A 72089-nucleotide genomic window follows, 5' to 3' on the forward strand; every position below is an offset into this window, starting at 1 on the left:
AGCGAGCTCCGCCCACACCAGGTGGTGGTCCGAACACGGCACCGGCCGCATGGAGGCCGCCGGGACGCAGGAAACGTACGCCCGAGACACGTAAAGGCGGTCGACTCTGGACCATCCTACTCCAGGCCTCACCCAAGTAAAGGCGCTGGAGTCGGGATGGAGATTTCGCCAGACGTCCACCAAGTCGAAGGACCCGACCAGGTCCCTCAACTTCTCCATCGCCGTCATGCTCTGTGGGCACCGGAGCGGTCCCTCGCCTCGAGGGTGCAGTTAAAATCCCCCCCGAGGACAATGCAGTCGCCGACGTCGACGGAGCCAAGAAGAGCGGACACTTCTTCGAAGAAGCGCGTTTGCTGCGGGCCGGGCTGAGGGGCGTACACGTTCACGAGATGGAGTGGCACGTCCCCCAGGTGAACCGTGACGTGCAGCAAGCGGCCTGGCATGGGCTCCTCGACCCCCAAGATCTCCGGCTGAAAATGTGGGGCCAACAAGATGGCCACCCCACAAGAAGTGGTAGTGAGGTGGCTCATGCGGACCTCTCCTTGCCATTCCAGGAGCCACGTGGCTTCGTCTCCCGGAACGGTGTGGGTTTCTTGCAGGAAGCACACCGCATATTTCCCCTCCCGCAGGAGCGAAAAATTGTTAAATCTACGGTGTGCCTCTCTGCCGCCGTTGATGTTGAGGCTGGCTATGGTTATCTTCATGACAAAAGCATAGTGCAACTCTACCTAACCTATTGTGGGGGGGGAGTGGAGTCGTTTGTTGACCTCCACTCCTTCAGCAGCCCAGCGAGGAACCTTTTGAGCCGGCGCAGCTCAAGGCCTTGCACCTTTGATAAGGGCCCGCCCGCGGCCATGGTTTTAGCGGCGCCGCGGACGGACACGACGAGCAGCCCCGGCTCGGACCATCTTTCCCGGGCCAGATGGGCTCGCTTGCGGTGACCCTGGCTCTGGGCCAAAAAGTCCAGGAGTTCCTCTACGGGAATGAGGGGGGACTCAGCGGCGGGCACGAGGAGATCCACCGCCTCACTGACGATGGACTCGAGATCTTCTCCCTCGTCCCCCACCGAGTCCCCGTCCCCCTCCGGGAGGTCGCCGCCAGCAGCCAGCCCGTCGACCGCACGAGGTACGGCAAACGGCCCGGCCGCTCCATCCGACCCTGGCTCTGCCCCGATCCCACCCCCAGGATCGTCGACGGAGGAGTCCCCACTGGGCTCTTTTAAAAGCGGTGCTGGGTCAGGACGTGACAGCGGAAGGGGTTCCCCCTCCACCCCAGGAACCGGGGAGCTCGGAGAGACCTGGTTTAGGAAATTCTCCAGGTCCTCCAAGTACCCCAGCTCCAAAGTAGGGGGCTAGGGTTGGTGTTCTTCTCCCTCCCCGCCGCCACCCCCCGGCCCAGAATGTACAGATTCATTAAAATTGTTAATACTGTGTATTTCTGCCGAGTCGAGCAAGTCCCGGGGGAAGTTGGATATTGGCTGGGCGGGCTCAGGTCCGGCCTTTTCGGCCCCGCCCGCCTCAGTCCCCGGGACGCTCGACCCGGCGGCTACGCATTCCTCCGCTGGCCCCATGCCCCCCACGACAGGCAGATCCTCCTCGCCATCTTCGGGAGGCAGAGGCTGGGCAGCCTCGACTGCCCCTCCCTCCCCGGGGACAAATTCCTCCCGTCTACGGCGCAGTTTGGGGACGCTGGTGGGGGACGCGGGACACGCGGCGGGCACCGACTCCTCCGCGGAGGGATGTTGTTCCCCCTCCGCCTCATTGGAGCGGCGCCTCCTTTTGTTCCTGGGGGTGCGCGGAGGCAGGGAGACCTCCATGTCTGCCGAGGCCTCCCGCTCCGCCCCCCCACCTTTTTCTTATCATGCCCGCCCCCGAGCCCCTCTGCGGTATTGGTCAAGGGCTCGGGCACGGGCTCAGGGCACCCCCGCGCTCGCCGGTGACAGGGTTGGGCTGAGCGCGGTGGTCAAACTTTCTGGTGCACTGAGGGGACTCGCCTCGAGATGTTTTGCCTTCCTCCGTGCCTTCTTTCCGATCGGACGCTCTCCCTCCCCCCCGCCAGAGGCCGTGAAAACAAAGGCCCCCGACGATGCCCGCGCACCTACGGCTCCCGGCACGCGGACGCAACTAGGGGGAGGGGTGGCGGCGGCGCCAGCCTTGGCCGCCTTCGGTGGTTTGGCGGCCTTGGAGGCGGGGCAGTTCTTGCGAACGTGCCCCACCTCCCTACAGGCATGGCACCGCACGCCGTCCGACGTCCAAAAGACGCGGTAGGCAGTCCCCTCGTGCACCACATTAAAATTGCCCTCTGTCGTCTCCTCCCGCGCCAGCCGGACAAAGAGCTGGCGGCGGAAGGAGAACACGTGGCGCAGGCTGTTCTCCCTGAGGCCGAGCGGTATGGGGTTGATCCCCGACCTTACCTCCCCCAGTTGGTGTAGGTGAGGGAGGAGGAGCTCAGCGGGAACAAAGGGCGGGACGTTTGAAATGATGACCCTCTGCGCGGTGGCCTCGAGAGGGTCCACTGGCAGGAACGTCCCGCCCACCGTGAGCCCCTTTTCGAGGGCCAGGGACACCGCCCGCTCCGACCCCAGGAAGAATACAGCCTTCCCAGACATCTTGGAGGCTGCGACAATGGCCGAGGGTCCGACTACCCCAGCCATCGCCCGCACGCACTCCTCGATGCTCATTGTGGGGTGAGTGTAGCTCTTGACCCCGTGTTTTTTTGTTATCAGTCTGAATGGTGGCAGGGCAGCAGGAGGCGCAGGAGGCACCGTGGATGTGGATGCCGCCTGCGCCTATGTCCTCGCTGGCCCTGCCACCGGCGTAGATGGGGTCACCATCACGGGGTCCCTTTAAGGGCTACACCCACCCCAAAGTCACAGGCCTTAATGGTCTTTAATTGGCCTCGTTGGTTTTTTGAGCAGAGGGAGCTCTTAATGGGGCACACCTCTCCCCTAGTTAACGAATGGGGAGGGGCCTTGCTCCCTCTGCTCAGTTGTCTTATTTGTTTTTACAATTAGGAGGAAAGGGCTCTCAGAGAGAGAGGGGAGAGACAGAGAGAGAGAGAGAAAAGAGAGAGGGGGGTGGGAAAGAGGGAAACTGCGAGGGCAGGTCTCCCCTCACAGCGATGGGTGGGTGTTTCTTGGGGTGCACTCCCCAGATGGCAAAAAACACAGTCTTTGTAGAATGGTCTTCGGGTGGGGGGAGAAGATGTCTTCACCTGGGGTAGCTGGAGCCACCCAGGCACACACTCCCAACGATGTTAAATAGGGTAATTAGCACTACTTCAGCCAGGTAGCTCCAGCTATCCCAGGCTAGGCAATGGGGGAGGGGTGCTTCAGTGGTGTGTGTGGCCTAGCTGTAAGCAAGACCCCCACACACACTTCCACACACACACACCTGCCGCGATGTTCCGGCCCTCGAAAGGTCTTCTTTCCTCCCCCCACCGATACAACAAAGTCTTTCGGGGAATGCACCAAAACACACCCACCTGTCGAGGATTGTCGAAATGGCTCTCCCTCCTTCCACACTGCATGGTGTTTTCTCAGGATGTTCTTTTCCTCCTCTCTCCAACTCTCTGTAGCAGTAATAAAGTTGATAAATTTTCTGCTCTCCTCCTCTCCCTCTGGACGTTGAATTGTAGTAAGCTAGCCCTCTCCTCCTCTTCCTGGGCTGTTCTCAGGGTTCACTCCAGGCTTTCGAGACAGGAGCTTCAGCAGGGAGTTCCTTCTCTCAGCAGCACAGCTCCAACTGAATAGGCCACGCCTCCAAAGCTCCACCATTGGTCAACAGATTCCCTGAAAGTAGCAAGCCAGGTGGATAAGATGGTTAAGAAGACATACGGAATGCTTGCCTTTATTGGCTGAGAAGTAGAATATAAGAGCAGGGAGGTTATGCTTAAATTGTATAATACTTTGGTTAGGCCACAGCTGGAGTATTGCGTGCAGTTCTGGTCGCCGTATTATAGGAAGGACGTGATTGCAGTGGAGTGGGTGTAGAGGAGATTTACTTGGATGCTGCCTGGAATGGAGAATCTTAGTTATGAGGACAGATTGGATAGGCTGGGTTTGTTCTCATTAGAACAGAGGAGGTTGAGAGTAGACCTCATTGAGATGTACAAGATATTGAGGGGCCTGGACATAGTGGATAGTAAGGGTCTATTTCCATTGGTGGAAGGGTCTATTATGAGGGGGGCATCATTTTAAGGTGATTGGTGGAAAGTTTAGAGGGTATTTGAGGGGGGGCTTCTTTATACAGAGGGTTGTGGGGATCTGGAACTCGCTGCCTGGAAGAATGGAGGATGCAGAAATCCTCACCACTTTTAAGAGATGGTTGGATGGGCACTTAAAGTGCCGTAACCTACAGGGTTACGGACCCAGAGCTGGTAATTGGGATTAGACTGGATGACCCTTTGTTGGACGGCGCAGATATAATGGTAAGTACTTCTGGGAATCGAATACGGGCAGAGTGATCTCCTGGACTAGTTTCGATCGCCTGGATGGGTTGGAGAGGAATTTTCCCAGATTTTTTCTCCCAAAATTGGCCTGGGTTTTTATCTGATTTTTTCCTCTCCCAGGACATCACATGGTTGGGGTGCAGTGTAGAATGTTTCAGTATACGGGGTGTCGCAGTTGTGTGAGGTGGACTGGTTGGGCTGGGTGCTCTTTGCCTTTCCGTCATTGTTCATAGGTTTATATGTAACCTTTAGGGCTGCTGACCAAGGGCCTTGCGGCTCTTTGTCAGCCAGCGCGGACACAATGGGCCGGAATGGCCTCCTTCTGCTCTGTAAATTTCTATGTTTCTATGTTTCTATCATGACATGCACAGAAGAGGAGACAGAAAGAGAGGGAGCTGAGAGGGACTGAAAGCAAGTGGGCTGTGGTGTGTGCTTGTTTGGCTGCTGTAGGAGGCACAATGGAGATTAACCAGCAGCAAAAAGCCGACTAAGCACCAAGAACATAGTTGGCACCGAGTTTTTGTCCAACAAATAAAATATAACACAGAAGGGATGGTGGAGGCCCTGGAGCTGGTAGCCAGGAACACTGTGGGAGAGGGCTCCCAGTGGTCCCAGAGCGCGACATTGCACCCCAAGGTACCGCACACTCATTGCCAATGACACGAGAGCCAGGAGCAACATCTTGCTTCTGGCTCGGAGCACGTTCCCACCTCAGGAGCGTCCTCTCCCATATACGTCCAAGCAGCGGTTCGGCCATCATTACCCCCCAACCCCACCCCCCCAATGAAGCATCAACTGAGGAGTTTCTCGGCCAGGCAGCGTGGAGTCAGGAGGGGAAGGGGAAAGGGTAGAGGTGGGGAGGAGAAGCAGGGGGAAGGGGGAAGGGTTGTTTTTTACAGAAATACTGATGATTTCAGACATGTGTTCAGTTTAAATGTTTTTTATTTAACAAAATCTTGTTGCACATTGGCTCAGATAGCTGCACCGTTATAAGCTGGTAATTCTTTAACATCAAAGGGTATAATCACACTTAACTTCAATCAACTTAAACTTTAACTGTCTTCAAGGTGATGCCCACCATTGATGTATGACCTGCACACCCAGGAGTGTGTCAATACCACCAATGTTCTTTCGCAAAGCGCTCATTAATGAGCTCCTGACATAAGGCTCCTTCGGCTATCATGCCACCACGGGCCCTTTCATGCAGTCTGCAGGGGGGGCGCGGCAGGGGCATGGCTTCAGCGTCAGCCTGATTGTCTGGGCCGATGTCAGTATCCGCCTCCTCATCCCCCTCCTCCTCTCTGTGGTGAGATGGACTGTCAGACTCTTCAGGCAATTTTTGTCCCCTTCTGATAGCCAAGTTGTGCAGCATTGAGCACACTACCACGAATTGAGTTACTTGCTCAGGATAGTATTGGATGCCTGGACCCCTCACCTCTTGAGGGGTACAGGCATCTAAAGTGCTGCTTAAGCACTCCAATGGTTTTCTCCATGATATTGTGAGTGGTTCTGTGGCTCTCATTGTGGGTGTCATGCAGGGGGGTCATCAGTCATGTGGCGAGGCCATATTCTTTGTCACCAAGCATCCAGCATTGACCTTGTAGCTGATTGTTAAACAAGTCAGATACAGTGCTCTCACACAGGATAGAAACATAGAAACATAGAAAATAGGTGCAGGAGTAGGCCATTCGGCCCTTCGAGCCTGCACTGCCATTCAATGAGTTCATGGCTGAACATGCAACTTCAGCACCCCATTCCTGCTTTCTCGCCATACCCCTTGATCCCCCTAGTAGTTAGGACTACATCTAACTCCTTTTTGAATATATTTAGTGAATTGGCCTCAACAACTTTCTGTGGCAGAGAATTCCACAGGTTCACCACTCTCTGGGTGAAGAAGTTTCTCCTCATCTCGGTCCTAAATGGCTTACTCCTTATCCTTAGACTGTGACCCCTGGTTCTGGGCTTCCCCAACATTGGGAACATTCTTCCTGCATCTAACCTGTGAGCATCCTGGATGATGCCTAGAAATTTAGCATTCACTGCCATTATAATTTGCTGGTGGTCAACAACGAGTTGAACATTCAGGGAGTGGAATCCCTTGCGGTTCCTGAAAATCTCTGCATTGGTGCCCGCATCGCAATGTGCATAGTCTATTGCTCCCTGCACCTTGGGGAAGTTTGCAATTCTGGAAAATCCTAGAGCCCTCTCAGTCTGTGCCTCCCTGGTCATAGGGAAGCTGATCAAGTCCCTCCTGCGTGCATACAGGGCTTCAGTGACCTGTCTAATGCAGCAATGTGTGGCATGTTGAGACAGACTGCAAATGTCGCCAGCTGAGGCCTGAAAAGAACCTGAGGCATAGAACGACAGTGCCGTTGTGACTTTGACCTCGACAGACAGTGCAGTACTGATGGTGCTGCCAGGCTGCAGATCTCCCCTTATGAGCTGGCATACCTCAGTGATAACCTCTTTGTGGAAGTGCAGTCTCCGAAGGCACGTGGTGTCGGGCAAGACAAGTTAAGACCGCTAGTCCCTGTACTTGCAGTGGTGTAATATCTGGTCCTCCTCATCAGTCTGGCACATCTTACATTGGGCACATAATGCTGTGGAGCGTACCTTAGGCCATCTCGAGTCTGCAGTATGTAATTGGTTATCAAGAGAGATGAGAAAGGACAGGTCCCATTGAAATAGCTCTCTGCTTTCCACCGATTGGTCACAAAGAATGAATGTCCCGATGAAGACACCTATTAAATTCCAATCAGTCATGGTATGGTCAAGATGTTTGTACAGATGTTCACATCACCTCCAAACACCTCCAGTGTACATCCGAACTCCCCCGAGGTTGAAGCAGAGCAGCCTTTTAAAGGATGCGACATGTGATGTAGAACATGGTGTCCATAATGCCTTGATTAGTTCCAGTTAGTTCCATTTTTTCCGGGCGTTTTTTTGGGCAAGCGATATTGTGGGCGATATGTGTGCGAGGTGGTGAAAGTGACGCTGGGCGATCTCCTGGGCGTTAGTTTCACCAAATGTGCTCTTTACGACAAAAAAAATGGCCGGGCGGTATTATTGAATCTCGGCGTTAATTCCATGCGGAAACTAACGCTGGGCGATATTATGGGCATTGATGTTGCCCATTCCGATGATTCTACCCAAAAAAAATGGGCGGGCGGTATTATTTTTTCCTGGCGTTACGCACATGGGGAAAGTAACACTTGGTGATAAGTTTCGGAAAAATGCCCGTCAGTTTCCATGTTGTGGCTAAATGGGCGATATATGGGCGTTATACATCATTTCAGCGATAAAATGGACGTTAAGAGGGTGTCAAGCAGGCAAAAAAAGTGGAAAATCTAGCCCATAGTGTTGTTCCCCAGGGGTCAGTTCTCGGACCACTGCTTTTCTTGATATATATTAATGACATGGGTGTACAGGGCAGAATTTCAAAATTTACAGTTGACACAAAACTCGGAAGTATAGTGCACAGTGAGGAGGTGAAGGATAAACTTCAGGAAGACATAGACAGGCTGGTAAAATGGGCAGACACATGGCAGATGAAATTTACCGCAGAAAAGTGTGAAGTGTTACATTTTGGTAGAAAGAATGAGGAGAGGACATAGAAACTAAATGGTACAGTCCTAAATGTGGTGCATGAACAGAGAGACCTGGGGGTATGTATGCACAAATCGTTGAAGATGGCAGGGTAGGTTGAGAGAGCAGATAAAAAAGCTTAGGGGATCCTGGGCTTCATAAATAGAGGTATAGAGTACAAAAGTGTGGAAATTATGATGAACCTGTATAAAACACTGGTTCAGCCCCAACTGGAGTATTGTGTCCAATTCTGGGCACCACACTTTAGGAACGATGTGAAGGCCTTAGAGAGTTTGCAGAAAAGATTTACGAGAATGATTCCAGGAATGAGGGACTTCAGTTACGTTGATAGCCTGGAGAAGTTGGGATTGTTCGCTTTGGAGCAGAGAAGATTGAGAGGAGATTTGATCGAGGTGTTCAAAATCATGAGGAGTCTGAACAGACTAGATAGAGAGAAACTGTTCCTATTGGCAGAAGGGTCGAGAACCAGAGATCACAGATTTAAGGTAATTGGCAAACGAACCAAAGGCAACGTAAGAAAAACTTTTTATGCAGCGTGTGGTTAAGATCTGGAATGCACTGCCTGAAAGGGAGGTGGAGGCAGACTCAATCTTAACTTTAAAAGGGAAGTGGATAAGTATCTGAAGGAAAAAAAATTGCAGGGTTACAGGGAAAAGGTGGGGGAGTGGGACTAGCTGAGAGCCAGCACGGTCTCGACGGGTCGAATGGCCTTCTTCTGTGCTTTAACCATTCTATGGTTCTATGGGCGACAAATTGATGAAAGGCCACCACCACCCGTTTACTGCCCCAAAAAATCGCTAAAATTCTGCAATTAACGCTGGTGGAAAATTGATCAAAAAATAGAAAAAAATCACCCGGTGGGAAAAATGGGCGTTGCACGTAGATTCTTGGCAGAAAACACGAGCCTCATCAAGTTTAGACCAAGGCTGCAAGTTGGGCCTAGGGAGGGGGGAAAACACTAAAAATATTTTTCACAAAAACAAAAAATAAAAAGTCAAAAAACATTCACAAGAACCTTTTAAAAACATAAGAACATAAGAAATAGGTAGGCCATACGGCCCCTCAAGCCTGCTCCGCCATTCAATAAGATCATGGCTGATCCGATCATGGACTCAGCTCCACTTCCCTGTCCGCTCCCCATAACCCCTTATCCCCTTATCATTTAAGAAACTGTCTATTTCTGTCTTAAATTTATTCAATGTCCCAGCTTCCACAGCTTTCTGAGGCAGCGAATTCCACAGATTTACAATCCTCTGAGAGAAGAAATTTCTCCTCATCTCCCCTTATTCCAAGATCATGCCCTCTAGTTCTAGTCTCCCCTATCAGTGGAAACATCCTCTCTGCATCCACCTTGTCAAGCCCCCTCATAATCTTATACGTTTCGCTAAGATCGCCTCTCATTCTTCTGAATTCCAATGAATAGAGGCCCAACCTACTCAACCTTTCCTCATAAGTCAACCCCCTCATCTCCGGAATCAACCTATGAACCTTCTCTGAACTGCCTCCAAAGCAAGTATATCCTTTTGTAAATATGGAAACCAAAACTGCACGCAGTATTCCAGGTATGGCCTCACCAATACCTTATATAGCTGTAGTAAGACTTCCATGCTTTTATACTCCATCCCTTTTGCAATAAAGGCCGAGGCTCCATTGGCCTTCCTGATCACTTGCTGTACCTGCATACTATCCTTTTGTGTTTCATGCACAAGTACCCCCAGGTCCTGTTGTACTGCAGCACTTTGCAATCTTTCTCCATTTAAATAATAACTTGCTCTTTGATTTTTCTGCCATAGTGCGTGACCCCACACTTTCCAACATTATACTTCATCTGCCAAATTTTTGCCCTCTCACTTAGCCTGTCTATGTCCTTTTGCAGATTTTTTTGTGTCCTCCTCACACATTGGTTTCCGTCCCATCTTTGTATCGTCAGCAAACTTGGCTACGTTACACTCTGTCCCTTCTTCCAAGTTGTTAATATAGATTGTAAATAATTGGGGTCCCCACTAGTTACTGGTTGCCAACCAGAAAATGAACCATTTATCCTGACTCTCTGTTCTCTGTTAGTTAGCCAATCCTTTATCCATGCTGACATATTACCCCTAACCCCGCGAGCCTTTATCTTGTGCAGTAACCTTTTATGTGGCATCTTGTCAAATGCCTTCTGGAAGTCCAAATACATCACATCCACTGGTTCCCCTTTATCCACCCTGTTCGTTACATCCTTAAAGAACTCCAGCGAATCGCTGCAAAAAAAATAAAAAATAAACTTTAACTTACCTTTTTTGAAGTTTGTCGTACTTATCATCCATTCTAAGAGCTGCTATTCCTCGGCGGTTTTTGCAACTTATCGATGGGTTACTGCTGTGACCAAACTCAGTCGAACGTGGTATTTCCATTCTTGCACGCCGGCGGTCCGCTCCCTCGCGGTATTTCAAAACCGCCGACGGAAGACTTCAATTCATTTTCCGCTGATCCGTTTTCAGCGCAATACGACGAAATACTGCCGAAAAAGCCGGCGCAAGGCTGATGAATTTCCAGCCCTATGATTCTATCTCAGCTGTACCCGTGGTAGGAATGTTACAATTGGCCTCAGCACCACTGGTTAGAGAGGGAACGAATAGCTGGTGTTCGCACTTCCTGATCATTACCAAGTGAGCCCTGCTGGAAGGATTTAGAGTTGACTCTGATGCCTCCATTGAGAAGTAACCTTCTAGCATTCACTGTTGAGCTTCACAATCGCCACTCGGGCGAGGTACTGGACGGTGCCCAATGCCTTACTCAGCTGCACTCTAGCAAGGAGTCAGAGTCTTTAGGAAGGAAGGGAAGAGGGGAAAATTAGCATGGAAACAGAAATTACTCCATTACCACAAGCGACCAAAAGAGAAACAGCAACATGAATTGTGCAAAACCATGGATAATAACCATACTTGTATAATACAGAGGAGCTCAATGTGCTTATGTTAGATGACGATCTACAAAAGATCTCAGGCAAAAGGTTAGGAAAGAAGTGGAAAGTTTTGAAAAACACAGTTGACAGCTGACAGCGGTGTTTTTTCATGAGGGTCTCATAAAGAATTCCTATACTTTGTAGAAAATGTCCCTATCCAATTGCATTATTCAACTAAATAAATGGCATCACATTAACTGCAGCAGAACCCATTGACTTTGAGACCCGAGACAGTAACAATGAGACGATTTTAGTCACATTATGGTTCTTCATAATCCTTTATTTTAAATAATTTCTCTTTGAATATTTATTTGTGGGGATCAAATGCACGTTGGGAATCATTTCCTTATTTTTGGCTGCACTGTCTTCTTCCAGATAAGTGAGTTACATTTTTCACCAAGTAACTGAAAGGAAGACACCATGACCTCCCACTAACTGTTTCACTGCATTTTTGTGATTGTCTGCTTGATTTAAAGCAGTCTTTCTTGATCTTTAGACAATGTATTTGTCAACTTTAGGTCAAGTTAATCAATTCAAAATCCATTATAATGGTCAATGATTTCTGAGTCTCTCTTTCTCTCTCTCTGTTATAAGGTTACTTGAGTTGAATTTAAATAAATGTTAAAAAGACAAATTATCAAAATAAAGTTCTGAACATGGAAAGGTAATTTTAAAAATAAACATGCCTTCTTAAATAGGCCCAATGGGGTTGGGAAGCTACGGGAGGTAGGGACAACTTTTGAAAAGTCCTCATTCCTCTGTTGCTTGCTATTAACATATTTCCCTAGATCGCCCTAAGTGGAGGAAGAGCATCCGGGTGGGCACTGAGCACTTCGAGTCTCATCGCCGAGAGCATGCAGAAAACAAGCGCAGGCAGCGGAAGGAGCGTGCGGCAAACCAGACTCCCCACCCACCCTTTCCTCCAAAGACTGTCTGTCCCACCTGTGACAGAGACTGTAATTCCCGTATTGGACTGTTCAGTCACGTGAGAACTCATTTTTAGAGTGGAAGCAAATCTTCCTCAATTTCGAGGGACTGCCTATGATAATGATTTCTCAATGTACATGAGATTTGTGTGATTCGATCAGTTATCTTGTGACCTTACAGTTACCATAAATGAAACTAGCATCAAAACTGTGAATCAATATGAAATGACAAATGCATTATGAATTTCTAAAGCTTTTCAAAATTTCAGTCAACAAGGCAACAAATCTCACTCTAAATCTTATACATTTTCCCAAATCTAGGACAGTGTAATTTCAAGAAATTTTGAAAACTATGTTTTAATATACATTCTAATTTTCCAACAAAAGCATGCCTTTAACTGGAATTGAAATAAAACAAATTTCTGAAGAACAAGGATAGATTATTAATGTTCAAGGACCAAATACTGAGCAAATCTTTTTTTCTTCATAAAAACTGACATCTGCATTCTGAAAGACCGATTGCATTTCTTAGTTACGCCTGTCAAAGGTTGAAAGGGCAGGTAATTACAATTTATGAATACATTTTTGACACATTCAGCTCTGTAAATGGGAATTTTCTGCATTGAGGCAGTCTATTGTCAGGAAACACAATTAATTCAAGTTTTTGCATGTTTCAATTCTTGTACAGTTTTGTTCTGTTCATAATAGGTCATAGACTTGCTGAAAGTATTTAACTGACGGAACCTCTCGTCCTTCCACTTACATGTAACAAAATAAAATAATTATTGCTCATTTTTAACTCCCTAACTACTAAATAAAATTTGTGGCTGACAGCAGTCAAATGTGTTTCCCGCTGTATGATATATTTAACAGATCTACCTGAATAATGTAGTGGAGAATAACAATAATGTCAAGCGCAGTGATCATTTCTTTATTACAGCAGCACCTCATTATCATACCTAGCTTGACAGCCAAATTTATGATATTAAAGAATCAAAAAAGTTTAATGAAAAATGTGTCTGTAATGATGGCTATACATCCTCATTTGAACTGTGGCAACTTAAATTTCTTTTTAATAAACTTTTTTTTCTGCTTAAAAAAGGACCTTTTTTAGTGCAGCAAATTATGTGTTCTGTTGGGTTTGCAGCCCTCCAAGATTGTCTTAGGTCTCTTCATGTAAGGATTTTGCAGTATGTCCACCATATTTGTCACTGGATCACATACTGTCCTGGAATGTGTCAGACTGCAGAGTCAGGCCCCGACTGTCAGCTGGCTACTTTCGAAGAGGAGTAGTGAAAGTTCTCATGTTCTTTTTACCTTAGAAATCATTTTTTTTAATTATATAACTGGAATTTAGGCACGGTTGACATTCAAATCACTTTGCTAACATGGAGGCCTTGGTGGGAATCTTCTTTGAATTGGCAATATAAACCCAAAATGATTGAAGAATGACAAAATGTTACTTCAGAAAGGGATAAGTGGAGGATGCACCACTCAGTTTGACTGCGATGGGATATCTTCACAACAGTAGAAGCAGACAGCCAGTCCCTCATATGTTACAAAAGACTAGGTCCACCACAGCTAACGGGCAGCAAATTGAAATTCTGCCCCAGTTTCTTAAAATTATGCTGGGGGCAGATTAAGACATGTGATTAACACATTTGTACTAAATTCCTTTGCCAGGTATTTAAAGGTGGGTTAATCCATTTTAGTTTGAACAGGTTATAGCGGACTAAGGAGTTTAGCATTAAGTACACTAATCTTTGCACAGTAAATTCAAGGCCCATATGGTATTAGATTTCCAGAACTCAGTCAATTTCTAGAAACTGAAGAATGGCCCCGAACCTGATGGAAGCTAAGTTCTGCCCAAGTGCCGCCCAAAGGAACGCTGAGATACTTGACAGTACGTTAGGGCGGAAGTTTCTTGAAAAAGTCTTGGAAAGACCGCACAACGGCAAAAAAGAGACTTACGCCCTGAATCTGGGCGGCAGCGGGCGGGAGCTCTCAATCTCGGCGGAAAATGCAATCCTCGGCAAAGTATCGCCGAGGATGGAGTCAGGCCCAATGAGGGGGGAACAGATAAAATTAAAAATTTCAAAAAAGTACAAAAAAACACTGAAAAACCTTCAGGGGACCCCATCCATCTGAATCGCTGGAAAAGAAAATAAAGAAAAGAAGCTTACTAACCTTTTTTTGCAGGTTTTCTTACTTACCGTGGAGGTTAGACCTGCCTCCATGCGGTGGTCCTTCCCCCTGCTGCAGTGGACTCCTGCCCAGACCAACCTGGCAGCTCGGCGGGCGGGAGAACACTTACGTGCGTTGTGCGCCAGCGGACGTCAGCGGGTGGTCTCTAGCATTCTTCCCTCCCCGTCAGCGGGAGGCCTCCACAAAACTCACTTGGAGGGGAAACTGCCCAAAAAACTCGACGGCAGCGGGCAGTAAGTCCACCAAATTCAGCCCCAATATTTATGTGTTCAGGTGCCAATACCAGATTTTACAACAAGCTTGTTCTATTTACACCTTTTTCACTTAATCCATTAAAGAAAATTCCTCTACACACATGTGTGTATCGGAATGTACTGCTGGAGTGAAGGAGCACCTATTGTCCTGCCATGCTGAGGTATGCTTTGGAGATTGTTTCTCATTGCAGAATATCAGACAGTGCCTGATTACATAATGTCCTGCTCTGTTTGAGTAATGTAGACACCGCAGACCAAGATCTGAGCACTTGTGACAAAGTATGGATGAAAGACTTATTATATTCCGTTTGTGTTCTAAACCTGAGAATATTTATCTGAACTAAGTTTTTAAAAATTATATTCCCTTCTATTTAGGTCCCAACCTTTTCCACACACCTCTTTCTTCTTGACTTCAGTATGTTTTAATGCAATGAAGGGGCCTTGTTGTATACCACGATAGAAGATGCAATGGACATTGTTTTGGATATTTAGGTCGGAGTACTTTGGTGCTCCACGCTTCAACGTGGTGGTATACCATGGAAATTTGAGGCCACATTTCTCACATAACAAGTTCCCAGTCTTGACTGTGCCATGCAGAGGACGATGCAGTGTGTGGAGACTGGATGCTTTCTTTTCATGTGGAAGGAAACATTTCCTACAGGTGGAATGCCTCAAGAGTAGAATTCATAGAGAAATTACAAGACACAAGCGCCATCCGATGAGGATAGAACAATACCTTAAAATAAGACAAAAAAAAGTGAATGACATCTTTGAAAATGCTCTAGATTTTATGAAGCATTGAAAAATATAATTTAAAAAAAGCTTACACATGGCACCATTTCTTTCACATGCACTGCTAATTATTATTTCCCTGTTATTGTGCAGTCTTCATTGCTAATGTGCACACCTCAGAATGGCAGCTGAGGTGTCTAAATATTTGCTGGAACAGTAAAATTTCTGGATGAATCTTGCACAAGTGTGAGTGACCCTTAAATCACATAGGTCTCAGCCAAATGAAAGGGTACTTTTAGGCAGTCATAAAATAGGGAGCCATTCTGTGGGAATTACTTAGTGTGAAATTTGATTATTAATTAATAGGTATTAGAAAAAGATGTTAAAAATGCCAGCATAAAGCTTTTGAGCAAAATTAATAATCCTTTGAGATGTCCCATAATATCTCGGTAAGTGAATGGTGTGTTACTGAGCCATAGGAGGAGGCTGTGAGGTCTCCTTCCCAACAGAAATAGAGCAGTAGTGCTTCAAAAATGGTGGGGAATGACTTAGTGCCAGTTTCTCGCCATCGTTGTGGCTGCTGCAGTCCATCCCAGGGCCTATCACTGGGTGGCCAGACTCCTCACCTGAATCAAGCGCTAGGCCCGATTAAAATTCAATCGGGGTCCCAAGATGTAAGATTCATTTTGCCATTTTACGGTAATACTGGGCAGAGGATGTGCTGTGCTCGCACCACCCAATTTCAGCTTGCAGCTGAGCCAAAGGTAAATTTTACTGTATTTTTGTGGGATCAGTAGGAGTGTGAGTTTTCCTCTAAGCTCTACAAAACTCGCCTGAATCACTGCTGCTTCGGATTCTCCATCCCACACCGTACCCTCCACCCCCTGTCGAGATCGGACCTCCGCCACAGACCTATCTTTTCCAGGTCCAAATACTGGCTAAGACACCCCATACTGCAATGGCTCAGTCGGAAGGCTGCCCAAATCCCTCCAGCCGAATGTTAATGAAGCATGCCCTCAAAATGGATCGGGTCTCCTACCACGACTATTGGCCAGCCAGCGAGCCTACTCCACCAGCTAGTTGCCCGAAGTCTGCACCGGAGGAAATTCGACCGTCCTCAGTCTAAGAAGGCCCTGATTCAATCTGTGGTCCATGGTGAGTTAGCTGATCTAAGTTTGAGCAGCAGCTGGCATGTTAATATTGGCCTTGGCACCCCTGTTTAAGGAGGAAAAATTGATCCAGATTGCTCCTTCTCCTGATTGCTATCTAGTATCTCCTCTTGGAAAGTACCCGGATGTGGACATTAAGTGAGTATCGAATTAAGCTCATAAGTGATGCTGTACATGGCTGAATCACCAGGCAATATCTAGGTTTGCACAAGAAAAATAGCCACGTGGGTGAGATGCCTGAGGGCTGGCAGTACCCATGGAGCCATACCTCCAACATAACTCAGTCTCTCAGGAAATGAGGGGAGAAAATAGGAAAAATATATTAGAATAATAACTTGCATCTAAGTTGACATGTGCCTATTGGCAAAGTGATAATTCTCTTGAAGCTTTACGGCTTTCATAAGAGAGATCAGATATGTGTGAGCATGAGGCAAATAAAATAAACTCAGTAATACAGCCAATATTCTCACTGCTATAGTGCGATATAGTCTGTTTAATAGAGTGAGTAATATTCTCACTACAAATGGGAAATATTAGAGAAATTTAGTATCTCAAAAAGAACAGAAATAAATATTTGAAGAAATAAAAGGTTGTTGAATTTCCTGTGCAGAGTATGACCAATGTTTTTGCCTTCAATGAATGTTGTGGCCTAAGGGATCGTGTTCTCATTGGTGGCTCATGACTCACAATTCTTTACTGTTGTCAACAACAACAACTTATATTTAAATAGCACCGTTAATGTAATAAAACATCCCAAGGTGCTTCACAGGAGAAATAACAAAAAAAAGTAAATTTTTTTTTATTTTACCTGCATAATAAAATTCTAAATTCAAAGATGACAAATAATAATACAAAGAAAGTATCAACCTATTGTTATTGTCAATGGTTCAAGTAGAGAGCACAGAGTGAAGAATAGAGAGAAGCCAAGCTTAGCCTCACAACACTCATGCAACCAGCTTTATTTGAAAATGTTACATGTGCTGGAAATGTTTTAAGACACTCCTCATATTGTACCATTTGGAAGAGGACAGGAAGTTTTTTTGGTTCTCAAGCTAACATTCTTCCCTCACCTAATACTGCCAAAAGCAAATTATCAGGTCATTTATCTCATTGCTGTTAGTGGGACCTTGCTGTGCATCAATGTTTCCACTGATAGAGGAGACTAGAACTAGAGGGGCATAATCTTAGAATAAGGGTCCACCCATTTAAAACTGAGATGAGGAGGAATTTCTTCTCTCAGAGGGTTGTAAATCTGTGGAATTCGCTGACTTAGAGAGCTGTGAAAGCCAGGACATTGAATAAATTTAAGACAAAGATAGACAGTTTCTTAACTGATAAGGGATTAAGGGGTTATGGGAAGCAGGCAGGGAAGTGGACTTGAGTCCATGATCGGATCAGCCATGATCTTATTAAATGGCGGAGCAGGCTCAAGGGGCCATATGGCCTACTCTTGCTCCTATTTCTTATGTTCTTATGTTCTTATTAATTGGCAGCTGCATTTGGCCATAAAACAATAACAACGGCATCGTGAGCAGTGAAAAGCAGTTTATAATTATGTCCTTCTTTATGTTGTCTACATTACACTACTTTCTAATGCCTAACAACACCAATTTTTATAATTATTGTTATCCATAACTCGCAACAAAAATATATCCCAAAGAGAAGGAAAGATTGTAAGAGAAGGGATAACCATCCGTGGCTAACGAAGGAAATAAGGGATGGTGTCAAAATGAAAACAAAGGCATAACATGTGACCAAGACTAGTGAGAGGCCAGAGAATTAGGAATCTTTTAAAAGCCAGCAAAGAAAGACTAAAAAAATGACAAAGAGAGGGAAGATAGATTATGAAAGTAAACTAGCACAAACAATAAAAATATAGTAAGAGTTTCTACAGGTACATAAAAAGGAAAAGAGTGGTTAATGTAAATGTTGGTCCCCTAGAGGATGAGACTGGGGAATTAATATTGGGGAATAGGGAAATGGCAGAGACGTTCAACAAATATTTTGTATCAGTCTTCACAGTAGAAGACACTAAAAACATCCCAATAGTGGATAATCAAGGGACTATAAGGAGAGAGGATCTTAATACAATCACGAGCACTAATGAAGTAGTACTTGGTAAACTAATGGCACTAAAGGCAGACAAGTCCCCTGGACCTGATGGCTTACATCCTAGAGTCTTAAAAGAAGCAGCTACAGAGCTAATGGATGCATTGGTTGTAATCTACCAAAATTCTCTGGATTCTGGGGTGGTGCAAGCGGATTGATAAACCATAAATGTAACGCCCCTATTTAAGAAAGGAGGCAGACAAAAAGCAGGAAACTATAGACCAGTTAGCCTAACATCTGTTGTTGGGAAAATACTGGAGCCCATTATTAAGGAAGCAGTAGCAGGACATTTGGAAAAGCATAATTCAATCAAGCAGAGTCAGCATGGTTTTATGAAAGGGAAATCATGTCTGACAAATTTGCTGGAGTTCTTTGAGGATATTACGAGCAGTGTGGATAAGGGAGAACCAGTGGATGTGGTGTATTTGGATTTCCAGAAGGCATTCGATAAAGTGCCACATAAAAGGTTACTGCACAAGATAAAAGTTCACGGGGTTGGGGATAATATATTAGCATGGATAGAGGATTGGCTAATTAACAGAAAACAGAGAGTCGGGAGAAATGGGTCATTTTCTGGTTGGCAAATAGTAAGTAGCGGGGTGCTGCAGGGGTCGGTGCTGGGGCCTCAACTATTTACAATCTATATTAATGACATGGATGAAGGGACCGAGTGTAATGTAGCCAAGTTTGCTGATGATACAAAGATGGGTGGGAAAGTAAATTGTGAGGACACAAAAAATCTGCAAAGGGATATAGACAGGCTAAGTGTGTGGGCAAAAATTTGGCAGATGGCGTATAATGTGGGAAAATGTGAGGTCATTCATTCTGGCAGAAAAAATAGAAAAGCAAATTATAATTTATATGGAGAAAAATTGCAAAGTGCTGCAGTACAGAAGGACCTGGGGGTCCTTGTGCGTGAAATACAAAAATTAAGTATGCAGGTATAGCAAGTAATCAGGAAGGCAAATGGAATGTTGGCCTTTATTGCAAGGGGGATAGAGTATAAAAGCAGAGAAGTCCTACTACAACTGTACAGGGTATTGGTGAGGTTACACCTCGAGTACTGCATACAGTTTTGGTCTCCATATTTAAGGAAGGATATACTTGCATTGGAGGCTGTTCAGAAAAGTTTCACTAGGTTGATTCCGGAGAAGAGGGGGTTGACTTATGAAGATAGGTTGAGTAGTTTGGGCCTATACTCATTGGAGTTCAGACGAATGAGAGGTGATCTTATTGAAACTTATAAGATAGTGAAGGGGCTCGACAAGGTGGATGCAGGGAGGATATTTCTACTTATAGGGGAAACTAAAACTAGGGAACATAGGCCCCAAGTTTCCACATAATTTGCTCCTGATTTTTAGGAGCAACTGGTGTAGAACGGAGTATCTTAGAAAACGGAATTCTCGACATTTAGTTTGCTCCAGTTCTAGTCAGTTAGAACAGTTTCACTTTGGAACAGAATTTTCTTTTCAAAAGGGGACGTGTCCGGCCACTTACGCCTGATTTCAAAGTTTCGTGAGTGAAAACTTACTCCAAACTAACTTAGAATGGAGTAAGTGAAGATTTTTGTACGCTCGAAAAAACCTTGTCTACACTTTAGAAAATCAGGCGTAGGTTACAAATTAGGCATAGGGAACGAGGTGGGGGGGAAGGGGGGGGGGAAGGGAAGTCATTAAATTCTACAATCAATCCTTAGTTATACTTATACAAATATTATACAAATAAATCCAACCTGAATAAAAATTTATAAGCAAAGAAAAGATTAAATAAACCATGTTCCTACCTGTGTGAAATAGGCTGCTGTGCTTCAGGCAGGCCTTTCATGTTGGAGACAGGCAGGGGTGTGACATCAGTGTCTCGACGGCAGCGGCAGCAAGCTTCGAGCTGAGCTGCAGTGCTTGAGGCAGGCCTTCATTCTCTTTGTGGCTGGCCGCGAAGAAGCAGCACCGGACGGACCCGAGGCCATTCGGCCATGAGATATCAGCAGCGTCAGTGGCTGGCCAGCAGCCGAAGAATCAACAGCGGACCGACGTGAGGCCATTCGGTCATAGGATATCAGCGGCGTCAGTGGCTGGCCGGCGGCCAAAGAATCAACACCTGACACACGCAGCTCATTAAGGTTCTTGAGGCCATTCGGCCACGCTTTAGGGGCGGCGTCAGTGGCTGGCCAGCAGCTGAAGATACAGCTGCAGCCTTCGAGCTGTGAGGGGGACTGAGGCCATTTGGACAGGGAGAGGTAGCCACATCAACAGTTTTATATTTAAATTTGCAGAATGGGTGCTGCATTGTCAACACCACATATTATGCAATGGTTTGCCATCAATTCACTGCATAGGAGAGAATTGATTCAAGCTCACCGCACCAGGAACGTCGTAGCCTGTAGGTTGATGGGCAGGAGACCTTACCCACGTCGACAATATCGAACCAGGCGCTCGTACCTGGACATGAGCGAGGCTGATTGTGTGAAAAGGCTGTGTTTTCGCAGAGAAGTTGTCACTGAGATCTGTGATATGGTGAGAGCAGATTTGCAGCCCAGAAGCAGAAGGACAACTGCCTTGTCTGTTGAAGTGAAGGTAACAGCTGCACTTTCTTTCTATGCCTCGGGATCGTTTCAGGCTACAACTGGAGATGTGTGTGCCATCTCTCAACGTGCAATACATGCCTGCGTTTACCAGGTCACGGCTGCTCTTTATGCGCGAAGGAATAACTTCATCAATTTCCCAATGACCGCACAAGCGATCCATGAGAGGGCTGTGGGCTTCTTCAGGATTGCCGGCTTCCCAAAGGTACAGGGCTGCATTGAGTGTACCCACATAGCCTTGCGAGCACCCGTGGAGGAATCTGAGCAGTACGGAAATCGGAAATATCAATGTGCAGCTCGTGTGTGACGACAAGCAGCGCATCATGTCATTCGATGCGAGATACCCTGGCAGCACCCACGATGCGTTCATCCTACGCGACAGCGTTCTATCTGACATGTTTCAGCAGCAGCCAGAAGGGCAGAGCTGGCTACTGGGAGACAAAGGTTACGGCCTGACCACCTGGCTCATGACGCCCATACGCGTGACACGGACAGAAGCTGACCGTTAATACAACATGGCGCACATTGCGACGCGCAGCATCATTGAGAGGACCATTGGCATATTGAAACAGCGATTCCGATGCCTGGACCATTCCGGAGGACAGTTGCTATACTCTCCTCAGATTGTCGGTCACTTCACTGTTGTGTGCTGCATGCTTCATAACTTAGCCATCATGAGGCAGCAGGAGCTGGTAGTGGAACCCGAAGACCGACGTGAGGGTCCAGTGCATGATGATAGTATTACGGAAGACCAGGATGTGGATGATAACGACAATCAGGAAAGCATGCAAGTGCCTGATGCCGGAGCACGAGGTCGGAGGAGGGCCGTCCATCGTGCCCCTTTAACAATTGCTCGAGACTTGCACCAGCAGCTCATCCGTGAACGCTTCAACTACTGATGCCTGAGGGCTCTGCGACCACTTTTGCATATGGACATGTTTATTCTTTGCAGTTGTTCCTGCGTTGTGTTGTGTTAATGGAACATGAATCAGTTTTAATGAAAAAATATTTTATTGAAAAGTTAACGTCACTCTAATAAAATATTTGTTGTATCAAACTATACTTTTTAATATGACTCTTGAAGATCACTTAAAAACTTTAAGATCACTTATAAACTTGTAAAGTTACAAAAGTTACAAAACACTTTCTATGTGAAAGATTTTACACTCTAAGATCACTTACACTTCAAGATCACTTTTTAGATGCAAAATTAAATAATTTACAGAATGTGAGAGCATTTACACTATAAGATCACTTGAACTCCCTGAGATCACTTATATGTTGTAAAGTTACAAAACTTACAAAACAGTTTCATTGTGAAAAATCTTACACTCTGAAGAACACTTAAACTTCAGGATCACTTTTTAGGTGCAAAATTAAATAAGATACAAAAAAATGTGAGAGCATTTACACAATAAGATCACTTAAAAACCATAAGATCCCTTATAAGTTGTAAAGTTACAAAACTTACAAAACAATTTCAATTTGAAAAACGCTACTACAGCTACATCAAGAACAAGAACAAAAGCAGCAAAGAAAGGCTGCAACCATGTCTCATCCATATCTCAGTGAATGTTCACTTCCTCATGGGGGTGTCATTTGATTGGCTGGGCTGTGTGCCCTTATTGCAGCAGCTACCTCAACCAGGCCCATCCTGACGGCCTGTGCCGACACTTGCATGCCCTCCCTGACGGCCTGTGCCGACACTTGCATGCCCTCCCTGATGGCCTGTGCCGACACTTGCATGCCCTCCCTGATGGCCTGTGCCGTCGATTGCACTCCCTCGGATATTCCCTCCCTAAGTTCCCGTGTCATTACTGCTATTTCTCCCGTCAGGACCGTCAACTCTTCACCTACTGCATTGACGCCACCGATGAGTGATCAGGTAAGCTCATTGGTCTCCATACCCAATGGCACAACCTGAGTCGCATCTGTTGCACGCTGCATCTCAGGAGAGCGTGTCTCCAATCTCCTTCTCCTCTGCCTGGGTCTGCCTTGTGGCACCACTACACTGGGAGGCACGGGCACGGACGGTGGGATGCTCGGTGTTGCAAGCGGCACCACTACACAGGGAGGCGCGGGCTGGGACTGTGGGACGCTCTGTGTTCCAGACGGCTGAACTGGAGGGAGAGGCTCGGGCTGGAATGGTGGGATGCTCTGTGTTGCAGACGGCAGAACTAGAGGGAGAGGCTCGGGCTGGAACGGTAGGACGCTCGGTGTTCCAGACGACAGCACTCGAGTGCGAGACGTGGGCTGGGATGTTGGACGAATGGGTGTAAACTGCTCCATGATACCAGCAGCAACACTGGGACCCGAAGCGTCGGAATCAAAACCATAGTAGGTGGAACCAGAACCTATGCGAGAGGGAGGCGCAGGCTGGGACGGTAGTGCACTGACTGTAGAATGCTGCATTATACCAGCAGCACCACTGGGACCCGCAACATCGGAAGCGAAACCATGGAAGGTGGAACCAAGACCTATGCTAGGGGTTGAAACTCTGATGCCCCTTGATGGGGGCTCATAAACATTAAATTGGAAGCTCTCCCCTGCAGACATTTCAGTCATCGCTGCCATCATCCAGTCTGGATCGTCCGCAGCTGGTTGTACTGGTTCTTATTCTGTACCCTCAGGATCCTCAGGGTTGGCAGCAGCAGCATCGTCATCATCATCATCATCATCATGTTCTGCAAAATACATCAGAACAGTCAAATGCTTAACAGCAAGGGAGGGGGCGGGGTGGGTGGCATGAGTACTCTCACACATAGCAGGCCAGGCAGCAGGTTGATTTAAAGGGCCATGATGCATTTTCAGGACTTACCCTCTTCCTTGCGTGCGGGCCCAGCTTGTGCTGTACCGATTGCTTTTCTCCATGTACGACTCATCATAGCAGCTACCCTTTGTTCCAAGGGTGTCAGTGGATGCTGATTGGGCATGCCTCCTCCTGTCCGAGTTGCCTCCCTTTTGTTGTGGGCCAATTTCTTCTGCAAAGAGTAAAATATAACTTTTTACAGAGTGTGTCAGTCTGCAAGGTGGGACATACAGATAGCCAGGTTACAATTACGATTAAATTAAAAATGGGAAATATTACTTACACTAACTACTTGACCATTCTTTTTTCACTGACTTCCAGATCTCATGGTATGCACCACTGCGCAGTAATCTTCTGCAACTTGGTTCCAGCGTTTCTTCATTTCTTTTGGTGGCACTTTTATGCGACCTCTGTTGCTGGTATCTAGCTCCTGCCATCTCTGCTCAATTACGTTGACTAATATCTCCACTTCCTCATGCAAGAAATTCTTTGTTCTTGGTGGACATTGATCCATTGCAAAGTTGAATTGGCACTCTTATTTCTCCAAACACACAGTCCTTAATTTGCATGCACCAATGCAGCACCGGTTCTGCAAGTTTAGCAGTGAAAAGCTGAACTCACTGATTTCAGCAGGTGATTTATTCAGCAGTGCTGCTAAAAGCACTCCCTCACACACAGAAATATCAAAAAAAATTAAATTACAAGCCTTTGCAGGGGTCCAAGAAACAAATCTTCACTTTTTCTGCAGTATTTTAAAAAATGGCCGAGTGCCAATGTTTGTGTGAGACTGCGCGTGCGCGCATGCTCCAACGCGCACGCAGAGGGTTGCCGGTACCACGAAGGCTAATTTAAATTGTACCCGCCCCCTGCTACTTAGAAAATCGGCGCGAGTGTTAGGCTCCACCCCCTGCTGCGAAGAGCACGCCGCGCCAAGCGGACATCGAGCTCCAAGGAGCTCGAGAATATCGGACTTTTTTTTAGGCGCAGTTTTCGGTGCGAAAAACAGGCGCCCAGCTCAGAGGTGCGCCGTTTTCACCGCGGCACGAAACTTGGGGCCATAGTCTCAGAATAAGGGGCTGCCCATTTAAAACTGAAATGAGAAGGAATTGCTTCTCTCATAGGGTTGTAAATCTATAGAATTCTCTGCCCCAGAGAGCTGTGGAGGCTGGGTCACTGAATATATTTAAGGTGGAGATAGACAGATTTTTGAGTGATAAGGGAATAAAGGGAGAGGGGAGGGAAGTGGAGCTGAGTCCATGATCAGATCAGCCATGATGTTATTAAATGACGGGGCAGGATCGAGGGGCCAAATGGCCTACTCCTACTCCTATTCCTTATGTTCTTATCCTACAGTCTTTAAAACTGAGGCTTAGCAGCCTTGTGGAAGCAGTTATGTGTTAAGGTCTTCCCACTATGATATTTTATGAAATTTTCCTCCAATAACGACATGAATTGTAACAGTGGGCTGGGGGAAGAATTCTTTACTCGTGGTGTAGAATTTTATAATGACACATCAAGAGTGTGTATTAAATGTCTTCTCCCAGACAGTCTCGAAGCAGCAGATCTAAAATGACAAGCATTGTAACAAAGGGCAGTTGGGAGACATCGGGCAAGCTATGAAGAAAAAAATCAATGGAGAGGGGAAACCAGCAGATAAATGAGATTAGAGTAGATACCTGTGGAGCTATCACCAGCATATGCTTGATGGGCTGAATGACCTCGTTCTGAACTGAAATTTTTATGATTTTGTGATAATGTTTAGGGATCGTGGTAAAAGAATTCAGTAGCTAATCATGAGGGCAAGTGATCTGCTGCAGTGTGAGTTAAGATCCAGCGACAATTCCTGCAAATTACTACACTTACCACAAATAGTGCAATTTGCTGCGAGAGTACCACTCTTTTCCATAAAAAATCCCAAACTAAGTGACAGTGCAAGTTTCTGCGTCTGGCTGATAAACAATTCACTTGTTGCAATCAATCTCTCACTTGAATAATTATTGCTCTTTAAGTAAAACCTAGAATTTAAAAGAAATACAAACTGGCCGAAAAACTCCCACCCAAAATGTTGTCTCCCAACAAAACTCTTAACTGCTGTGAAAGTATAAGAAGTGAACTATATGCTGTCACAGTGCTGTCACCCCTACCTTGATGAGGACAACCTTTTCCAAACAGATCAGTCCATTGAATGATAAAGCATACCGCACATTAAAATTAATCGCAAATTGGGAGAAATTTATTGTGCCTCCACATTCGTACAAAGATCATTCCAGATCTTACCCAGCTGCAACAAACTGGACAATTAAATATTCCTGACTGAGAAACGAACCACAATTTGTGCTTCTCCCATTTTGGCCGGGATTTTGCCGGCGCTCAGAGGGCGGGTTTGGAGGCGGATCCACTGTCAAATTCTAAAAGATTGACAGTGGGCAGTATCCCGCTCTGAACCCTCCTCCTTGTATGTTTCCCAAGTGCCGACTCTGCTTGTGCTTTGCAGACCCGGCACTAAGCAGCGGGTCAGGCAATTGAAATACTTAAGAAGATGTTTAAATGAATTTAAGCAGCTTTTTACCAGCTATTAACCATTTATCCAACTTTTTCAGCAGGTTCCTGTCACTCGGGGATCACGTCAGGTAAGTACATCAGGTTTTCATTGACTCTCCATTGCTTTGAATAGGTGACAGCTGCAAAAGTGGTACAAAAGCTACCATTTCACAGCTGTTCACTTTCCAATCTTAGAAGCTGGAACCTTCAGGATTTGAAATGCATTTTTCAGCATTAGGAAGGTTGGAAATGTTTGGCGTATTCTTTCTATCCACTGCCACCTCCTTGGAACAACCATTGGCAGACTGTTTCTGTCATCTCAACTTCAGCTGCCATTTATTCCATCAGCATCGGTGCCCTTGAAAAAGTCTTACCTTGGTCCTCAGAATCCCACCACGATCAGCCCCAACACCAACATCACTAGGCGCACCAGCATCATCAACCTTCTCCACAATCACCTGATGCTGCACAGTACACAGGGCATCAGCACCTGATCACATTGCTGCCCGGGAGGTCAGGGCTGGCCTCACCACGACCACATTTAATTCACTTGATGCTGTACACCCTGGCTGCCACATGATGCGCCAGGTTGGCACCACCCCACACCAGCTCCATAAAGAAACCCCACACTGCCCAAGCCATTCCTTTCACACTCATCACCGTTGTGTCTCACCATTCACTACAACTCACTAAACCGCTTCCAAACGAGCTGACAAATTTGTCCAAGAAGGAAAGTGTTGAAAATAAAGAGTTCAATGTTTGACAGCACTTTAACAGAAACTCTGCATGAACTTTGGCTAAAAGACCCAAGTGTCTACCCTTGTGTGTTGTTAGTTGGTATGATTGGACAAGGATGAGGGGGAGTGTGAGGGGTGGCTAATGAGATGAGAATGGGATAATGTAGATAGAGAGAGAGGGAAGGGTGGAGGTGCAAGGTAAGTTGGTGTGAGTAAGGATGTGCAGGAGTAGGGTAGGAAAAGCAGAGTGTTGGGGATGTGATGAGTGGCACAGGTAGAGGTTGAGTGGGGCTTTGCAGTAATGTTTTGTAATCTACTGAGATCATTGAAAGGTATGTGCCACTGCAGCCTGGTCCTGCTGACGACATCCCTGCTTGTGTCCTCCTGTACAATGTGTAACCAGGCTGTGTTGGTCTCCTGGGGAGGTCTCTTCTGCCCATTGGAAGGGAAGAGAACCTCCCTGCGTGCTGTGACAGGGAGTCATGGGAGAGCCTGGGTGCAGCCGTGCACCACTGTGTAGTGCTTGTCAGTGTTTGTAGCACATCAATGCTGTAGAACACTGACAGCACAACTGTTAACAAGCCCCATCCACGTAAAATCACTTGGACAAAGCAGACTACAACTGGGAGCGGGGTTCCAATCTGCACCCAGAGTTGCCTGCCTCTTTCCCTACCCAATTGGAAAAATCACGGCCTTTGTGTTTAATTCAGTCCTAGGCACAAGTCCGCACTGTGCCATTCCACAGAATAACCTTAAAGATTAACAAATTGTTTTCCATTGAGTCGGTTAAATCTGATCCATAAGAATCATTATTCCCTTCTTCAGTTCGATGCAAAAGTGTAAACTTGGCTTCATTTCAAGTTTTGCTTCAGGAATTGAAAATAGAATCTAGTTAGAGACTAAGCAAAGCTTAGCTTTGGCTTAGTTCTGTTACGTTTGAAAAAGCCTGGATTTCAGGCCCAGATTTATACACATCTTTTCTGTACAGGTAGACAGTTTTAAAACTGAGATTGTTGCTTGATTGCTCTATTAAAACATTGTTTCCTTAGAGAGTCATAGGAAGAAAGAATAAAATTACCCAATAAACAGATGTAGCTAATATAACCTAAAACCCGCACACTCACACACTCTCACTTTCTTATTTATATCTTTTTAATGCCGACAGAAGCCCATCTGCAGGCCAGTCAATGCACTCAGCCAGCCATTATGCAGCATAAAATAGCAGGTAAATAATACAGCAGCTCTACACAGGGATTGCACTGTTATAAAAGAGAAGTTCATTATAGTTACTTTATCAGCAGTGGGTTTATTGGTGAATCCATGGGAGATATTCTGGTGAAACAGGAGCAGAAAGAAGCACTGCATCTTTCCATTAATAAGCTCTCTTCTGGGATCAGGCATTAGAGAGATTCAGCAGATCATGGAGCACCGGGGTATCATTTTTACATGATTACTCTAAATTCTTAGACCAGAGACTTAAGAGAAGGGTTCTTGCAAAGGCAGCTGAGGGAATTGTTAAATGATTGGCCTAGCACTTAATTCAATAATTTCTTTTTTTTCTCTCATTGATCAAGCTGGTTTGAGAAAAGTGATACTTTGCATATCTAGCTAAGTGCTGTTAACAGCCTCGGTCTGCGGTTTGTACAAAAAAAATTGTGAGATCTTGCTGGAGAAGTAATTTGCTTCTCTCTAACCAATGATGGCTTGCACTTTATGCAAATTGGTATCCAGGGAAAACAAATCCATTTTAATACATATGCATAGTTCATAAAAAAGACAGGGCAGAAAAAAAAGAGATAAAGCAACGAGTCAGCAAAAGCCTTGGTTCTATGGAATTTTTATCTTCCCAAATTAGATGTTTGTAACAGATGATGTGTACAAGTGTTAACTTGGTTTTCAGCGGCTCCTGGCGTACCATCAGTAGACATCACACAGATTATGTTTTAAGGAGCTGAACTGTAATACTAAAAAAAAGTGTCTGTGGGCTTCAGAGTGTTGTGTTCCATATGGTTAGGGAAGTGCAAAGTTATTGCGACAAGCATCTTGTGAAGCTCATTACCCGCCATGGTGTTAGATGCGAATAGCTGCGTATTGCTATAGGGTATGTACATGACATCCCACAGTCTGCAGATAGCAACTGGAAATGAAAGATATGAAGGCAAAGTACAGCTTCGGGGAACATGTTAGACAAAACATCTGCTGGTATCAGAACACTGAATTATCAGATCATTCTGGCCATGAATTTTTTATAGTAGCACAATTTAAAGTTCGAAGTTTCAAAGTGACATTTGTAAAAAGTTATTTTTTTTAATTGAATGAACTGTATGGCAGAGTGCAGAGAAATCCATAGACATCCCTGTGTGTGACACGTATCAAACAACCATGTGCCCTAATGACAGGAAGCTTCATTCAATCATTTAAAAAAGCCTCCATTTAACAAATTGTTTTCATGTGGTGCTGCTTGATGTTGTGGCCAGTTTTACTGAGATGGTGATTTGTTTTACTTAATAAAACGGATCATGGATTTTACATCCTTACATTACTTTTACACCTGAAGAAGGGATCTCAGTCGTCGTGGAAACAGCCTGTTCAATAAATCTTAACCTAATAAAAGTCAGCACCTTTGTTCTCATGTTTAAAGGGCTCTTCAGGATTGAAACTCTGTTCATAGAGAAAAAAACTGATGAATTCTTTTTACTTATTTTCAGAATCCTTTTTTCTGATGGGACGTTAAAAACCCACAAGGCTGCCCTTCTAGAGGAGCTGTTGTTGCAGCAGGACTGAGGGGTGCTTTACCCTTTGTGGGCTGAAGTTCTGCTACATTTTGCAGAATGCGGACAGATTTTTTCATCATCACTTTAGAATGCTGATAGAATGTATTATTATATCTTTAAAATTGTCAAATAATATTGGAGAATACCGTTGATCTTGTAGCTTCTCATGTTCAGAAACGATAAAAGTTTTTTTTTCTCGTGAATCTCATTTCTGTTGCTCGCCTAGAATTGCAAAATGATTCATAGTTTATCATTATTATGATAAAGGAAAAATAGACAGTGCTGTGGGTTTAGCATGTCATGATATATCATTCCATAACATTTGAATATCCCTATGGGCTGAATTTTCCAATTTAATGATGCTTGTGCTATCCCCAGTTTGAATGCAATGTCAAAGTATTGTATTTGCATTGTGCAGCAAAAAAAAATGGCAATCCCCAAATCTTGTATTAACCACTCTTTTAAATTTATTCTAATGACTTGGTCGTACGGAAGCTGAGCCTTTTCTATGCATTGATGATCATGCTGGAAATGGCGGTGAAGGAAAGTTGGATGTTGGGAGGTGGTTAGGATTTGAACATCTGAGGAATTCTGCATTTAAAAAATATATTTTAATGTTTGTTTCTACCTGGACTCCTGTTGAACTAGGTACAGATGGCCACTAATTAAAACACAGACATTATTTACCAAATTCAAATTTTAATGCATTAACAGGTTAACCACCCTCAAGGGTGACATTTACGGCCTGGGGAGGAGAAAAATCAGGGAGCTAGCGCCAAGAAATCTGACTGACCCCCTTTCAACCATTCCCCTCCTCATACAGTGCAAAGGCTAGCTTCCTACTACCAGGTAGCCACATGTACAATCATTACTGAAGCAAACCTTCCACATTCCCTTGTGTCAGGCCTGACAACATGTTAACGCTGGCACAGACTGCCAAATACTTTGCCCGTTCTGAAGCAATGATTTTTTTAAATGCTTTAAAAGATAATAAACACAAAGCAAACAACAAGCTCCATTTTACTCTTATATAACAGAACTTGGTTAAACACTCCTGTTGTACCTGTATGTAGCTTTTGTTTATTTACCATGGAGAGGATTAAGATCCAGTTCAATTTATTGTTGGTTAACACTAAATTGATTTTGCTTGGATCAAAAATACTATCGTAAACATGAACTCAAAAATAATAGTCGCATTTTATCGTTTAATGCCTAAAAGCCACTAATTTCTCAAAACTTTTATAATTTTGGACAATTTAAAAATGTATTTACAAAAAAAATAAGGAGTGCCTCTACAACAGAGTATATGATGATTACAGGTCAACATTAAATCAATATTGTAATGATTTTATTTTAATGATTTTATGGGTAGATTTTACAGTATTTCTTCTAGCATCTCCTAATGATGTCAACAAAGAGGAAATAACATATCGAGAAGAGATGTGTTTAATCCTAGTATTTGCATTGTAACAGCCGAAAATTAAACAAATAACTCCGTTACTTCATTATCTAAGTCCAAACCCTCTTGTTCTGCAACGAGGAGCTGACAGCTCTGCTTTGCTTTGTCCTCCTTCCCGAAAGTGAGAACATACATTACCTCAGGTGATGGAGAGATCTTCCCTGTTTATTATATACTGCATGGACATTCCATTTAAAACATTGCTGATAACAAACAATCTTGTAAAGTCTTCGATTAATCACAGCTGGCAACGCTGAGCTGTTTGATGTTAACTGACATGCCTCCAGAAGCTCTCTTCACACCAGCAGTTCCACAAGCAGCCCAGAAAACAGATTGTCTATGTGAATTAATCAGATGTTTCTGCATGTCATTAATGATGAGCAATATTTTTTACAATGTAATACTTACTCTCTTATTACATGGAATTAAAACAATTAGGTGCCTGTATCACAATATGAATCTTTATTTTTTTGAGGGAAGGAGGAAGGAAGGAATAATTACCTAGCCCACTGGAAAAAAAACAGTATTGTTGATGAATTTTAGCCCTCCACTTGCTTTATTCTGAGTGCACTTGTCCCTTGCGGTTTTACTCTGGGATGATTTACAATGGGAAAGGTGACATTAAACACGTCATTGAGCATGCAAAGATGCTGCACTCAAAGCAGCATATGCTTGACTTTGTTAAAAGATGAATGCTGCCAAATCTGCAGGGCCCATTGTGATCCAGCCTCTTTTCTTTGTAAACTTTCTGATGGCTGCCGAGGCTTGTCTTTACTCTGAACAACACAAGCAAATCTATTCATGATTCATGCCTGCACAGCCAATCTAAATTAAAAAGGGGCAGTATGTAAACTGTATTGTCTCCCACCACCCCACCTAACCTCTTGTTAGTAGTACCTGTGCTCATTTTCTAATTTTGCGAAAAAATCTAAACAAAATGCTAACTCCTCTAATACCTGTAAGATTGAAGTTAAAAGTGCAAGTAAGGAACAAAAGATTTCAGATGTTTTGCTAAAATATTTATGATTAAATTCTGCATGTATCTGCAGGTAAGTGGCAGATTTTTATCTTTATTTGCTTGTTGTTGTGCTGTTGAATGACTACAGAGCTAAGTTTTCTTTTTCATCTTGCTGGAGCTGCTTTGACCTAGATTCATAGGATAGTGCTGACATTGATGTCTGGACACGACATGGGCAGCCTCCAGTTGCATTGGTTTTAAGTAGTTATAAAATATGACCCTCCCCCACCTCAGAATATGAAAATGCTGACAGAACAGATCCCTGCCATTTGTGTGATTGCTACAAATCAGTGCACCTGGAATTATTATTTTTTTTTCCTGGAGTTTTATACATTGTTGAGCAGGACATTTTGCCATCTTTCGTGTTCCTGTTATTTTTATTCCAATTATTCTGAATCCTATAATGCTCTTCTGTGATATAACTGTCAGCTGCTTCAAAGGTGCATAATAGATTATGCCCCACTACTAATCTTTAAATTCCTTCACAATCTTGACATATATAACACAGAAATACATTTCCGTTATTTTTATTTGGTTTGTTTGAATGCCAGGCCAGAGCCTCATAGGTATGGAGTAACATTTTGTAGTTATTCTGAAAATCCGTAATCGGTTGGAAACAAGCTCAAAACAAACCTCTAGTGAGACAGTTCAGCCCTAATTATTTTACTTGAATTTCATTTTCAGTCAGTTAAAGTTTGGAAGCATTTAAAATGAACAGTCCCGTTCACAATGTACTTGCATAAAAATTGAAGATTTAAAATGATATAGGATCATTCCTCAAACAGGTACATTTTTAATATTGCAAACTTAACTAGTAAATTAGGGCCCAAATTTCCCCAGGAGTTGCTCCGTTTTTGGAGCAACTTGATTTTTCTGGAGTATCTTAAAAATCCCCATTCTGCACATTTAATTTGCTCCAGTATAAGTGAGTTAGTTAGGATTTTTTTTAGTTTCGTTTTTTTTTCAAAAGGGGGCATTACCAGCCACCTACACCCATTTTGGCCATTTAAGCCAGTTTGGACAGCTAATAGTTGCTCCAAACTAACTTAGGCCAGCGTATGTGGCCACTTGTAGCCGCACAGGAAACACTTGCGGAGAGTTAAGAAATCAGCGCAGGTAGGTACTTAATGACTTGACTAAAGAATGTGAATAGGATCAAACAGCTATACAGGACTGACAGACTTCGCAAAGTTAATTTACTATACAACAGAAGCATTCATGGAAGCTTAAATTACAAAAATAAAAGAAGTAAAGAGATAAAACATATTTACATAATTTTTTCAAACTAGCCAAATAAAAAATAGAAGTACCTCCTGCACATAGGGAAGAATTTTCATCAACAGGGTTAAGGAAAGTCTTGAGTAAGCTCATTAACATTACCGGCTACACAGTTATCACACCCTCCCCACCCCCCCCCTATCAAAACTCTCCTCTCTCCTCCCCCCCGGATCAAAACTCTCCTCCTTCCCCCCCGCCATCAAAACTATCCACTCTCCCCCCCCCCCAATCAAAACTCTCCTCCTCCCCCCCCCAATCAAAACTATCCTCTCTCCTCCCCCCCCGATCAAAACTCTCCTCCTTCCCCCCACCCGATCAAAACTCCCCCCTCCCCCCCGATCAAAAGTCTCCTCGCACCAACCTGTTTCTTGTCGCCCTCAGCGCGGGAAGGCCACTTGGCCGGGATAGAGGCGGGACACGTTGGGTCCCACGCTGCAGGCACGCATCATCACAATCATTGGAGGAGCTACTGCACATGCGCGAATGCTCTACTGCGCATGCGGACAGCTGCCGGCACTCTTTTAGGCATAGGGCCCTAGCTCCACCCCCCCAATGGACTCGCCACGCCGAGCCAAGCCCCGGGAGAGTCGGCAGAGGAGCCAGAATCCCGGGACATCTTTTCGACGCCGTTTGGATCATAGGAAGTCGTGCATCTCACATGAGTGCGCCGAAAAAACAGGAGGGCCAAATTTGGGCCCATTGAATGTAACATTTGGAACAAAAAACAATTGTCTTTATTTAATATAGTAGAATTCATTGATTATGTATCATATACAACACATATAACTATGAATACTTTCTGTACATAATATATATGTTTTGTATAATATATATTATATAATATATAAATATACAGACAAATAAATCGACATATAAACATATCTGTACAAATACACAAACACACACATATACGTTTGTATGTCGATCTATTTGTCTGTATATTTAGAGATGAATGCTATGCAGTCACTTTGATTTTTGCTCACTGTGTGTATAAGCCAGAAAAGTAAAATCTTCACATTCACTTCACACATTGTCCAAAAGTTCATTGTTCTTATGGGGAAAAAAACATTTAGAGGAAAAAAGCAATTCATACTGTTTTGAAATACATGAATTTTAATATACAAAAATGAGCAACAATCTACTTTAAAATATAAATATAAATGTAAAGGAAAATATAATTCATATTTGTAAATGGCAGGTAATATGACATGCCCTCAAGATAAATTAACCTTCTGAGTACTAAATTACTTTGTAGTGTTCAAAATACAATTTTAGTCATATGGCATCTTCAGAAATGAATTTCTGTACATTTCTCACACTGGCTTTTTATAAACTTGATTTAGGAAAATATAGTAGACAAAATAAATACATATATTTTCTGAAAAACTGAAAACAAATCATAACATTGTCATGTATCATCCTGGTGCAGAAATGCTGATGCAGTCTTTAAAGGGTTAACAAATAAAACACTTAAAAAAAAAAACATGTTGATATGAACTAAAGGTTTTGTTAACCTGTGGTAGTTTGAAAGAATATAATTGAACCTTTTGCAGTCTATTTAGATAACGAGGGCATGTTTTTTTCAGTTTTCCCCGAGAATACTATAATAAAAGGTACACTCTAAGTATTTATTAAATAGTTCCCCTAATATTCAGCTTAATAACATCAATGAACTTATCAATGTAAATATGATGTAATGGAGAGATTGTATTGCAGCCCACAAGGAAATTATCAAAAAACTTCCACCAGTTGTTTCATAGACTTCCATTAGATGGTGAGATTTATAATAATGTAGATCCTTTAAAAAAATATGGAATACTTTGAATTTTTTGAGGGAAGGAGAGCCTCTGGTATCAAGTTCTGAAAGGATTAAAATTTCAGTGCACAAACCTTATCTCACCACTGATGTTCCTTGTGCTGCCTTCATCTCAAATTTACTGGAGCAAGGATCTCAACTTTATTCTGCCACGGTCTGTTCATTTATAGTCCATCACTATGCATTATAGCCCTGTTTGTTTACAGCACTGCACTTTTAATACAAAGTGAAGTTTCGAGTTGTTTGAATTCATTTGGCTTAAAGGAAATGAATTGTTTTCATTTACAAACAGTGTCAGAGGAATAATTTTTTGAATTAACAAAAACAGCATAGAATTATATAGAATTTACAACACAGAAACAGACCATTCAACCTAATTGGTCTATGTTGGTGTTTATGCTCCACACAAGTCTCCTCTCACCCTACTTCATCTAGCCCTATCACCCTTTTGCCCTCATGTATTTTTCTCGCTTCCCCTTAAATGCATCTATGCTATTCGCCTCAACTACTCCTTGTGGTAGCGCATACCACATTCTTACCACTCTCTGAGTAAAGAAGTTTCTCCTGAATTCCCTATTGTATTTATTAGTGACTATTCTATGTTCTGATGAAGGGTCATCGACCTGAAACATTAACTCGACTTCTTTCTCCACAAATGCTGCCTGACCTGCTGAATATTTCCAGCATTTTCTGTTTTTATTTCAGATTCTAGCATCCACAGTATTTTGTTCTCTATTTATGGTCCTCTGTTTTGCACTCCCCCACAAGTGGCAGCATCTTCTCTATGTCTACCCCATCAAACCCCTTCTGTAGTGCCTTTATAGCAGCATGACTTATTCAAAACAGAACAAAACAGAAACAGAACTAAAATAATAGAAACAATATTTTCTTTAGATTATAAATAGCTTTGTGGGGAAGGGAAATAATCGTGGCAGGAATACAAAAAAATCCAAAAGGAGCCCATATTAATTACTTTGTTTTGTTAGGTGCAGTAATTCAGGTCAGCAGTGTACAAAACGCAGTGCACGATCTTCAACTCTGAATGCCATTCACAGAAACACAGACAGCACAACTGTCTACCGCAGCAATAGCCAACACAATTACTGCCAACATGGTACAAGGGCTGCTTCCTGCCATTGCCTGAGACAACTGGTGAGCTGGTGCCACTGACCTCTGCCTGCCTGGCTGCTGCCAGTGGGGCTGCTCTGAGCACACTCCCCTCATCCCCATCCCTGCCTGTCATCAATCTTGCTAAAGTGACAGCAGACAGATGTTAGCCTTTGCAAAGATCAAATCCATGGCTTTAGGGCTGTTCACCAAGGAGCAGCTTAGTCTGCACCAGGCGCGGGCAGCAGCAATCACCTCTGTTACATCACTCTGGCTCTCTTCGTTTGTACAGCCATGACAGTCAGAACATTTTCACTGCACTGTGCAAAGGCCAATGATTTTTTTTTAAATATTAGTTGTGACTGGCTTTAATCAATTATAACTCAACTCTTTCCTACATGGAATTCTTTACTCCCCTTTGAGAACTTTTAGCATTCTTGTACATTAACAAAATATGACATGGTAGGAGATATATCATTAATAAAGAAATGCTCTTTCTTTTCATCTGCATTGTTTTGTTTAAAGGGGCACTGCCATCAGGGATTATGGCTCCAATGTATGAATATAGTCTCTGCTCTGCCCTGTTCAAGGTGAAGGTGGACTGTGAATGTGGTGTGATTTTTTTTCAGATAAAGGTAATCTTCCTGTAGAAGCTGGTATATGACTATCACAGTGTTTAAAATAAAATTATTGCAAAGATTGAGATGGAATCACAATCCCGCCATCTTGGATGGTGCTGTCGTTATTGGTAACAGCGAATATTGCTGTCAATCTTTACCATGATTCCTCGCTTCCTCACTCTTCCAGGCACGACAACATATTTAATAATTAAGTGATTACATCCCTTATGAGGTACTGTACAAAACAATAAAAAGTGTCCATGCTTGATACCCGCTGAGATCATAGGCCAAAGTAACAATATAATAATGTCGGAGGTTTTTATACTGAGTATACTACTTCATGGCAGACTTTATTGCATATCTTTTCGAGAAAGGAGGGGCTGGGATGGTTTCTAACACAATTGTGACTTGTCTATCATTGGAAACAATGGGAGAATGAGAGGGCAGGAGCACTACACCTTGCCCCAGGCAGGGTGACTAACATGTGCACTATCAACCCCATTGTTGGGAGAAGAAAAGACTGATGTGAACCTCTTCCTTCAACCCCACAGGCAATCCCATCAACAATGACACATCTTCCCCTCTCCATCTTTCGATTAAGCACTTTACAACCTTCCGGTCTCAACATTGAGTTCAACAATTTCAGATTATAACCACAGCCTCCATTTTTTTCAGACAGCAGCTGTTGGTAATATTTCTACCATTCCCATTTACACCTCCTCTAGGCCCATCTTTTGTCTCTTTACTTGTCCCATTACCATCTTCTTTTGCCTTGCATCATCATCTCTTTTCTCATTTAACCTCTCTAGCAGACCTTCCCTTTTTGTTCTTTCAACAACAACTTGTATTTATATAGCACCTTTAACGTAGTGAAACGTCTCAAGGTGCTTCACAAGAGTATTGTGAGACAAAACATTTGACACCAAGCCACCGAAGGAGAAATTAGGGCAGGTGACCAAAAGTTTGGTCAATGAGGTAGGTTTTAAGGAGCATCTTGAAGGAGGAAAGAGGTAGAGAGGCAAAGAAGATTAGGCAGGGCTTTCCAGAGCTTAGAGCCTATGCAACAGAAGGCACAGCCACCAATTGTTGAGCAATTATAATCAGGGACGCTCAAGAGGGCAAAATTAGAGGAGCGCAGACATCCCGGGGAGCTGTGGGGCTGGAGCAGATTACAGCGATAGAGAGGGGCGAGGCCATGGAGGAATTAGAAAACAAGGATGAGAATTTTGAAATTGAGGCGTTGCTTAACCAATGTAGGTCAATGAGCACAGGGGTGACGGGTGAGCAGGACCTGGTGCGAGTTAGGACACGGGAAGCCACGTTTTGGATCACCTCTAGTTTATGTAGAGTAGAAAATAGAAGGCCAGCCAGGAGTGCGTTGGAATAGTCAAGTCTAGAGGTAACATCATCATCATCATCATCATAGGCAGTCCCTCGATGTCGAGGATGACTTGCTTCCACATTAAAAATGAGTACTCTGGTGAATTATGAACTCATTTTAAACGGTAGAAGATGCCTGTGTGTGAATTTGTTTAAGGTGGCTGTTACATGGACAAGGGCTTCCTCCCCTCCCCCCTCTTCCTACCTCTGCACTTGTTTAAAACCTGCTACATCTCTAACTTTTTCCAATTCTGATGAAACGTCATTGATCTGTAAAGCTAACTCTGTTTCTCTCTCCACTGATGCTGCCTGACCTGCTGAGTGCTTCCAACATTTTCTGTTTTTATAATAATGGAAATAGTCCATTTGTTTTATAACGACTTTGAATTGTATTTCAACTTCAGTAATGTGCTGTTACGTTAAAGCTATTATGGCAGTTACCAGGTGAGTGCTGTACTTGGCTAAATACAAAGCAATAAAGGTAGCTGTTGAAAATAAAATCTTTGTACATGATAATTTAATGGGGAGAGTGAGCCATCTTATTCCCTGTCAGTTTAGTGGTGGCCTACATATGATTCAGTGGTGAACTCATAAGGAATAGGGATCTTATTCCCTGATGGCCCATTTGTGATCTGCATCTGATTGCCTGATAGCCCAATAGTGGGAATGTGTCCGTCCTCTCTGGAGGTCTCTATAATAGTGGGTGGGTGAGGCTCTGCACCTAATCCTAGCTGTCTGATAATAAGTATATTTTCTCGTGGTCTACTGGGACATTTGACCACATTCCCTGGGTGTTTAGGCAGGCTAGTATGCGAAGTAACGCTGACAGAGCAGGAGTAGCTCCGAGTAATTTCCCGGCTATATAATCATAAAATTCTAAAATGCAGAAGGCCATTCGGCCCATCATACCTGTGTCAGCTCTCTGAAAGAATTGTCCATGCCCCTGCCCCTTTCCCATACCCTGTTACATTCTTATTTTTCAAATATTTATCCACTTCCCTTTTAAAAGTTGTTATGGATTTTGCTTCCAGCACTGTTTCCAGTGGGGCATTTCTTGTCTTATAATGCTCTGCATAAGAAAACATTGTCCTAACCTTTTCTTTGTTTTTCATTTAAAGAAAGACTTGGATAAACAGCATCAACAAAAGTGATGGAAGCCAAACCTAGTTTTTAAAACTGTCAAAGAATAAAGGCTGCAATTTCCAGGTGTGATTAACTATTAATCTACTTCATTATTTTCAAAATGTCCATGTTACTTTTCTTAGTAATCACATTTAACTAAATGTAAGTTTAAATAACAGACTAATGGAAAATTGGAACTTATTACAAAATTATCTTTTTTTAAACTTTTAAACATTTGGGACTCAGGAAATTAATTCTGAGCACTTAGAATACAAGAAGCAAACATTTTGGAAAGTATGAATCATATACCATAATTAGAGTTGGCCAACTGCAATAATTGTTATTTAATCATTTACATATTTTGCTAATATAAATAATATAATCATGTTAGATTTTGGCTGTGAGCATAAATATGAGATAATTTGTATTCTTCTTCACAAGTGATTAGCAGTCTAAAAGGATTACTAAGCTAATTTTGAAAATTCAGTGGACCATTGCTTGTGAATAAACAAATTAAGAGCCATGCAGAAGTGTAAGGTAATTTCTGTTCCAGTCCTGGTCTAACTCAATAATCACCTATTCATAAGCACTTCAGATTTCATCAGTCACTTGGGGCTTATTCCCCTGTACATTCCACACTTGTGATTTATTACTTCAAAAAGGATCTTTCACTATAATCACAACTAAACCGAAGCAAGACGATGTGATGAAGCAGAGAGTTGTGGATAAATATGAAAATAACAAATCAAATAAATACCCAATTATCAGTAGGAAATAGTAATTGACAAACTTAGGAAAATAAAATTATACCAGTGCTCACCTTCCCCAAAATATACAACTGGCCCTTTCCCCCTGCTTTGGATTAAATGTTTGAATGGGAATACAGTACTTTACAGGAAAGGTTTAGCATGCACTGACGTGCTCTAGAAAAGTGAGTGTTTAAAATGACAATGGGATCCATATTCTGTTTTCTGTGGTGTAATATAAAATATTTTGCAATCCTTTGGCTGCACTGCTGATTTTGCCCAAAACCAAAACCTATTTCAAGGTCAAAGAGTCAGGAGGAAAAACAACACAGCTACTAATATACTCTCTTCAAAGGTTTAACTAATAGGAGCGTCATAAGTTTTACCTAATGACAAAGAATAAATTGTAGTTTGCTAAACAATGTGCTTCCTCTGAATCATAATGCAGATGTAACATATGTTGGACAAAGTTCTACCTAATTATAATGCAAAATTAGAAACAGCAAAATAAGATAAAGTGTCTCTCATGGGGAAGGCACTGCCTTTTAACTAAGAAAAAAAAAGTAGGAAGGATTTATTTTCCTTGAGACAGAAATTGAAAAGGTCAGAATACACCAAATCATTTCAACCACATAATTTCACATCAGGATATCCCATGGTGAGCCTGACAAAATTCATATTTGTATTATGCCAGTTACATCTGGAGAGAGTCTTGACCATAAAGCTTGCCTGCAGTTAGTCTGCAGGACTATACTTGAACATGACTCCTGCAGAGACCAAAGGGCCGAAATTCAGGCCCACCAGAAAGCTGGCACACCTATCTTATTTTTGAAGTTTTTACCGCCGGGTGCGATGAGACAGGCATCCTATCGATTTACTCCACTTTTAAGTTATTTTCACATCGGACCAGAAGCCGGTCATAATGGGAGGGCGGGAGTGCAGCGGTAAGTGCTGGTGAGGGGTGGAAGTTGGGGCCCAACCGAATCTTCGCCACTGTCACTCAGCGGCAGAGCGGTGGTGACATCACTGCGCATGTGCGTCACCACGTCGCTCCCCTCAGTTAAAGGGGAGAGAAGCATCAAATTTGTCGGTTCGGCCACTGGGCCACCAGGGAGGGTTTCGGCTGGGCCAGCGGACTGGCACCCAAGAGGGTGTGACGGCCCGGCCGAACCGGGGCAATTATTGTCCAGCCGATCGGGAAGTTGCTGGCAAAAAAGAAAAACATGCCGGCCGCGGCAGTGCACCCTCCCCTTGAAGGGCCTCCACGTTGCCGTGCCGCACACTCACAAAACAAAGTGCTCCGTCAGAGAAAGCTGTCGGGGGCACCGCGCAGCGGATCGTCGATTTTTACTAGTAAATTTCGGGCGGATTGCGATGTAGGTGCGGGAGAGCGGCGGTGCGCGCTTTGATGACGCGCTTGCGGCGGTCAACCACAGCGGAGCAGAAGTGGGAATAGGCCGAAAAATCCCCGAGGTGAATTTGGGTCGTGGCGGCCAATCGACTGCATCACGGTGGCCACTCGATTCCGTCGCATGGCTGCCGCAAAACGGCAAATGGATCTTATCCGGACCCTGAATTTTGGCCCCCAACACTCTGACCTGTCTGCCACAAGTGCAATGAGTTAGTCAATTGTCAACCAATTCATTTGTAAACCTATTCTCCTCAAGAAAAAAGCACAAAAGTCTCTGTACATGCCTTCCTCATGGCATGTAGTGACCTCAACAGCAAAGTTGGTAATGCTAACTTCGCTAAAAGTTAACTTGTCTGCAGCATGCAATTCTATCGAAATTGTCGTTGCAACCCATTGTTACTCTGTACAACTGTAAAATTAATGCTAAGTGGCTTTTTTGGGGTGGTGCACCCATGGACTGGAGTGGGAGAGAATGAATTAATATTCATCTTACAACTGGTAATTGCACTCGCAATTTCTCTGGTATTTGAACTATTGAATGGAGGCAATGGGAAAGAGACCTCATGGAGATGTCTCCGGTGTCAAAGAAAGTGAGGGCAGTGCTGACTTTGACAGCGACTGGCAATGGGTGGCCACCAGGTCCAGCAGGGAGCAACTCATCTTGAAGGAGGTCGTAGATGTCTGCGACCACCTGCCATGTCAATCTGAGCCTGAGGAAGTTGACCCTCAGTCTGTACATACTGTACATGGGTAGTGCCTCCTGCGACCTCAGGCCCTCTGTTACTCTCCTCTCATCTGTTCTCCATTCTGTTCTCTTCTGTTTTGTGCACCTCTCCCTGTGTGGAGGAGAGCGGGTAGGTCCGAGGGCCTTCTCGTAGGACTGCTCTTGGGCACGGCCAAGGGTGCCATCAGCCGGTCCAGGCAGCGGGCGGTCGAGGGGGTCGTTCAGCCTGACTACCTGTCTCTCTTCCGTGCCTACATCCGGGCCAGGGTGTCCTTAGAGATGGAACACGCGGTGTCCACCGGTACTCTCGCGGCCTTCCGCGAGAGGTGGGCACCGGAGGGACTGGAGTGCTTCGTCACCCCCGGCAACCAAATTTTAATTTGATTTTATATGTTTTAAAGTTTAATTTGTTTTTATTGCTGGGTTTTAGTGTCCCCCTCCCCTTTTATAGGGGGCACTTGTAAAATATATGATTTTAAAGCCCCCAAAAAAACACAAAAAAGCTCCCCAAAAAAACCAAAAACAATAAAAGGGCATTTGAAAAGCGTCTGGAGTGTCCCCCAGATCGGGGGGCACTTGATCTAACTATTAATTTTGTCTCCTTTAAAAGAGTTGTGCACCTCTGTCTTGTCCATCTGTCCCTTATGCAACTCTCCCTTGTGCACCAGCAGCCCTCACACAGCATGACCACAGCAGAACCTTGCTGCCATGTATGGTGATTGTCTTCCTCGTCCGAAGTCCAATCGAAAGAACCCATGACACCTGCAATTCTGATGTTGTCCATGTAAAAGCCTCCAAATCTTTGCAACATGTGTGTTATCACAAGAAATTGCAGCAAAATATTTACCAGAGGGACCTGAGAAAGCAGCTGAAAACAGAGAGAGGCTGAAATTGTCCCACACCCCAACTGGGGGCGGTAACCTACCGGGCCCGGGTCAGTAATTGTCTGGGAAGAAGTCCCGTCCCCGGCGTGGAATTGCCTCTTGCACCCCTCAAACGAGGTGGAGCGCTGTCTCAGGTGCTCCACGTCATTTCAGGGTGCTCCAGAGGTGTCATCACAGCGCTGAAGTCAGCGCTCTGTGGAAGCTCCGCGTAGCGCTGATGCACCGCAACATTAAGGGGGGGGGGCCGCTGCGGACTCTGCAGGCCCTTTGGTGGACACCGCTGGGCCACCAGGGACAATCTCGACCAGGCCAGCGGTCCGGCACCCAAAGAGGAGTGCCGGGCTGCATGATGGCGGCCCGACCGAGACAAGGGCCGCCATTGTCGGGCCAACAGAAGAGTCGGCTGACAAAAAAAATTGGCAGCCCGGGGCGCACATGGCCTCCCATTTAAGGGACGTCCTGGGCAGATGTCAGTGTCCCGCGAAGCAATGTCCCCAACGGGGCGCAAAGGGGTCGGTGTTGGGTGGTGAGGGGTCAGCGCGCGTGGCGCTGATGTCATCACCGGGTGTGCGCCGGCCCGAGGCGCAAATCGCGGGTCGCGGTGCTAACTTCAAATCGCCCCAATATCTCGGGGGCAATTTTGCCTCAGGCGCAACCGTCGCCCGCCCCCAGGCAAAAAAACAACTGTGCCCCATTAGCGCCTCCCGGTGGCGCTAACAGGGCACAAAAAAGGGGCAATTTTGGCCTTTGAGCCTTTGTTCATCTTAGGGAATCAGAAGTTTTAACAATCATCATAAAGTGCTGTTCATTTTCACCTCCGTTTCACTGACAAACTTCCCGAGCAGTGGGGAACCCTTGCTAGAGGCACTAATTTTAAATTCCTGCTATAATCTCTTCAGATGAGCCTTATTAGCATATGATAATAAGTGGCCCGCCTCTGGGGAGCAGGTCACTTGCGCGCACACAACCATGACACTGTTAAATCCGAAATAGACAGGTTGGGGTTGGGTTTGAGAATTTTGACATTTTGACCTTCCCACCCGCCCCCAAACCACCCGTCCTTGGGGGTTAAAATTCCCCACAATGCCTTTAGTTTGATTTAACTTAGCTCTGAGCTGGTTATATAGACCTCGAAGCACTGAAGGAGCAATCTTACCAACACTTTACTAGCTATATAATTGTCCATCACCATTTTAAATTTAAAAATTTATAGTTATTTTATAGCCAAAGGGTACCTTAACCATCTAAGGCTCTCCGGTTCTAAGGAGAGTCAATATTTCACACATCTTCAGGTTAGAAAGTAGACTGCTTTCTTTGTTAAATAAGAAAAAATAGCAAGAGGTTATCAAATTGCATCGGAAGAACTGAAGCAAATGCTCACCTCAGGAAGACTGTAATATAGACTGATGTGTGTGTTTAAGAATTCCTTGGGGATTCCTCTTTGAGTCTCTATCCTTCTGTAGGTTTCTGCTTTGATGTAGTGTCATTCTCTTGGCCTGATAGCCATGGCAAATAGAATTTGGTATATTCACTGGCAGGTCTTTGAAAAACTTGTGTGCCTGAATGTTTGTATTGTGCTTTTTATAATAAATATATTACTACACTGTTAAACATTGAGTATACAAATACATTAACATCTAAGGATTAACCTGAGAATGTACATCTAAAATATACATATCTTCTAGCCAGTCAGAACCATTGATTTCTTGCTGGTCATCAGGGTCCAGTTCTGTCTCTGAAAGAGCCATATAATATTTTGGAAATTGTGCAAGCTGGAGAGTGAATGGAATACATGATTGAAGTCCAATGCTGCACCTAGCTTACAAAAACCTCAGTCTGCGATTGCACTACCACATTCATATCACTGCAGAGTGGCTTCACGTGTGACAGTATAACTTGACAGTCAGGTTAGCAATCCAATTCCCAAGCATATTAAAGCAAATTATAATCACCCCCATAGATGGTCTTCCATGATTGGGCTTTGCACCAGGTGAAGTATAACAGCGTGGTGTGAAGCCACATTTAAAGGTGCCAAGGTGGTGCACTGGAGGCCCTAAGAACTTTGTAGATATGGCTTTGGCTCTTTAATTTTAGGAAGAAAGCTATACATCTACATCCATAATGTGAAAAATTAGCAGTCCAAGGCACGGAGCTCAATGCGTGTGAAAGCACACATGTGCCATGCTTCTTTATTGTTGAGATCATTGCAAGGAGCAGCTGACAGTGTAACTTGTGTCTGTTAGCAGCCCCTCCCATTATACAGATGCCTATCTGAATCCAGTATCTAAAGTATAACAGTAGCCTTAAAAATTAGACATTTCTTTACAATAAATGCATTTGTTCAAGAATCATAAAGCATCAGGATGAAAGGTTAAAGCATAAACTCTCCTATAGCATCTGCCTGATTTGGACATCCTGGCAAAATTGTATTGTTTTTCAGAACGGAATCAAATGCATGTTCCCGCACCTGTTATAAAGCAAATACTCCTCAATTGATACACAGTGGACAGATAGTATAGGGGTTATTTTTTAAAAACCCCAAAAATGGGTGGGTTTGGGTTTTTTAAATTTAAAAAATCTCAAACACAACCCCAACACACTTCAAACCCGCCCACTTCTGATTTTAGTGGAGGTAGCATGGGGGTGGGCAACCAACTCACTCCCAGGAGGTGGATTGGCCATTTATATATTGGCCATGAATTTGCGATTGGAGGCTTCCCACAGGCAGGTGCCTCTGACCAGCAACGAATATATGAACTTACCTGATGGTCCCGGAGGTTCAGATACTCACGCTCCTGGGCCTCTATGCGTAGGCCTGCGTAGAGGCCTACATATCCCAGGGGCACAAGCGGTCCGCAAGCGCCCTTGGGATCACATGGGCTGGCCCAACCAATGAAAAAAAGAAATCTCCATTCATACTTGTGAGGATTCTGATGTACAGAATCCTCATAAGGATGAATGGGAATATTCCCATAAATACACGTACACTAAAAATAAATATTTTAAAACATCACATATTTAAAATTAATCAAAATGACAGAATTAAATATTTAAAACAAATATTTAATTTTTTGAAAAATAAATTTACATATTTTAAAGGGGCTAAGACTAAACTTACCTTATTTCACAGGTTTTTAAAATGTATACTATAGAAAAAAAATATTTTTCTGTTTAAAAGTCTTATGCTGGTAAAAGCAGGCCTTACACCTGCTTTTACCAAGCATAAGAATTTCACGGGCATTCGCTGGGCAAAGTTGGGCAAGTAGCCCAACTCTCCGCCCGCGGAGGCCCTTTACTTCCGGATGCGTGCGATCTATCAAGAATCTTCTTGACAGATTGCAAGTTCCGGGTTTTAGCGCATGCACTTCGCATGCCTAAACCTGGAACTTGTGCGGCCCCTAGGGGTGCATGCACACCTCGTACACACCCGTAAGGGTCGGAAATTACAGCCCACTAATGAGGCTGCATGCCTCAGAGTTAACTTACCTTCCAGGTTTAACCCTGGAAGACGAGGACTGCATCATGGAAGAGGTAAGTGCTTTTAAGCACTGCCTGTGGACCAGGAGGAACAGGAGTGCGTCCCCTCCCCCTCCACCCTAGGTTCCCAAGCTAGCCTCTACCCTGCCTGCCATCAGACACCCTGCCCACCCCACAATCCCTGGATCCAAATAACTCCCACCCTGTGATCAGACCTCCCCCTCGGATCAGGGATGGATCCCCGGCGATCAGATCACCCCGCCCAACCCTAGGATCCGGACCCGCACTCCCGCTAACCCAGCAGCAGCCTCCCTACCTGCTCTTGGCCTGTGGCCTCCTTTGGAGCGTTCCCTGCCCATCAGGAAGCCAAGTCTGTCAATCAAGCTGGCTTTTGGGCGAGGAAAAAAAGATGCACACTGTGGAGTCAAAACTGCATAGCGTGTGGGGAAACCAGGAGTTCTGTAATTCCTGGACAAACTCTTTTCCCCCCCCCCCATCACTTACAAAACCTACCCCAGTAAATATCGGGGCCGATATCTCAGATCTTTCTGGCAAGTTAGCAAGAGCATCTCCAATAATGGCTTATTTTCCCACCCCTGGATCATTAACTCCAGCGCCCCCAATAATCTATCCTTGGTCACCTCCTCTTCCTCATCTACATGCTGCTCCTTGGCGACATAACTTGCATACATAGGGTCAGGTTCACATATACGCTGATTACATCTAGCTCTGCCTCTCCACACCCTCTTGCAACGCCTCTGCTGCCTCTATGTTGTTGGACTGCTTGATTAAAATATAGTCTTGGATGATCTTCAATTTTGTCCAGTTAAACATCATCATCATCGTAGACAGTCCCTCGAAATCGAGGAAGACTTGCTTCTACTCTAAAAGTGAGTTCTCAGGTGACTGTACAGTCCAATACGGGAATTACAGTCTCTGTCACAGGTGGGACAAACAGTCGTTGAAAGAAAGGTTGGGTGGGGAGTCTGGTTTGCCGCACGCTCCTTCCGCTGCCTGCGCTTGGTTTCTGCATGCTCTCGGCGATGAGACTCAAGGTGCTCAGCACTCCCCCGCATGCACTTCCTCCACTTAGGGCGGTCTTGGGCCAGGGATTCCCAGGTGCCGGTGAGGATGTTGCACTTTATCAAGGAGGCTTTGAGGGTGTCCTTGAAACATTTCCTCTGCCTACCTGAGGCTCGCTTGCCGTGTAGGAGTTCCGAGTAGAGCGCTTGCTTAGGGAGTCTTGTGTCGGGCATGCGGATGATGTAGCCCGCCCAACGGAGCAGGTCGAGTGTGGTCAGTGCTTCGATGCTGGGGATGTTGGCCTGGTTGAGAACACTGATATCTGGGGAGGCATGGTCGGCAGAGAGGGGTAGGGAAAACCAATTCCAGCTGTACCCTGCTCCTGACAAAGTGCCTAGAACACGACCTTGTCATCACCAGTTAAACATTGGGAAGACCACAGATAGAAACTCCAAACCCTCACTACTAATTCCTGCCCCAACCATTTTCTCTGGCTGAAGCAGACTGTTCACAGTCTGTTCAAATACAAGCTAAGCTTCCAGTCCCATGTCGCATCCCATCACAAAGTATGCCTACTTCCACATGTTTTCTTTTATTTGTGGAATAGCCAGGTTTGTCTCATGGTCGAATATCCAGATATGAAGTTGTACGTGTATGATGTAAAATTCAAATTATTCACAGAGTTTAGATTAGGCTTTGGATCAGAGACAACTCAATCTACTGATCATGAAAACTGTCTTTTTGCTTAAAACACGATAAAAGTATTGGGATAGATTCTGAATCACAACACTGACTTCCTCAAGGTACATTGCATCATTGACAATATTTAGGTAGGCATTCATATCTTTTGCTACACCCAAATGGAAAGAGCTAATACTCCATCAATGTAAAAATTGTACAAATGTGCAACCCCATCAAACGAATCAAGCATCCAATTGAGCAGTTCATAGGGAGTTGCTTACATCCATCCCAAGGCAACCAAACGTAATGCGTCTCTTTGATGGAGGGCTGGCTCCTCAGGCTAATGTGTTAAATATTGCATCATTATGGACAAATATTTACAAAAACTTGGCTGGGGAGCCAAAACAAGTAGCGGGAAACCTCGAGGATGCAGTGCAAAGAAGATTTAATCTCAGTATTAAAGAGCTGAACTATGAGGGAAGGCTGAAGATACTCCTGAAAAATGGGGTAGCCGGCAAACAATTAAAAAAAAAACCTACCGCTAGATAGGCCCAACTCTATTTTTGAACTGACCTCAACATGGGTACCCAGCACTCCCTCCCTAAATAGGGTCCTGGAGGGAGGGAGACTCTCGGGAGCAAGTGAGGCGAACAGGATGGGGCCAGCAACAGTCTTTGGGACTGCTGTGGTGCAGGGAGGAGCACTTTGTTGTGTTCATACTCTATTTGTTGGTTACACGAACCCTCACTAGAAAGGCATTAGGACCCTGTGGGGGCTATTCACGCCTGCCGTAAACATGATGCCATTTGGACGCCATTTTGAGAGTTGCTATAAAGGACACAGTTAGTTACACTATTCCTGTTTCAGTTAGTCTGTTTATTTACATACACAATACATTTCTGCTCCTTTTGGCTCCCCACGAAGGGTTTATAAAAAAAAGTTAACTTTAATTAGGGGCCCCTAATTTACATAATCAAAGGGCCTAATACGGGCCCCAAGAATTTGGGATCAATGCCTGCGCAAATTGGATGCAGACTGTCCTACTGTTAAATTGGTATGCTTTGCACCCATTAAACAGTTAAAATGCATACCAATTTCTACCCCAAAGTATTTACAATAGGAGTTTCTGAATCAGAATATAATAGAAATTGTTCAGTCAAAGCATGTCTTTACAGTTTGCTTCTTTCGTACTGTACTGCATATTGCAGCGTCTCGCCTGTCATTGGATATGGAGAAGCTACTGTCATCTGTGGCCCATCATATTCCTAGTCCTTTTATGCATGACACTCCAGCGCTGTGTTAATTGCCCCACTGCAGATAGACTATCAGTTTGATCTGTCATAGATTTACTGATTGCAGACATGACCCATCTGGCTGAGTAAGCATGCAAAGGTTGTGGTTCTCCAGACGTGGGTTCAAGGGCACAATATGGTGCATACTCCTGAACAGAGCCTGGTTTATCTGGAACAGAAGGACATAGGTTATGATCAGGGCTAATAGAGCAACAATAAATCTGTTAGAAATTAATACATGTTTTAGCATAATAGAAATCTGATGTCTGCTGATGGATCAGACAATTAATGAGACTGCCTTGTGTTTGAGGTCATTTAATGACCATGGAAACAGTTTAAATAAATTTGTCTCCATATGTCCAGTGTTACAACTTCAGGTTGAGCTTCTTGTTAATAAACAGAATTTTCTACAATATACAACAATTTACATTAACGATTATATGAAAAAAGTGAAAATAATGTTTAATTTGCAAATAATTTTAATTGAACGCTATTTATGTTTCATTTAATATTTGCTCTTCATATAATATTGGTAAACTATAATAATCAAACGTGTTTGGCATTGGAAAAGCTGCAGCATTCAGAGAAAGTTGGCATTAAAATAACCACTTTGACTTTCAGTGGATCTTAACACATGAGACAATGGGCGGGAAATTCCTGGGAGCTGCTCTCCCTCCACCGGCATTACTTCGCCGGATTTGCAAGGGAAACCTCGTTTATGTCATACTTCCTTCGGAGCAACTCTGAGGAATCACCTGGCCAATATTTCATAAAATGAACACAGCCGAAGATGTACATTGTTTGGGCCCAAAATTCCACATGGACTTTTTTTGCCGCAATTGTAGAGGTAGGTCGGATATTTTTTTAGTGGCCCGACTGCGCCAAAAAAAGTTCCAAGTTTTGGAGCGGCACAGATGTCCTTAAGCCCTGCGGGTGGAGCTTAAGGTCTGTGCCGAAAAACTGAGGTTGCCAGGGTAACAAGGGACGCTCTGAAGGGCTGAGGCACAAATAAAGCATTTCCCCTTTGTAAAATAGATCACTAAGTGAGACTTGGGACAACAGACTGAAATCTCAATATATGAAACAATATGAAATTCCTTTATTCCTTTTTAGCATTCATAGATTTTTTTTACCTCTACAGTGCCAGTGTCGCTGCAATCCCGGGCCGAAAGGCAACGCCCCCACCGCCCCACACCAGCCCACTACCATCCTGGGTCAAAAGGTCTCTGCACCGGCCCGCACCTATCCCAGGCCGAAAGGACCCCCTCCCTGCCGTGTCTTCAGCTGAAATAATGGTGTCTTCTGTCTGCCAAATTTCTCTTCTCTGCGCCGGTTTCCTTAAGTGTAGGGAAGGTTTTTCAGAAGGGTGCAGTGCGCCGTTTTAGAAAAAAATCGTACTTGGCCAAACTCGCTTAAATGGTCAGAAATGGCGCACACGTCAGGTTCTGCCCCCAGTGACGTAAAAAAATCGTGAACTAAAAAAATCGGACATACCTCCTTTAGAATGGCACAGAAACTTTGGCGAAACTTGCAGATTTTAGTCTGCTCCAAAAAAAACAGTAGGCCAAAAAAACAGCACAGAATGGTGATGAAAATTCAGCCCATAAATTGTATGTTAGTAGCTATGAGATTATTTAGTCATTTTATCCTACTTGTAGTTTATATTACAGTTTGATCTGCTCTTTTCATTCTTCAGCATGATTCCACAAGCTACTTTGATCTTCTAAATAACATTTCTTCTGAGAGATTAATAAAAGGTTTAATATGATAGTGAGTCTTTCACAGAGAATGGCTTTTATATACAGTTGTTTTTTGTTAATGAGGGAGCTGTAAACAATGTATTAAATAAGAAGGACTAACATGTCAAAGAATGTTGTAATGTCAGTTAGTGTAATAAAGTTTTTCATGCCTGGTTAACTTAAATGTGCTCAGAAATGTAAATAGTGCTTATATATCAGCGGCTAATATAAATACAGCACCTGACCCATGAAAAGTGTATTTGAATCCATGATGTACTTTAATGGGGCCTTTATAAGTAGATAAAGTACCTCATGCGACTCTTTATTATGTTTGTAAACATGGATGTGCATCTTGTCTGTAGCTACTAAATGCCCCTGATGACCAGGACAGCAATTCAAGTGGCCAATCCTTTATCCGTCTGCAATGACTATTCCAAAAAACCTTGGTTTCATAAGTCAGGCAATATTTCCATTTCATTCTCTCATTCTGCAGTGAGAGAAATAAAATATTGTTCGGAAGTAGGCCTAGGCCAGCATGGGTAGTACTAGTAATTGGGCTCTGTTAGGACCCTGTCACTTGTACCATGGATGTTGGGATAGTCCAGCTTCCGAATAGCATTCTTTTGATTGAGACCAAGAGAAAAAGTGCTGAATCATGGCAGTGGCAGCCAATTCCATAGCCAGACAAGCTTTGAAAAGATAAAAAGAAGTTAAAGAAGCAAGTAGAGAAGCTGAAAAAGAGAGCAAGGTGCAAAAGAGAGAAAAGGAGTATATAAATTCCACATTTATAATGCATTAACTGCATTGGACCACCATTGGATCATGTCACAAAGCTGTAAGCTAGCAGCAATGTTTTCACTGCTTGATTGCGATATTGTACAGTTAGCATACGTGGCAATTGTCCATATTTGGGCCGGAATCTTACCAGCCCTGCAAGTGCGAGTTTTGAGGTGGGCCCACTGTCAAAATGGCTGTGATTGGCAGCGGGAATGTTCTTATGTTCTTATGGGAAGGGAGTCCACTCTGAACCCGCCTCCATGTGAATTTCCCAAGTGCTGGTTCTGCCTGCAGTTTGCAAATGCGGCACTAAGCGACGTGTCAGAATATTGAGATAGTTAAGTGTAGTGTATGAAATGATACAATGAACTCCGTACTGTGAGCCAGTGACTAGGTGTAACCTGGTCAGTCTTTAATGGCTTCCAGAAGTGACGATACAAAGGTGAAGTTCAGGTTATATACTGGGCCCAGCACGTGTGTACCTATGACCCTCGGATCTCCAACGGTAGTGCCCCTTGTTGGTGGGCAGACCTTATGTACATACATTACATTAAGAAGCTACTGAAAACTATTTAATCATCATTTTACCAGGTGCAAAGAATTTTTCCAAGTTTTGTACGAGGTTCACATCCATCGGGTATCACGTCAGGTAAATGTGTCGGGTTCTCAACAACTCTGGATTGGTTTGACTAGTTGCCAGCTGCAGAAGTTGTATAAAACAGATATACCACTTTGGATACTGTTGGGGGAGATGGCTCATCAGGGGAAGGCAGCAGCAGCCAAGTTCATGGCACCATGGGTGGCTCTGCTGCACAGGAGGGCAGAAAAAACAGTGGGAGAGCTATAGTGGTAGGGGATTCTATTGCAAGGGGAATAGATAGGCATTTCTGCGGCCGCAATTGAGACTCCAGGATGGTATGTTGCCTCCCTGGGGCAAGAGTCAAAGATGTCTCGGAGCGGCTGCAGGGCATTCTGGAGGAGGAGGGTGAACAGCCAGTTGCCTTAATGCATATAGGTACCAACGATATAGGTAAAAAATGGGATGAGGTCCTACAAGTTGAATTTAGGGAGCTAGGAGTTAAATTAAAAAGTAGGACCTCAAAGGTAGTAATCTCAGGATTGCTACCAGTGCCACGTGCTAGTCAGAGTAGAAATAGCAGGAAAATTAAGATGAATACGTGTCTTGAGGAATGGTGCAAGAGGGAGGGATTCAAATTCCTGGGACATTGGAATTGGTTCTGGGGGAGGTGGGACCAGTACAAACCGGATGGTCTGCACCTGGGCAGGACCGGAACCAATGTCTTAGGGAGAGTGTTTGCCACTGCTGTTGGGGAGGGGTTAAACTAATATGGCAGGGGGATGGGAATCTATGCAGGGAGACAGAGGGAAGTAAAATGGGTCAGAAGCAAAAGGTAGAAAGGAGATAAGGAAAAGTGGAGGGCAGAGAAATCAAAGGCAAAAATAAAAAAGGGCCACATTACAACATAATTCTAAAAGGACAAAAAGTGTAAAAAGAAACAAGCCTGAAGGCTCTGTGTCTCAATGCGAGGAGCATTCGTAATAAGGTGGATGAATTAACTGCACAGATAGCTGTTAACGGATATGATGTAATTGGGATTATGGAGACATGGCTCCAGGGTGACCAAGGCTGGGAACTCAACACCTAAGGGTATTCAATATTCAGGAAGGATAGACGGAAAGGAAAAGGAGGTGCGGTAGCGTTGTTGGTTAAAGGGGAGATTAAAACAATAGTAAGGAAGGACATTACCTTGGATGATGTGGAATCTGTATGGTTAGAGCTGCGGATCACCAAAGGGCAGAAAACGCTAGTGGGAGTTGTGTTCAGACAACCAAACAGTAGTGGTGAGGTTGGGGATGGTATCAAACAGGAAATTAGAGATGTGTGCAATAAATTTAAAACCGAGTTGAGAAGGAATTTCTTCTCCCAGAGGGTTGTGGATCTGTGGAATTCTCTGCCCAAGGAAGCAGTTGAGGCTAGCTCATTGAATGTATTCAAATCACAGAGAGATAGATTTTTAACCAATAAGGGAATTAAGGGTTACGGGGAGCGGGCGGGTAAGTGGAGCTGAGTCCACGGCCAGATCAGCCGTGATCTTGTTGGGTGGCGGAACAGGCTCGAGGGGCTAGATGGCCTACTCCTGTTCCTAATTCTTATGTTCTTATGTTCTTATTAATGTTGGGGAGGTCCAGAGCCGGGGGTCACAGTCTAAGGATGGGGGGTGGGCCATTTGGGACCAAGATGAGGAGAGGCTTCTACACCCAGGGAGTGGTGGGCCTGTGGGATTCTCTGCCACGGAGAGTTGTTGAGGCCAGTTCACTAGATGTATTCAGAAGGGAGTTAGATGTAGTCCTTACTACTATGGGGATCAAGGGATATGCCGAGAAAGCAGGAATGGGGTACTGAAGTTGCATGTTCAGCCATGAACTCATTGAATGGCGGTGCAGGCTCAAAGGGCCGTATGGCCTACTCCTGCACCTATTTTCTATGTTTCTAAGGTACAGCAGTTATCACAGATGACTTTAATCTACATATAGATTGGGCTAACCAAACTGGTAGCAATACGCTGGAGGAGGATTTCCTGGAGTGTATAAGGGATGGTTTTCTAGATCAATATGTTGAGGAACTAACTAGAGAGCTGGCCATCCTAGACTGGGTGTTGTGTAATGAGAGAGGATTAATTAGCAATCTTGTTCCCCTTGGGGAAGAGTGACCATAACATGGTAGAATTCTTCATTAAGATGGAGAGTGACACAGTTAATTCAGAGACTAGCATCCATAACTTAAAGAAAGGTAACTTTGATGGTATGAGACGTGAATTGGCTAGAATAGACTGGTGAATGATACTTAAAGGGTTGACGGTTAATAGGCAATGGCAGACATTTAAAGATCACATGGATGAACTTCAACAATTGTACATCCCTGTCTGGCGTAAAAATAAAACAGGGAAGGTGACTCAACTGTGGCTAACAAGAGAAATTAAGGACAGTATTAAATCCAAGGAAGAGGCATATAAATTGGCCAGAAAAAGCAGCAAACCTGAGGACTGGGAGAAATTTAGAATCCAACAGAGGAGGACAAAGGGTTTAATTAGGAGGGGGAAAATAGAGTATGAGAGTAAGCTTGCAAGGAACATAAAAACTGACTGCAAAAGCTGCGATAGATATGTGAAGAGAAAAAGATTAGTGAAGACAAATGTCGGTCTTTTGCAGTCAGAATCAGGTGAATTTATGATGGGGAAAAAAGAATTGGCAGAACAATTGAACAAATACTTTGGTTCTCTCTTCACTAAGGAAGACACAAATAACCTTCTGGAAATACTCGGGGACCGAGGGTTTAGCGAGAAGGAGGAACTGAAGGAAATCCTTATTAGTCAGGAAATTGTGTTAGAGAAATTGATGGGATTGAAGGCCAATAAATCCCCAGGGCCTGATAGTCTGCATCCCAGAGTACTTAAGGAAGTGGCCCTAGAAATAGTGAATGCATTGGTGGTCATTTTCCAACATTCTATAGACTCTGGATCAGTTCCTATGGATTGGAGGGTAGCTAATGTAACACCACTTTTTAAAAAAGGAGGGAGAGAGAAAACAGGGAATTATAGACAAGTTAGCCTGACATCGGTTTTGAGGAAAATGTTGGAATCAATTATTAAAGATGTAATAGCAGCGCAATTGGAAAGCAGTGACAGGTTTGGTCCAAGTCAGCATGGATTTATGAAAGGGAAATCATGCTTGACAAATCTTCTAGAATTTTTTGAGGATGTAACTAGTAGAGTGGACAAGGGAGAACCAATGGATGTGGTGTATTTGGACTTTCAAAAGGCTTTTGACAAGATCCCACACAAGAGATTGGTGTGCAAAATTAAAGCACAAGGTGTCATGTATGTAACCTCTATGTAACACCACTGCAATACTGTATATACTTAAGCATTGCACACCTTGACCACAGGGGGTGAACTTGTGGGAGACACTCTTTACCTGGCCATCCAGCTATATAAATGGAGGTCCCACGCAGGGTCATCACTTCTTGGTCCTGTGAATAAAGGTTCAGATCATGGAGTGACCTTGTCCATAGAATGTGCCTCGTGTGGGTTTTGTGCCATTGAGTAATGACTTTACATTGGCGACGAGAAACGGGAATCAACGACCCACGAGAATGGCCACCGGTAGCACAGAGGAACGGTACTGTGTTGGTGAGGACTGGGACGATTTCATTGAGAGGCTCCAGCAAAGCTTTGTCATGAAAGAATGTCTGGGAGATGCAGCGGCCGACAAGCGAAAAGCCCATCTGCTGACCAGCTGCGGACCTAAGACTTATGCGCTCATGAAGGACCTACTAGCACCCGAAATGCCGGCGGACAAAACCTTTGAAGAGCTCAGCAAACTAATCGGTGAGCACCTCAAACCAGCGAGCAGCATACACATGGCCCGACACAGATTCTATACCCATCGATGTCATGAAGGACAGAGCATACCGGACTTTGTTGCGGACCTCCGGCGTTTGGCCAGCCTCTGTATGTTCACAGATGCCTGCAGGGGGGAGATGTTAAGGGATTTCTTTATTGAGGGCATTCGATCAGCGGCCGCGATTTTTCAAAGAAACATGGAAAGTCTGCTTACATCCATTCCTGGAACAATCGTATTTCAGGACAACACCCTCATCACGGGTCGTGGCACCGAGGAACATCTCCACAACCTGGAGGAGGTGCTACGCTGATTGGACCGGGTAGGCCTGCGACTCAAGAAGTCTAAATGTGTGTTTTTGGCTCCTGAGGTTGAGTTCCTGGGCAAGAGGGTTGCTGCAGATGGGATTCAGCCCACCGAATCCAAAACAGAGGCGATTAGACGAGCGCCCAGGCCCGGCAACACATCGGAGTTGTGTTCATTTCTGGGACTCTTGAACTATTTCCGGAACTTTCTGCCGAACTTAAGCATGTTGTTGGAGCTACTTCACGTGCCCCTGCATAAGGGTTGTGATTGGTTTTGGGGGGACTGTCAAGAACGGGCTTTCAATCGGGCACGGACCTACTTTGTTCAAATAAGTTATTGACCCTGTACGACCGCTGTAAGAAATTGGTTCTGACATGTGATGCATCATCCTATGGGGTTGGGTACATGTTGCAGCAGGGTAATGCTGAGGGCCAACTACAACCTGTGGCTTATGCTTCGAGGTCACTCTCTCAAGCAGAACGGGGATATGGGATGGTTGAGAAGGAGGCACTCACGTGTGTCTATGGTGTAAAAAAAATGCATCAGTACCTTTTTGGCAGGAGGTTCGAATTAGAAACGGACCACAAGCCGTTAACATCCCTGTTGTCAGGCAGCAAGACTATCAATGCCAACGCATCAACCTGCATACAGCGATGGGCTCTCATGCTGGCTGCTTATGACTATTCCATCCGGCACCAGCCTGGCACCGAAAATTGCGCTGACGCGCTCAGCAGGCTTCCACTGGCCACCACCGAGGGCACTGAGATGGTCATGGCCGTTGATGCTTTTGACAGCGCAGGCTCCCCCATCACAGCCCGCCAGATCAAAATCTGGACAAACAGAGATCCCCTCCAATCTCTGATTAAGAAATATGTTCTGACTGGGGATTGGGCACCCGCACACGGAGCATGCCCTGAGGAGGTCAGTCCGTTTCACAGGCGGCTGGATGAATTCTCCATCCAAGCTGACTGCCTACTATGGGGCAGCCGGGTAGTCATGCCCCAGGGGGGCAGGGAGGGATACATCAGGGAACTCCACAGTGAGCTTCCAGGCATTGTTCTGATGAAGGCCATTGCCCGGTCACATGTTTGGTGGCCAGGAATTGATTCAGACCTGGAACACTGTGTTCGCAGGTGCACAACATGTGCCCAGCTGGGTAATGCCCCCAGGGAGGCCCCGCTCAGCCTGTGGCCCTGGCCCACCAGGCCATGGTCACATATTCATGTAGACTATGCGGGCCCGTTCATGGGAAAAATGTTTCTCATTGTGGTAGATGCGTACTCGAAATGGATCGAGTGCATCATTTTGAATTCATGCACAACATCCACCACTGTGGAGGGTCTATGTGCGGTCTTTGCGACCCACGGCTTGCCAGACATCCTTGTTAGCGATAATGGCCCGTGTCTCATGAGCTACGAATTCCGGGAGTTCATGTCGGGCAATGGCAACAACCATATCAGGACAGTACCGTTCAAGCCGGCCTCCAATGGCCAGGCGGAACGTGCGGCCCAAATCATTAAACAAGGCATGCTCAGGATTCAAGGACCCTCCCTTCAATGCCGCCTATCGCGCCTCCTGCTGGCCTATAGGTCCCGACCGCACTCGCTCACTGGGGTCCCGCCCGCTGAGCTACTTATGAAATGAACACTCAAAACTCGGTTGTCCCTCATTCACCCAGTCCTGTCCGACATAGTTGAGGGCAAGTGCCAGTCCCAAAATGAGTACCGTGACCGAAACTCAAGGGGGAGATGTATAGAAATAAATGACCCCGTATTTGTCCTCAATCACGCCGTGGGGCCTAAATGGCTTGAGGGTACTGTAATAGACAAAGAGGGAAACAGGGTCATAGTGGTTAAACTTAACAATGGGCAGATATGCCGTAAGCATCTGGAACAAGTAAAAAAAAGTTTCAGCATAGACACTGAGGAACCCGAGGAAGATCATGAGATGGTGCTCACACCACCACCAGTGAACAAGCAACAAGAACATTCAGCAGCATGCACAGTCCCGGCGGTCAGCCCGGACAGGCCAGAATCACCCCAGGTGACAGACACTCACGCCAAGGCTCAAGAAGCAGAGCCCCAACTGCAGCGCTCCATGAGGGAGCATAGACCACCTGAAAGACTTAACCTGTGATCCCAATAAGACTTTGGGGGAGAGGTGATGTCATGTATGTAACCTCTATGTAACACCACTGCAATACTGTATATACTTAAGCAATGCACACCTTGACCACAGTGGGTAAACTTGTGGGAGACACTCCTTACCTGGTCATCCAGGTATATAAAGGGAGGTCCCACGCAGGGTCATCACTTCTTGGTCCTGTGAATAAAGGTTCAGGTCATGGAGTGACCTTGTCCATAGAATGTGCCTCGTGTGGGTTTTGTGCCATTGAGTAAGGACTTTACACATGGTATTGGGGATAATGTATTGATGTGGATAGAGAACTGGTTGGCAGACAGGAAGCAAAGAGTAGGAATAAACGGATCTTTTTCAGAATAGCAGGCAGTGACTAGTCGGGTACTGCAAGGTTCAGTGCTGGGATCCCAGCTAGTTACAATATACATTAATGATTTAGACAAAGGAATTGAATGTAATATCTCCAAGTTTGCAGATTACACTATGCTGGGTGGCAGTGTGAGCAGTGAGGAGGATGCTAAGAGGCTGCAGGGTGACTTGGACAGATTAGGTGAGTGGGCAAATGCATGGCAGATGCAGTATAAAGTAGATAAATGTGAGGTTATCCATTTTGGTGGCAAAAACAGGAAGGCAGAATATTATCTGGGTGGCGACAGATTAGGAAAAGGGGAGGTGCAATGAGACCTGGATGTCATGGTACATCAGTCATTGAAAGTTGGCATGCAGGTACAGCAGACGGTGAAGAAGGCAAATGCCATGTTGGCCTTCATAGCGAGAGGATTTGAGTATAGGAGTAGGGAGGTCTTACTGCAGTTGTACAGGGCCTTGGTGAGGTCACACCTTGAATATTGTGTACAGTTTTGGTCCCCTAATCTGAGGAAGGACATTCTTGCTATTGAGGGAGTGCAGCGAAGGTTCACCAGACTGATTCCCGAGATGGCAGGACTGACATATGAAGAAAGACTGGATCGACTAGGCTTATATTCATTGGAATTTAGAAGAATGAGGGGGGATCTCATAGAAACATATAAAATTCTAATGGGATTGGACAGGTTAGATGCAGGAAGAATGTTCCCGATGTTGGGAAAGTCCAGAACCAGGGGTCACAGTCTAAGGATAAAGGGTAAGCCATTTAGGACCGAGATGAGGAGAAACCTCTTCACTCAGAGAGTTGTGAACCTTTGGAATTCTCTACTACAGAAAGTTGTTGAGGCCAGTTCGTTAGATATATTCAAAAGGGAGGTGGATGTTGTCCTTATGGCTAAAGGGATCAAGGGGTATGGAGAGAAAGCAGGAATGGGTTACTGAAGTTGCATGATCAGCCATGATCTTATTGAATGGTGGTGCAGGCTCAAAGGGCCGAATTTCTATGTTTCTATGTTTCTATAAAAGCTACTATTTCACAACTGTTCATTTTCCAATCAAAGAAGCTGGAGCCTTCAGGATGTGGAATACATGTTTCAGCTTTATGGAGGTTTGAAGTGTTTGCATTGAAATCTCCATCCAGTGTCACCTCCTTGGAGCAACCTATCTCACCATTAGAAACATAGAAACATAGAAAAATAGGTGCAGGAATAGGCCATTCACGCTTCAAGCCTTCACCACCATTCAATAAGATCATGGCTGATCATTCCCTCAGTACCCCTTTCCTGCTTTCTCTTCAAACCCCTTGATCCCCTTAGCCGTAAGGGCCATATCTAACTCCCTCTTGAATATATCCAATGAACTGGCATCAACAACTCTCTGCGCAGGGAATTCCACAGGTTAACAAATCTCTGAGTGAAGAAGTTTCTCCTCATCTCATTCCTAAATGGCCTACCCCTTATACTAAGACTATGTCCCCTGGTTCTGGACTTTCCCAACATCGGGAACTTTCTTCCCGCATCTAACCTGTCCAGTCCCGTCAGAATCTTAGACGTTTCTATGAGATCCCCTCTCATCCTTCTAAACTCCAATGTCTCAAAGCCTAGTTGATCCAATCTCTCCTCACATGTCAGTCCAGCCATCCCGGGAATCAGTCTAGTGAACCTTCGCTGCACTCCCTCAATAGCAAGAATGTCCTTCCTCAGATTAGGAGACCAAAACTGAATACAATATTCCAGGTGAGGCTCACCAAGCAACTGCAGTAAGACCTCCCTGCTCCTATAATCAAATCCTCTAGCTATGAAGGCCAACATACCATTTGCTTTCTTCACCGACTGCTGTATCTGCATGCCAACCTTCAATGACTGATGAACCATGACACCCAGGTCTCGTTGCACCTCCCCTTTTCCTAATCTGCCGCCATTCAGATAATTTTCTGCCTTCGTGTTTTTGCCCCAAAAATGGATAACCTCACATTTATCCACATTATACTGCATCTGCCATGCATTTGCCCACTCACCTAACCTGTCCAAGTCACCCTGCAGCCTCTTAGCGTCCCCCTCACAGCTCACACCACCACCCAGTTTAGTGTCATCTGCAAACTTGGAGATATTACACTCAATTCCTTCATCCAAATCATTAATGTATATTGTAAAGAGCTGGGGTCCCAGCACTGAGCCCTGTGGCACTCCACTAGCCACTGCCTGCCATTCTGAAAAGAACCTATTTATCCCGATTCTCTGCTTCCTGTCTGCCAACCAGTTCTCTATCCACATCAGTACATTACCCCCAATACCATGTGCTTTGATTTTGCACACCAATCTCTTGTGTGGGACTTTGTCAAAAGCCTTTTGAAAGTCCAAATACACCACATCCACTGGTTCTCGCTTGTCCACTCTGCTAGTTACATCCTCAAAAAATTCCAGAAGATTCGTCAAACATGATTTCCCTTTCATAAATCCATGCTGACTTGGACCGATCCTGTCACTGCTTTCCAAATGCGCTGCTATTTCATCCTTAATGATTGATCCCAACATTTTCCCCACTACTGATGTCAGGCTATAATTACCCGTTTTCTCTCTCCCTCCTTTTTAAAAAAATGGTGCTACATTAGCTACCCTCCAGTCCATAGGAATTGATCCAGAGTCGATAGACTGTTGGAAAATGATCACCAATGCATCTTCTATTTCTAGGGCCACTTCCTTAAGTACTCTGGGATGCAGATTATCAGGCCCCGGGGATTTATCAGCCTTCAATCCCATCAATTTTCCTAACACAATTTCCCGCCTAATAAGGATATCCTTCAGTTCCTCCTTCTCACTCGACCCACTGTCCCCTAGTACATTCGGAAGTTTATTCGTGTCTTCCTTTGTGAAGACAGAACCAAAGTATTTATTCAATTGGTCTGCAATTTCTTTGTTCCCCATTATAAATTCACCTGAATCCGACTGCAAGGGACCCACATTTGTCTTCACTATTCTTTTTCTCTTCACATATTTATAGAAGCTTTTGCATTCAGTTTTTACGGTCCCTGCAAGCTTCCTCTCATACTCTATTTTCCCCTTCTTAATTAAACCCTTAGTCCTCCTCTGTTGAATTCTAAATTTCTCCCAGCCCCCAGGTTTGTTACTTTTTCTAGCCAATTTATATGCCTCTTCCTTGGTTTTAACACTATCCTTAATTTATCTTGTTAGCCACGGTTGAGCCACTTTCCCTGTTTTATTTTTACTCCAAACAGGGATGTACAATTGCTGAAGTTCATCCATGTAATCTACAAATGTCTGCCATTGCTTATCCACCATCAACCCTTTAAGTATCCTTTGCCAGTCTATTCTAGCCAATTCACACCTCATACCATCGAAGTTACCTTTCCTTAAGTTCAGGACCCTAGTTTCCAAATTAACTGTGTCACTCTCCATCTTAATAAAAAATTCTACCATATTATGGTCACTCTTCCACAAGGGGCCTCGCACAACAAGATTGCAAATTAGTCCCTTCTCATTACACATCACCCAGTCTAGGATGGCCAGCTCTCTCGTTGGTTCCTCGACATATTGGTCTAGAAAACAATCCCTAATACACTCCAAGAAATCCTCCTCCACTGCATTGCTACCAGTTTGGTTAGCCCAATCAATATGTAGATTAAAGTCACCCATGATAACTGTTGTACCTTTATTGCACACATCCCTTATTTCTTGTTTGATGCTGTCCCCAATCTCACTACTACTGTTTGGTGGTCTGTTCACAACTCCCACTGGCGTTTTCTTCCCTTTAGTATTCCGCAGCTCCACCCATACTGATTCCACAACATCCAGGCTAATGTCCCTCCTTACTATTGTATTAATTTCCTCTTTAACCAGCAATGCCACCCCGCCTCCTTTTCCTCTCTCCCTATCCTTCCTAAATGTTGAATACCCCTGGATGTTGAGTTCCCAGCCTTGGTCACCGTGGAGCCATGTTTCCGTGATGCCAATTACATTGACAGATCACTTCTGTCATCTCAACTTCAGCTGCCATCTATTCCATAAGCATCGGTGCCCTTGAAAAATCTCAGCTTGGTCCTCAAAATCTCACCACGATCAGCTCCAACATCAACATCACCAGGCACTCCATTATCACCAGGCACACCAGCAGCGCCAACAACAATACCAACCTTCTCCGCTATCATGTAATGCCGCACAGAACACAGGGCATCAGCACCTGACCACATTGCTGCCTGGGACGCCAGGGATGGCCTCACCATGGCCACATGATGTGCCAGGTTGACACCACCCCACACCATAAAACATCCCTACATTTCCCAAGCCATTCCTTTCACAGTCATCCCCATTATGGGCCCAAGTTTCGGCCTCAGTTGCTCCTGATTTTTTGGAGCAACTGGTGTAGAACGGAGTATCTTAGAAATTAAAATTCTCGGCATTTAGTTTGCTCCAGTTCTAGTCAGTTAGAACAGTTTCACTTAGGGCCAGAATTTTTTTTCAAAAGGAGGCGTGTCCGGCCACTTACGCCTGTTTTCAAAGTTTCGGCAATGAAAACTTACTCCAAACTAACTTAGAATGGAGTAAGTGAAGATTTTTGTGCGCTCGAAAAAATCTTGTCTACACTTTAGAAAATCAGGCGTAGGGAATGGGGGGGGTTTAAAGGGAAGTTTACAAACATTAAACACTTCAGTTTTACAAATAAAGAGCCATCATCAATAATAAATGATAAAAATATCAATAAATCAACCAACAAATCAATCAAAAAAAATTCATAAGAAATAATTATTTTTTTAAATCAATAAATAAAACATTTTCTACTTGCCGACTGCAGCACCGGGAGTCCTCCAACAGCGTGCTGGGATGCCCCCCCCCCCCACAGTGTGTCTCTGTCAGTGTCTCTATCTCTGTCTGTCTGTGTCTCTCACCCTCTGTCTGTCAGTGTCTGTGTTTCTGACAGCGAGGGGAGGGGGAGGAGGGGGTAGAGGGAGAGAGGGGGGGTAGGGGAGGGGAGGGAGGGAGGCAGAGGGGGATGGAGGGAAGGGGGGGAGGGATGGGGGAGAAGGGGGAGGGAAGGGGAGAAGGGGGAGGGAAGGGTGAGAAGGGGAGGGAAGGGGAGAGAAGGGGGGGAGGAGAAGGGGAGAGGGGGAGGAGAAGGGGAAGGGGGGAGGAGAAGGGGAAGGGGGGAGGAGGAGAAGGGGAAAGGGGGGAGAGGAGAAGGGGAAAGAGAAGGGGGGGAGAAGGGGAAGGAGAGGGTGGGAAGGAAAGGAGAGGGGAGGAAAGCAGAAGTGGGGAAAGGAGAAGGGGGGGAAAGGAGGGGGGAAAGGAGAAGGGGGAAAGGAGAAGGGGGGCAAGGAGGAGAAGGGGGGGAAAGGAGAAGGCGGGGGGGGGAAGGAGGAGGGGTTGAACGGGCCCGGCCCGGCCGGGCCCAAGACTTCAGGCAGAGCCCGTCCCCAGCACCAGATTTACAGGTAGATGGCGTTGGGTCAGGTCGGGTCTGGGGTCCGGGGTCGGGAACGCGGGTCGGGTCGGGGGGAGCGCGTGTCGGGGTCGGGAGCGTGGGTCGGGTCCAGTCCGGGGGGTTGGGTCCTGTCCGGGGGCGGCAGGGGGGGAAGCAGGAGTCGGGTTGGGTCGGGAGGAAGCAGGAGCTGGGCGTGGGAGGCAGCCTTATGCACGCAGCCCCAGTGAGGCCATTCGGCCAGGGCTAGGGGTTGCGGGCTTCGGGCCCCTCCCATACAGTTTTGGGCGCCTGGAGCTACTGCACATGCGCGCCCTATGTCTCACCTTTCACTGCAACTCACTTAGCCACTTCCTCAGTGCTGTCGAACACTGACAGCACAACTGTCAAAATGAATGTGGACATGGTCCCTTTAAGGAAACTGGATGATGTCATCAAACCCACTTTCTTTTAATTGGCCTAGATGCTCGCAGGGTGGGCTTAACAACTACATCAAGGTAAGATCATGTTGGAGGCCCAGATCAACACAGCTGCGGGGTCAGGACTCGCCAAGGACATCGCCCGCCCTGGCCCCGCTGAGGAAGGTAAAATCCAGCCCTTGATGTGGACAATCAGCATTTATTGGCACTGTCTTTGTGCACACTGCGGCCCCAAGCAGTGTTCTGAAGCTCTTAGCTGCTGCCTTCCTGCTGCAATTGATGGCCCCACAAAATGTGCATGGGAATTGACTTAAACGAAAAAGAGAATGGGGAGAGATGTATACCGAGAGGCTGAATCACTATCACACGTTTTACATTACCATCCAAAGTTAAAATTACCCACACTGTGTTTGCCTTTGAAAACCTACCTTTGTTGGTGGGATTTTGCATTCTGGTTGCTTTCATACGACACATCTTTCCTTTTGTGATGCTACCCTTTCTTTCCAGGTGGTCATGCGATCAGAACTTGCAATGGAGTAATGGAGGCCACACACTAGTGTTAAGCATGCAGTGCTCTTGCTCACTTTATACTGTTGTTATGTAAGTACCTAAGAGCACACTGTGCCAAAGACAAAAGAGCAGATTAGGGCCTAGTAATTGGACATCGACAAAAATCTACCGGTGTCACCACGGCCTCAGATTTATGGCCACTGAAAATGGCCACAGCGCTACCAGGGCAAACATTTGCGCTGGGGGCTAAAGATTTTTCGACCAGCGCTAACTTACAGTGTAATACCTTCCTGGTGGCGTTAATGGAGGCATCTGACCCGAAGTTCCCGTCCAGGAGTGGCATCGCAGCCTCTGGGAGCGAGGCTGTGGAGTTCGCATTGAATTGTGGGCAATTAAACGGGCTATGAATTAAAGGGGCAAGGCATTCACAACTAAAAAAAATTAACTCAGTGAAAAAATGCAGTTTTTAGTCCTTACTGCCTTTCAAAAAAAAACATTAACATTAAAAAGAAGTCCCAAATAGAAGTCTTCAGCACTTAAAGCTGTATTACCTTCCGTATCTCAAAAAGTGGGAAATGTGCTTCAGCGCTAACACAAATGGCTCAGCAAGCTAGGGAAGGGGCACCCAGGATACCACGCGCAGTACTCCAGTTTTGTGCAGGGGGTAAACACTGCAAGAGAGGTCTTCTGCCCTCAGGGGCCAGGAGGCCCTTCAGAAAGAACAATATGGGAGTATGTCACCGAGACTGTCACTGCCAGCAGTGTTGCCTCCACCTCCTGGCTCCAGTGCCCAAAGAAGCTTCTTGACCTCAGACTATTGGTCAAGGTCAGTGAATGCATCTTCAAAAGTCTCACACACTGCTCAATGCACGACCCTACCCCCAATCACTCACCTATCAACATCTGCACCACTCACAAGGCATATCTCCCATTCCTAGCCTCACCTCACCCTCTTGGAGGAGACAATGTTTGCCATTCTTGGCAGGGGTATGGCTGAGCCCTTGGTCAGCGGTGGGGCGGAAAGGATACAAGATGCTGGTATCCTTATATGTTATCCTCCTTCTCGCATGCACCTCTTGCCTTCCTGCCCTCCCCTCACCACAACTCCACCCTTGTTCCTTCTGCATTTCACACATCCATGAAATGCAGCCTGCCCAGCCAGTGGTTGACCAATAAGAGAGAGAGAAGAGTGAAGAAGAAGAAGAAACACCATCACTCGAGTTGACACTCCCAGTCACCAGCTCCTCAAGGTCGACCAGCAAGGCCATCTGCAGTGACCCCCACTGAAAGTCAGCAGCCTTCCACCAGCCATGTTGCAGCCAGTGGGGTATCTCTGCATGACATCAGTAGGATAGGCAAAGGCATGCACAAGACAGTCACTAAAGGAATGCATAAGGGTGATGAGTTGGTTTCTTGATGTCATCTTGGATGGATAGATGTATAAAGTTGGATTGGAAAGTTTGCTTTGTGGTGACTTTTATTTCAGCATTGTGGCCAAGAGGACGCTGTGATGGTCAGTAACAGAGGGAAGGGAAGGTGCGGGGCTAATGTTGAAAGGGGAATTGGGGTTGTGGTCATTGGTAACGCAGGCGGATGATTCAATCCTGGCTATCCCGGCCAGAAAGGTATTGTCTGTGTTGTATCCTTCCTTCTGCTTTCTCCTCTTCCCTCTGCGAGCAGATGCTGTAAATCTGAAATGACAGCATAAAGTGCTGGAAATACTCAGCAGGTCAGGCAGCATCTCGACCGGAGACATGAACTCTGTTTCTCTCTCCACGGATGTTGCCTGACCTACTGCGTATTCTGCAGCATTTTCTGTCTTCTTGGAGGCCTTCCTTTACCAACCAAGGCCTTGCAAGCCACTATTTCAATAATATCAAAAAAAAACAGTCCAAAAGCTTAAATGTAAACTTACCTGGAAGATGTGTGTGTCCCTTTAAGAGATGCTGACAGCACCTCTGTCAATCTACTTTCACGCTGGGTTGACCTGGAGAGCTTAGGACCCAGCGCGGAACTCATCGCCATGTCGAAGTTCGCTGTGGTGATGTTAAGTCGACATTGCATGCCGACTGGTCACCACAGTGCCATTTTTCTTTTCAGGGTGATACTACTTACCGGCAGTGCTACCAGGACCACGAAAATGGAGGATGCCACGGGACCTGCCATCAGCTGGCGGAAGAGCGGCGACCACCGCTTTCTTCACATTATGCCGCACGAACAGGTGGCGATAACGTAGGGAATTTCTCCCCATAGAAGTATTGTAACAACAACAACTTGTATTTATATATCACCTTTCACTTAGTAAAACGTCCCAAGAGTATTATCAAACAAACTAATTGGTATAATACATGAACCTTGCGGCAGCTGGAGGGGGGTGGGGGGTGGGGGGGGGGTGAGGTTTAAAAGGTGAGTTGATATCCTGCATAAAGGTGTGAAAATCGGAACTCAATTTATCCAAAAACAAGTTATTTTGGTTAATTATCCATGATACTTGTTGATTGTATCCCTGATTGGCTGCTTCAGAGTTATGAATGTGTTTTGGTGTACATGATCACAATGTATTAAGAAAAAATAAATTAGAAAAATGCTACCGGGAAATGTAAATACATAAATTATAAGCCTGAATCTTCTGCTTGAACCTCATTTCATCAGACGTGTGCTGGAACGGGATTCAGCTCGGCCTAACAATGTGCCCTGGACCCTGCCCGATTTTCTGGCCTCAGGGTCATTTTAATAATTTTAGTTAGCTCCCCAGGGAGGACATTGACTGCAGCAGGCCTGAGAGGCACAGCCTGGATGGCAGGCAGAAGTATTAACATTTTTTCATGATTGTTTTTTTAAAAGCACCTTTCTTATGAAATGGATTGCTCGTTAATCGATTGTGTAGGATTCCGGGCCCTGTAGTTTATAAATCACCTCTCTGCCACTCAGAGTACAATTGTACACAAGGAACAACAACAACAACTTGTATTTATATAGCACCTTTAACGTAGTGAAAGATCCTAAGTCATTCACAAGAGTATTATGAGATAGAAAATTTGACACTGAGCATAAGTAGAAATTAGCGCAGGTGACCAAAAGCTTGGTCAAAGAGGTATGTTTTAATGAGTGTCTTGAAGAAGGAAAGAGAGGTAGAGAGGCAGAGAGTTTTAGGCAGGCAGGTCTCTGCAACAGAAGGCACGGCCACCAATAGTTGAGAGATTATAATCAGGGATGCTCAAGAGCGCAGTTATCTCAGGGTTGGGTTGTGAGGCTGGAGGAGATTACAGAGATAGGGAGGGACAAGGCCATGGACGGATTTGAAAATAAGGATGAGAATTTTGAAAATGAGGTGTTGCTTAACCGGGGACCAGTGTAGGTCAGCGAGCACAGGGGTGATAATTCAGCGGGACTTGGTGTGAGTTAGGACTCCTTCCCATCATTCCCAGCAGGAAACTCTGCAAAGGGCATGAACAGGCGTTGAGCTAGCAGAGTGGCTCAGAGAGATTGCTGCCACATTCTGGAATAACTGCAGCGGCAAATCAAGACCCTAATGTCATTGAAGGTTGGCATGCAGGTACAGCAGGCGGTTAAGAAAGCAAATGGCATGTTGGCCTTCATAGCAAGGGGATTTGAGTACAGGGGCAGGGAGATGTTACTACAGTTGTACAGGGCCTTGGTGAGGCCACACCTGGAGTATTGTGTATAGTTTTGGTCTCCTAACTTGAGGAAGGACATTCTTGCTATTGAGGGAGTGTAGCGAAGGTTCACTGGACTGATTTCCGGGATGGCGGGACTGACATATCAAGAAAGACTGAATCAACTGGGCTCGTATTCACTGGAGTTCAGAAGAATGAAAGGGGATCTCATAGAAACGTTTAAAATTCTGACGGGTTTAGACAGGTTAGACGCAGGAAGAATTTTCCCAATGTTGGGGAAGTCCAGAACCAGGGGTCACAGTCTAAGGATAAGTGGTAAGCCATTTAGGACCGAGATGAGGAGAAATTTCTTCACCCAGAGAGTGGTGAACCTGTGGAATTCTCTACCACAGAAAGTTGTTGAGGCCAATTCACTAAATATATTCAAAAAGGAGTTAGATGTAGTCCTTACTACTAGGGGGATCAAGGGGTATGGCGAAAAAGCAGGAATGGGGTACTGAAGTTGCATGTTCAGCCATGAACTCATTGAGTGGCGGTGCAGGCTCGAAGGGCCGAATGGCCTACTCCTGCACCTATTTTCTATGTTTCTATGTCTTTCTTCCATTTTTCCCTTCGTATTCTGAAGGCATTGATCCAAGCTGGGGCAGAATTCTACAGTTTTCAGCAGCCTCCAGTCCAATGGATATTCTTCACTTGGCATTGTAGACAGTGAATTGTTAGACTATTCAGCTATGGGGGCAGGGCATATTGGCCAAGCCTGGTTCTGTCCTTACCCGACATCCACAAAAATGTACCTCCTTTTAAAAGGTCTAACATATTTCTGAAGGTGTAAATGCAGCAGCAAAATGTGATTAAAACTGACATGGACTAGATTAAGAAAGTATTTATCAGAATGGACATTCATATAAATAACATTAATCACGTCATGACTAATAAATCCCTTGCTGACTTACGTTTGTTGTCTGTCTGTAAAAGGTGGGTTAAAATGTTTGCATGCCGTCTTCTAGTTTTGTGTAAAGCACATTAATGACAGCATAGAAGGAGGTCATTTAGCCCATTGCCCCAGCGTTGATGGTAACTCTTCAACTGAAGCTATCTAACCGCATTTTCCTTCTCTTTTCCCAGTTCCTTTTATATTTCTCCTTTTTGTAAACTTAATCCAAATCCTTTTCAAATAATGTTACAGTTTCTCCTCAACCACCACTTATGGTAAAGCATTCCATGTTCCAATAACCTTCTCTGTGAAAAATAAACTCTTCTAACTTCCTCCTTCTCATGATAATGTAGAATGAGTGTCCCTTGTTCGCAATTTGTCAACCAGGGGAAACAATCTTTCACTATTTACCCTTTCAAAACCTTTCATAATGTTGAAAACCTCTATTAGGTTGTTGTCACTTAATCTTCACTATTCCACTGAAAGTACCTTCAGCTTTTCAAGCTTGTGTTCATAATTGTAATCACTCAATCCTGGTATCATTTCCTAGAATTTTCCTTTTACATGGCTTGACTATCTTTCTTATACTCCAGTACTATTTACACTTTGCCACATGGCTGATTTGGTATTATCAGCAAACTTCAATATCATTGTCTAAGTTCAAATCGTTTATATACATGGAAAACAAAGGAAGTCCCAGCATTGATCCATGGGGGACATCTCTAATGGAAGAAAGCATTGATTCCTATTTTCTGCTTACTGTCCCCCAGCCTACCATCTAACCACGTGGCTACACTCCCTTTCATACTATAGCTAGAATTTTCTGCTTTATCAGAAACCCGGGCGGACTTTACACCTACCTGATGTGACTTCTGCTAACTTTGGTGAGTTTTCCAGGTTAAACTAACTTAAATAATTTTGGAAGACTTCCAGCGGGCTCGTTGCCTATGCCAAGGATGCTGCCTTGGGGAGAGGGTTGAACCGCCCCTGATTCAGATCTCGGTAACCTACAGTAGAAGTGGGGCAGTGGCTGCCTGCGGGGCAACTGAGGAAGCGGGCCAGTTTTTTAATTTTAAAAATAAAATAAATGATTAAGCTACGCTTCTCCACATCAGTTGGTCATCTTGGTTGACTTAAACAAACTAGTTGGCAACTATCCCCTGCATTCTATCCTTCTGAGTGCTTTGCTGAGCCTCACTGTTATGTACCTTTCACTTTAAAAAAAAACCTGATTGCCTGGGCAGCATCCTGTTTTAAAAACCTCCATGTGCCTGTGTGTTATATCTCTCACTGTTCACAGCCAAAACGGAAACAGCTACCAGGCCTTCTGCCAAGCACCTGGGCCTAGCGACTCCCCGACACAATGGTGTTTATCGTTTACAGAAACAAACTAACAAATTACTTATTATTTACAGTCTATGAGAAAACAACATCAAAGTTGGTTCATTAGCATCCTAACTACTCCTCATCTCAAAACCCTTTCTGGAGTTTGCATGAATACACCATGCTTTGAAACACAGCTTTAAAGT

Source organism: Pristiophorus japonicus, chromosome 9, assembly GCF_044704955.1.
Source record: "Pristiophorus japonicus isolate sPriJap1 chromosome 9, sPriJap1.hap1, whole genome shotgun sequence".
Taxonomy (NCBI): domain Eukaryota; kingdom Metazoa; phylum Chordata; class Chondrichthyes; family Pristiophoridae; genus Pristiophorus; species Pristiophorus japonicus.